The 52799-nt window shown below is 44.9% G+C and overlaps 1 protein-coding gene across 12 annotated transcripts; it reads left to right on the top strand.

Annotated features, from left to right (window-relative positions):
• The first annotated feature begins 16460 nt into the window (after nucleotides 1-16460).
• On the top strand, nucleotides 16461-42966 carry LOC122476315 (gamma-interferon-inducible protein 16-like). Of its 12 annotated transcripts, none has more exons than XM_043568854.1 (13): nucleotides 16461-16694; nucleotides 21630-21908; nucleotides 22775-22905; nucleotides 23517-23684; nucleotides 27195-27362; nucleotides 29892-30059; nucleotides 32402-32569; nucleotides 35000-35167; nucleotides 37667-37834; nucleotides 40231-40650; nucleotides 41521-41626; nucleotides 42332-42447; nucleotides 42652-42966. In XM_043568854.1, exons 2-13 carry the CDS (start codon nucleotides 21644-21646, stop codon nucleotides 42718-42720), a joined length of 2115 nt encoding a protein of 704 aa, XP_043424789.1. In that variant the 5' UTR covers nucleotides 16461-16694; nucleotides 21630-21643; the 3' UTR covers nucleotides 42721-42966. The 12 variants fall into 12 exon arrangements, with proteins under 12 accessions (XP_043424789.1, XP_043424795.1, XP_043424797.1 ...); XM_043568853.1 differs by having other exon boundaries at nucleotides 16462-16694; nucleotides 21634-21908; nucleotides 41521-41706; XM_043568852.1 differs by having other exon boundaries at nucleotides 16462-16694; nucleotides 41521-41706.
• The last annotated feature ends 9833 nt before the right edge of the window (nucleotides 42967-52799 follow it).

Genomic DNA, 52799 nt, shown 5'->3' with positions numbered 1-52799 from the left:
TCCCCCCATAGGCCGTGCTATGAGGCAATCAAGACACGACCGTTTCAGGCTTTGAACAATAGGCAGCACAAGGGTAGGATCCCTGCCAGAAAGCAGACTCCGCAGGCAGGTTCCACAGTCGCCCGGGTCTCCCCTGGGAGGGTTTCCCGACGGCGCCTAGGGAGCAGGTGTCCGTGCAGAGCCCGGCAGTCGCACTGCCCAGGACGGTAAACATCAGTTTTCACCGCGTCTCAATAGCGGGAACGTAGAGAGAAGAGAGCCATCCGGGTGGGGGGTGGGGGGGGGCGGCATTCACTGGCTGAGTCCTGGCTCGCACTTGGGGGTGAGACCAGTGAGGCCTCCAGCTGCGGGGGGTCGAGCGCAGGGCAGAAGTGCGAGAGAGCGCAGGGAGCTGGCAAGGTGGAGGCTGCTGAAATAGAGACGCATCTTCCCGACCTGGACAACGCCCTGACAAGCAGGGAGGCTGCACGTTAGGAGTCAATATGGGACAACAAGTGGACTGAGGACAGCTCTAGACGCATCCTAACAAGGCCCAAACCAAGCCTCATGCGGAATCAGCCGAGTGCGAGGTGGGGGTGCGAGGATGGGGAAGGGAAGCCGGAATCAACTGTGCTAAGAAACCTGAAACCCTCAGTGGCCTCTAATCCTTCGCTTACCTGGGGAGAGAGAAGACACCTTGTATTCTCCTAAAACTGAGGCCTGAACACAGCATTTGACTGTTGCAGCTTCTAAAATTCACTCGGGGGGCATTTACAACAGGAGTATAGTTAGACAAGGGCTTCGGCTTTCTTGCCTGGAAGCTTGGTGGCTGTGGTGGGGGCCTGGGTAGGAGACAGGACAGTGGGAGGAAAAAAGCATTATGCAATGATAATAAAAAGATAAAAACAACACGCATCTGGACATAGAACCGTATTCTATGGTATTAGCCCCACCTCACGAAACGTGAGGACACACACACACAGGGAGTAGAACATTTCTCAGGGTCACAAGGGCACTCCAAGGGTACAGGGCACCTTAGCACATCCCTAAGTGTCCTAGCTCTGTGCCACCATGGGGACACGACTGCATCCCAGGCTTTCCTGGTCCCCCTCCCCGCCTTCATCAAAAGCTCAGGCAAATTTGGTGATGAACGTTTCTAGGAAGGAAGGGCTGGAGTCTAATCGGTTACCTACCTTGTGAAATCCTTTAGTCTTTCTACAGAGCCTGGTATACAAGCACGTGTCATGCACTCCAGAGGAATGTAAAGATTTCAACGTAGGTTTGAGAATTTCCTAAGTATTAGAAAATTTTTTTTTATCTAACCTCACGTCTGGTGGTCAAGTAAAAAAACATTTCGGGGGCGCCTGGGTGGCTCAGTCGGTGGAGGGTCCGACTTCGGCTCAGGTCACGATCTCGCGGTCCGTGAGTTCGAGCCCCGCGTCGGGCTCTGTGCCGACAGCTCGGAGCCTGAAGCCTGCGTCGGATTCTGTGTCTCCCTCTCTCTCTCTGCCCCTCCCCCACTTGCACTCTGTCTCCTTCCGTCTCAAAAAGAAATAAACATTAAAAAAATGAAACTAAAAACAGAATCTTAACTCTGCCGTTTTCTCAGCAATAATAGCACGTTTTCAGATGCACTCACCGTCTCCTCCGCTCTCACCCCCCCCATTATCGAATACTTCCCTCCGAGGTGTCAAAGGACCACATGATTGAAACTTCATTGGTCTGAGATGGGTCCTGCTCTACTTGAGATTAAAAGTGGCCTGAGCTACTGGGGCAGACAGAATTCTCAAGGGTATTATTTAGTTGACAGGCCTCCCAGGTTATAAAGAAAAAGTCTCAGAACAGAAACTTCCACGCTTACGGACATTCATTAACTATATATTGCCCATTAACCAAATGCTCAGATTAGTTCTGTCCTCTGATCTTCAGTTATCAGGAAATAATAGCTCCCCAATCTTTGGTGCGATCTTATCATCACCTTGTTGGAGGAATTTGCTAGAAGCCAAAATTTCAGGGAAAAGATTCTGGGGTCCTTGCAGTCTGCATCCAACAGATAGAATCCTTTAGCTGTGTCAACTATAGTCAACACAATTCAAGGTCATTGCCATTACATTGATTTTTATACCACGTGGGAGCAATCTCATATTGTATCGATTACCTTCAATATCACTAATGAAAGCCTTTCTCTAACATTCGTATTTTGAGGTTAATTTGCCACTGAGTTACCATCTGGCGTTCAGTAATCTAATTCATGTAATTCCACCTATTGACAGCCAGGTAGGAGGTGGCTACTGGAAATCCCTGTGGGTGGAATGATTAAAATATCTGTGAACCACGTCAAACACCTCTTCCTCTTTAGACTTGTAGAAACCGAGCTAAGGAAAATCAAAAAAGGAGAACAACCAGATCTTCGGACTGTGAATTGTTTTCGGAACAACTTGCAGCCCTTGTGACAATTGCAACTTTGGGGCTGAAGTGTTGTATGCCCACCAAATGCTCATGTTGTAGAGGTCATCGAGGCTGCGTTTTAAGGGCTCTCTCACTAAGTGTGTGGTCTTGAGGAAGACTTAAACCCTATGAGCTTCAGTAATCTCATATGTGAGATGGCAGTGACAACAGAGTGCTCATGGGGAGGTGGCTGGTGGCTGGGAGACCGTGTCAGTGCAAGGAGAAAGGTAAAATCAGCTGCATCTCAAGTGTCCTCTATTCACCTCTTTCTTCTTCAAGGTCATCAAGCCCAGGAAGAGCAAGAAACAACCACTCAATCCTTACTTGTACAAGGAAACCACACTAGGGTGTCCTTTAAAAACCTGGATGCCATTAACAATGATGTTTATGGAGATAAAATATAAGTACAACAAAAGTATATATAGAGATAGATAGACAGAGATAGATATACACATATTATTAAAAGTATCTATCTATCTATTACATATATATAATATATAGTATATAAAATTATTGAATTTTAGAGATATATATACTGGCTATCAATTCTAAGAGATAGAGTATTAATAGGTACTTTTTATTTTTTTTAATACTTTTATGTGCCATTTTAATGCCATATTTTGCATGTATACATAAGTTTTTATAATTTGGAAAAAATAATAGACATTTTGTTCCAAAGGAGTGCTATAACAGGAGTCTAATTTATTGGTGTGATGCTTAAAAGTAAATCGTGTGTAACTTGCAGATCAGATTGGAGCACACAGACCCCAAGCAATATTTGCATTTGTGCTTTGGGTGCGACCTTGACAAAGGAAGGCTGGGGTCAAGAACAGGCATGTTGAACGGGCTGTGCCCTGCTCAGAGAAACCCTGCTGAGGGCGCACGTCAGCACAGAAATTCTCTGCGCTGCAGTTGCTAAGCCCTGTTTTCCTGGGAAAGGATTGCTGTCGCTCAGAAGGATGGGAGTCGATTCAGAACTGGTGCCCCTGAGCGGGCATAACGCCTAATTGTTCCGCCAAATAAGTCCCCTCCGGGCAATCTGCAGAAGACACGTACGTGTTGCATGTGGTTCTAGCCCCGTGTGACGCGGCTTGCCTGGTTGAGCTCCTTTACTCAAGGCCCAACAGCTTGGTGGCTCTCCAGCCACGTTTTCTGGCTCTCATGCTGGCCCTGCGTGGATTCCAGCCGGAAGTTGCCTCGGGCAGAGACCCCCTCGCTTCAGGCAAGCGCTGAAGAATCATTCGCGTACTGTGGAGTTCAATGGCAGGAAGGAAGGTATCCAAAACCGGACGTTTACAATCGATTTCTTGCTCACATACTCGCTTCCTGGTGCTTTGCAATTATTTTGTGTCACTTAAACTCCAGCCTAGCTCTAGATGGTTGAGAGTTGTCGCCTTTTCACTCTCCTAACGTGAGAAAAACAGGGAAGAGAAAGGTGAAATCACTTCCCTAATGATACTCGGGTGGTCAGTCGCTGTCCCTGACGGAGAATCAGGCCGTGGTCCCGGTTGGGGTAGGCGTGTTAGGGGGAGGGGAGCGAGGATCAGGCGGAAGTTGAGAAGAAGGGAATGAGATGTCTCCCTCCGCGAAGGTCCAAGGCTGTTCACGTGCAACTGATCTAGGAAAAGAGGCATTAGAGGTCTGCCTTTATGGTTTGGGGCCCAGGTCCATGGAAAGGTAATGACTGGTTCTCCCCTGTACGGCTTCCTTTCTGAATGCGTGTCTTTTATTCTGGGAGGCTTAGATGCCAAGAGTAATGTGTATACTTAAAAAAAAAACCCTGCACAATGCCAACCTAATAGCATTCATATCATTTTGGGCATTTGGGGAAAATCAGAGTTGGAAGGAAGTTAGAAGTTCTAGATCCCATTTTTCCATCCGCGATGTGAAAACTGAAGTTTTCACTGAAGAGAGATTGAAGGAAGTCATCAAGATCATAACGCCGCTCAGCTAGTTGGGGAACGGATGTCATGCAGAGAAGATGTCGCCAACTGCTGAAACTTCCTCCAAATCAGACCGGATTAATGGACCCTGAGGATTAGAATGGCTTTCGTGTAGAAGCGTTGTCTGTATTCTGAGCTCTTCTAATACTTCGCTGTCAAATTACTTCATATGAACTTTCTTTAATTGACTGTTCTGGAGTATATGTGTAATTGTGCTAAGCACTACAGAACAAGTCTTTCTAATGACCTGCCCAAGCAGTGTCTTTGCTTTTCTCACTGCCATGAGGATTCCCCTTTGAACTTGCAACTTCCAAGCACATTTGTGTCTCTCAATGAGAGAAGCAAAAATGACCCTTTATTTTTTCATTTCTTTCACTCAAAAGAATTTGCCTCCTTGCTTCTGTTTTCACCTGCCTTCATTCTCTAATGCTGCGGCCCCATTTACCTTATATTTTTACACTTTGCCACATATTGTCACCCATCCTTGGGACTAACGTACAGTAGGGGAGAAGCTGGAGCTTCCCCCAGATTTAAGGGTCATCTTTGCTCCCATCAGAGGAACATCCCTCAACTTATTAACTCATACATTTGCTGTCAAGAAAAATATCTACCTGCCTCATTAAAGTGTAATTTCTCCGAAACTTGGATTTGGTTTCAACTCCCTGTTTTGTCACCAGAACTGAAAAGAGTTCCCCTTAACTATTAGCAGCTCAATGGATATTTACTGAAAGGAGAGGTGGACGGATGGGTGGGTGATGGGCTCGCTGCTCACCAAGGCCGCCATAATAGGCACCTTGGGTGCCCCAGGTCGATGGCCAACTTATGTTGCATCACGAAAAGCCAAAATCCAGTCATGATTTTTTAAATACCATGTACCGAGATGGTCATGTTCAACTATTTGAGATACTCTCAGGCAGAAGGGGCGAAAGGTTATTAGGGTTGTTTTGTGATAGAAATGAGTACTTCTGGGCTACAAATAACAAGACAATCTTTGACTTTAAACTTTGAATTTACTTGAAGGAAGAAGGATTTAATTATTAGAGCTGTTTCAGAGTAGAGCGAACTGTCTTCTGAGGTGGTGGGTTCCCTGTCACTACCTTTCAAAGAGTACACAGTGGTCAGGGCTCTGTCACAGGCCATCCAGAGAGGTCTCTGCTCTAGGAAGAAGGGAAACTAACCCTCCAAAGGTAAGTCAGTTCCACGAAACAGGTGTCTCAGAGAGGAATGCCGATCAAGTCTCCCTTCCACGTGGATAGTGTGGGAGAGACAACAGACTCAAGAGAGACCGAGGGAATCCTCCTCCTGGTCTCCCTCAGCACGGCAACCCTTTTCCTCTCACACATGTGGTACCAAGGAAGCATTTGGGGTCCCAAGGATTTCATTTTCCTTAACATTCAGGTGTGTGTTTGTATTCGCCATTTCATCTATCATTTTCAACCTTCTCCTTTCGTCTTCCACGGCTTTCACAGACACTGATGGTATCTCCTCTGAACTTCCAGGCTTCGGTGACCTTCATCTCTCTTTCTGTACAAGCCTGTTCCATCTGCTGATTATTGACTCTCCCTCCATGCAAGGTCCGTCCAGCTCTCCTCCACCTTCCACGAGGTGAGGGTGTGAGTAGGACAGCACTCAGCAGTCCGAGTGCAGACGGGCAGTGGCTACGCAGAGAGAACGTTCCACAAAGGTTGAAAGGTGAGACCCACAGGAAACACAACAATCACTGGTTTTCTACCAGAATAGTTCAGAACAGCATGGAGCACAGATAAGTGTTCGCACCCAAAGGAGGCCTAAGAATGACCCGGGAAGGAATTTTAGAGCCATAAAGAAAACTTAATTGACTTCCCATACACGGCTGTTAGTAACTTTAAGCACTTATGTGTAATTACTGCCACCCTGAGACCGTCTCTAAGAGATACGACTTCAGATCAAAAATACAATCCAAGACATAGCCGGTCCCTTCTCTAAAATCCCTTAGATACTGCATAGCAGACTATGTGCCTAGCACTATGTGCTTACATCATCACTTATATGGTTTTATTTAGGCTTCATAGAAATCATCAGAGAGAAGCCATGTTATTCACGCTACACACACACGCACACATGCACACATGCACACACACACACGCACACACACAGAGTACTATATAAAAGCGGTCACAGTTTTTGCTGTAATTTAGAATTGAACTGAGCATCGTAAATCTGTTACATTTGTCATTGGCTGGGAAAAGAGAGAGACCATGCTAGAAGTATTTCTTCCACACACTTTCCACCATCTTGCATGTTAATAATTTTTGTTTGTTTCTTTCTTTTCCTTCTGACACTCATGAGGTGATATCGTAAACATTTTAAGAATACAGAAACATGCATTTGGGGTCATGAGAGCTGCTTCTATTAGGCAAAAGATTTTTAAGCCCTAACCTGAAGCTACAAGAGAACAAGATTCTGAAGTCAGACCTCTCTATCACTTGTAAATTATTTTCCTCTCCTCAAACTCCCAACTCATTCTGTCCTTATCGTTGAAGTAATGTGAGCAAATTATAGTTTTAGTGATTTGTCATAAGAATCCCCCCAAATTGGATATCTATGGTTGGATGAAATTTCAGGATTAGTCACAGTAAAGAATGTCATCTCTAATTTTAAAATGAAATAACATCAGGAAATGTCTTGAGAGCAAGTCCAAAAATAAAAGAGAGTAAAGGAATTCTCAGTCTAGCAAGCATCATCAGAGAAGCCTTTGCCGAGGATGGTCTATCTTAGATGAAATGATCAAATAAAGAATGAGAATAGCAGATATAATGGCCGAGAGGTGGGAAAGTGTGGCTTGTGCATTACAGGGAGGGTCAGAGAACCATAACTGGGTGAACGGGAAGCTGCACGTATTCACGAACTTTCCCTGTGTCGTGCTATGAAGATGAGACCTCAAAGTACAGAGATCATCCACAGGGCTGCAGATGCCCTTTCTGCCACCAGAATTGCTTGGATTGTGTGGTGTTGTTTGGGGGACAAAAGAAAGAATAAAAGCAGTTAAAACAGAGACGCAGATTGCAAATGCCAGGGGAGAAGAGCTAAGTGGGAGAAGCAGTTAAGTTGGAGAGGAAAGAATGAATGCCACCTTATAATCTCCATGAACTCCTACTTGGTGCTTGTGCCTCAAATGTCCCTCATCCCAATGAGTCTATAGGATTTAATCTCCCTGTAGCCACGTCGTATAGCAACATAGTCACATTTTCGTAGATGGATAAGAACACTATGACAGAGAAGAATACAGAAAGATAAAGGGGGAAGGAAAGTGGCACAATATCAAGTATGAAAAAGTAGATAATGGTCACCACTTCTGCGTGTAACTGAGAGTAACAAGCCAGAGGTCAAAGCTTACATCTGAAATTCAGGGTTTCATGCAGGTAGGAGTTGTAGAGACAAACATTAGTTTCCCAAAGAGTCAAAATATTTGGTGTCGGCTTTGGGAAAATGATATTCCTGTGGTTTTACACAGAAAGTTCAATGGACACAGGAACTCTAGGATCCCAACGATGTGCTAATATTTTAGATGAAGAATTTTGCTACGGGATATTATTAAGGAAATGTAGGCCTACCTTCATGTAGACTTTAAAAGCATATGAAACTTGTGCAAAGTGATAGAAGATGTGTAGACATGAACAGTGTAGGGAAGGACGTTGCTTTGGTGGTTAAGAGCAAGGGACTTTGGAGTGAGATAGGCCTGCCTTGAATCTGGCTCCATCAGTGTCGGGAAAGGAGCCAAAGCAGATTTCTCTGTCATAGAGAAAGTCTCTCCCTCACAGGTTGGCTTGAAAGTTAAGTGAGATAATCCGTACACCTTATCTCGGTGGATCTTGAGAGATCAAAGCACAGCAGTACTGTGTTTAGCAGGATGAAGACACAAGCTATTGATGGGTACAGGAAATGTCACCCGCAAATGTTCAAAGCACAAGCTGGCGTGGAGGGTTCTGTACAGCAGAAGTTTGACATATGCGAGAGCATAGGGGCAAATTAGGCTGGAGAGGTTTAAAAAAAAGGGTGTTTGATAGCAGCCTACTTTATGTCAGAAAGAAAGAAATTTGGATCTTCATTGTAGAAAGTGGGTAACTACTTGAGAGGTTTGTGTCAAAGAAATTGTTTTGACATTTTAAAAAAAGTGTTGTGGCAAGGAGACGACACGTTTGAAGGCAGGGACATAAATCGTCAGTGGCAGCATGGTGGCGTGTGCTCATCCCACAGGTATAAAGAACTAATTTAAATATTTAGGGATTTTGCACGCTGGCGGATAAACTTTGGGCGCCACGAAATCAACCTGGGTAGTAGTATTTACACCACGGAAATTGGCAAGTGCTGTTAAAATTAAACAGTTGGTCTACGAGCCCAGCTCAGTAGGCAATTTCAGAAATCTAGATAAGAAAAAGAGAAGCGGTGGAATGGTGTATTGTTTTAAAAATATCTTAAAGGTCATCTTGGAGTGTTTATGGCTAGTTAAGGGATAATATTCAGAAAGATAAGACATGCAACGATTATGACCCACGCTTACGCTTGGAGACTTCAGTGCCCCCTATCAGCACCTGGCAGACCCAGCAGGCAGAAAATAAGTAAAGACATAGTTGAACTGAAAAGCACTATTGGTTCCTGGCAATTTATTCCAGATATGCAAAGTTGGTTCAACGTTCAAAAAAATCGATTAACTTAATCCAGCACATCAGCCAGATAAAGAGGAAAAAATCATATAATCATATCAACAGACACAAAAACACTTGGAAAAGTACAGCAGCCATTTATGATAAAAACTCTCAGCAGGCAAAAGAGAGAGGGCAACAAACCATGAGAAGACTTTTTTTGTTGTTTTTGAGAAGACTCTTTATGACAGAGAACAAGCAGAGTTGGTGGAGGGATGTGGGTGGGGGGTGGGCTAGATGGGTGATGGGTACCAAGGAGGGCACTTGTGATGAGCACTGGGTGTTGTATGTAAACGATGAATCACTGAACTCTACTCCTGACACTGGGTGTTAACTAGGATTTAAATAAAAACTTGAGAAGTAAAGTGAGCTTCCAGCAAGCTGGGAAGAGAGGGTACCTCCCTCAAGGCGACAAACATCTACAATCAAGTGTAGAGTTAACGTCATGATTAATGGTGAGAGACTCGATGCTTTTCTGCTGAGATCGGCAACAAGACGAAGAAGCCCCCCTTTACCACTCTCGTTCAACACCACACTGGCAAGAATGTGCAGCAACAGAAGCTGTCGTTTGTGGCTTCTGGGAATGCAGAACAGCGCAGCCACTTTGGAAGACAGTCTGGCACGTTCTCGCGAAACTGAAGATACTCCTGCCATGCAGCCCACCAATCGCGCTCCTCGGCGTTTACCCAGAGGAGTTGCAAACTATGTCCGTACAAAAACCTGCACACAGATGTTCATGGTGGGTTGATTCATAATCGTCAAAACTTGCAAGCCACCAAGCTGTCCTTTAGTAGATGAATGGGTAAACGAACTGGTGCTTCCAGGCAATGGAATACTCTTCAGTGATACAAAAGAAATGGGCTATACAACCATGAAAAGGTGGGAAGAAACATGTATCACTAAGTGAATCTGAAAAAAGTGCCAGTCTGAAAAAGCTACATACTGTGTCATTCCAACTCTGTGACGTTCTAGAAGGCAAAAGTGTTGGAGACGGTGAAAAGATCAGTGGTTGCCAAGGGGAAAGTGAGGAGGGAGGATGGGCTGAACAGACAGAGCACAGGAGATTTTTGGGGCAGTGAAAATATTCCGTATAATACTGCAATGGTGGATACATGTCTATACAGACATATATACGTATACATATATGTCAGTTTTTGCTTCATGTAGTTTGATGTTCTGTTAGATGCATGCACATTTAGAATTCTTTTGTCTTCATGAAGAATTTACCCCTTTATCATTATGTAATAATCTCCATAACCTGAAAAGTTTTCATTGTTCTAAAATCTGCTTCATCAGAATTTAATACAGCGACTCCTTTTTGTTTTTATTAGTAGAAGCCGGGTGTATCTATCCCTATTCCTTTGCTTTTTACTTGAGTCTTTACCTTCAGAGTGGATTTCTTCGGGTGCCTGGGTGGCTCAGGCAGTTAGGCGTCTGACTCTTGATTTCAGAGTCATGATCTCATGGTTTGTGAGTTCGAGCACCATATCGGGCTCCGCACTGATGGTGTGGAGCCTGCTTGGGATTCTGTTCTCGACCCCTCTCTGCCCCTCCCCTACTCTCTCTCTTTTTCTCAAAATAAATAAACATTAAAAAAAAATAAAGTAGATTTCTTGCAGAAAATGTGGAATTGGGTTGTTTTGCTTTAATCCATCTCATTTATTTCATGTATTTAGACCACTGGACGCTTAAAGTGATTTTTGACAAATTTAGATTGGTAACTACCATGTTTCCAATTGTCTTCTATTCTTTGTATTCGTTCTTTGTTTCTTTCCCCTGTCTTTTTGTCTTCTTCCCTTCTGGTTTTTTGAAGCTTATTTATTTATTGAGAGAGAGAGAGAGAGAGAGAGAGAGAGAGAGAGAGAGAGTGAGGGAGCATGGGAAGGGCAGAGAGAGAAAGGGAGAGAGAGACACACTGTCAGCAAAGAGCCCGATGCAGGACTGGATCTCATGCACCATGAGGTCAAGACCTGAGCCAAAGATCAAGAGTCAGACACTCAACAGACTGAGCCACCCAGGCGCCCCACTGCCTCCCCTGGTTTTAACTAAGCATTTTATATCATTTGATTTTTCTTCCTCTCTTAGCATTTCAACTATACTCATAAAATTTTCAGTAGTTGAGAGTGTACAGACAGGTTTTTAAGCAATCTAAATCTGCCTGCAGATTCTCTCTCTCCTTCTCTCTCTGTCCCTCCTCCACTTGCTCTCTGTGTCTTTCTCAAAATAAACTCAAAAAAATCAGAAATGCAAAACATGCTGTCATTATTTATTCCTCTCTGATGCTCTTCCGTTCCTCGTGTAGATCTGAATTTCTGACCTGTATCATCTTCCTCCTCCCTGAAGAACTCTTAAAGTTTCCCGTAGGGCAGGTCTGCTGACAACAAATCCCCTCAGTTTTTGTTTGGTTAAGCAAGCCTTTATTTCTCATTCACTTTTGAGGGATAGTATTCGTGGATATAGAATTCTAGACTGATAGGCTTTTTCTTCAACATTTTAAATATTTCGCCTCACCCTCTTCTTGCACCGTCTCTGACAAGAAGGCCACAGCATTCTTATCGTTGTTCCTCTGTAGACAGGGTGTTGTATTTTCCTTTGACTTCTTTCAAGATTTTCTCTTTGCCTTTTGTTTTCCGCAATTTGAAAATGATATTCCTCGAGGTAAGTTTTTGATATTTACCGTGTTTGACATTGTCTGAACTTCTTGTCTCTGCGGTTCTGTGTCTGTCATTAATCTTGGAGTCTTCTTTGCCATTATTCCTTCCAATACGTTTTCTGCTCAAGTGCCTTTTTCTTTACCTTTCGGATTTCTAAGATGCAGCATATGCTGTGTCTTATGCTATGATGCCACTGATGGTGGCTATTCTGGTTTTTCTTTCTCTCTTTCTCTGCATTTCAGTGTAAGTAGTTTCTATTGACCTATCCTCGCTGATCTTTTCCTTGGTTGTGTTCACTTACTGAATACCTATCTTTTGTGTCACAACATTTTTATTTCTTTTTAAAATTTTTTTTAAAATGTTGTTTAATGTTTATTTATTTTGGGGTGACCGCGAGAGAGCAGGGGAGAGGCAGGGAGAGAAGGAGACACAGAACATGAAGCAGGCTCCAGGCTCTGAGCTGTCAGTGCAGAGCCTGACGTGGGGGCTCAAACTTCCAAACGGCGCACGATCATGACTAGAGCCGAAGTCAGGTGCTTAATGTGCTGAGCCACCCAGGCGCTCTTCCACAATTTTATTTCTTAAAATTCCTTTTGATTCTTTCTTAGAGTTTCTTTCTGCTTAGAGTACCATTCGGGGCATGCTTTTTACTTTTTTTTGCCAAAGCCCTGCTACAGGCTCACTTGTATCCCCCGCACCAAATTCGTATGCTGGAGCCCTAACAGGCAGTAGAGTAGAATGTGACTATATTTGTAGACAGACCCTTTTAAAGAGGTGATTCAGGCTAACGAGATCATATGGTTGGTTCCTGATCCAGTCTGATGGGTGTTCTTATGTGTAGGGGAAACGTGGACACACAGAGACATCAGGAGGAGGACAGAGGGACAGTTGTGTGAAGAAGGTGTCCATCTGCATATTAAAGAGAGAGTCCTCTGAGAAAACCAGCCCTGCTGCTTCCTTGATCTTGGACTCCAGCCTCCAGAACCCAGAGAAAATCAAGTACCGTTATTGAAGCCACCAATGTGTGGGATTTTTTCTCGTGGCATTTCTAGAAACTAACGCAAGCCCTTACCATATTAACCAGAGACACTCTAGATTCCCTGTATGCTAACTTCAACATCTATGTCATATCTGAGTCTGGCTCAGATGCCAGTGTTGTCTCTTCAGACTGTTTGTCCTTGTCTTTAGATATGCCCCATAATGGTTTGTCAAAAGCATGACATGTTTTGTCAGGTGGTAGGAATGGGGTAAACACACCTTTAGTGTCGGGCAGTGTTTAATGTTCATTCTCACTGCATTTGCTAGAGGCTTCAAGCCCTCTGGTCTCCTTCCATTCCCCCTGGGCCTTGGGCTTTCCTGTGTCCCTGTCCTCAGAGACAAACCTGTCTAGCGGGACTACATAAGGGCAATAGAGAGACAGTGGAAATGCCCAACTTCTGGAACATAAGGGGACACTGCAGAGCCTACAGAAATTTAAAAGAGAACAAAAAGCATATTATGAACCACTTTAGGCCAGTAACTTCGGTTACTTAGATCCAATGGACAAAATTCCTGGAGAACACAACTTACCAAAACTCTCATAAAGAAAAAGAACATCTGAATGTCGCTATATCTACGCAAGGAGATTCAGTTGTAACAAAAACCTTTCCACAATAAAAGCTCCTGGAATACACACTTGATGAATTCTATCAAACATCTAAGGAGGAAGCATTAGTGACGTCACGTGCACGCTTTTAGGAGTGTCAACACTAATATCATACCAAAACCAGATAAAGACCAAGCAAAAGGAGAAATAAAGAAAGGCTAATGCCTCTCCTGAAAGTAAATGTAAAAGTACTTTTTCACATACCTCAAAATTGGATCTCTCAAAATGTGGGAGGTGATGATGCATCCTGGAACCGTTGCTTTATCTCAGGGATACAAGACTGATTCCGCATAGAAACCTCCATCACACTTTGCATTTCCTTTGAAAGAGAAATCAACTTCCCTGAGAAAGCATGCTGTTCAGGGGAGTGGGCCGGCGGGGGTGGTTCCGTAAATTCATCCATTGAGCCAGCTGAGGCTCCCACACTAGCGAGCTTTCTACCAGCCCCTTAGGATAAGCTGTTGGAGAAGAATTTTGCCACTCTTCCCTGTATTCCTTTGCTAGAGTTCCCATAACAAACTACCACAGACTGGGGGCGGGGTTGGGGGGGGGGGTGGCGGCTGACACAACTGAAATCTATTTTCTCACAATTCTGGAAGCTAGAAGTCCCAGATCAAAGCATCAATAGATTTGCTTTCTCCTGAAGTCTCTGTCCCAGCTTGCAGGTGGCCACTTCCTTGCCATGTCCTCACATACTTTTCATCTGTGTGGATGCATCCCTGGTCTCCGCGTGTGTTAAAACCTCCTCTTTTTAGAAAAACTCCACGGGGCGCCTGGGTGGTGCAGTCGGTTAAGCGTCCGACTTCAGCCAGGTCACGATCTCGCGGTCCGTGAGTTCGAGCCCCGCGTCAGGTTCTGGGCTGATGGCTCAGAGCCTGGAGCCTGTTTCCGATTCTGTGTCTCCCTCTCTCTCTGCCCCTCCCCCATTCATGCTCTGTCTCTCTCTGTCCCAAAAATAAATAAATGTTGAAAAAAATTTAAAAAAAATAGAAAAGCTCCAGTCACGTTGGATTAATGCCCCTCCCTTATGACATCATTTTAACTTATTCACCTCCTTAGAGGCTCTATCTCCTTCCAAATACAGTCGCGGGGGTGGGTAAGGCTTCAACATGTGAATCTGGGAGAACACAGTTCAGTCCCCAACCCTCCCTTTCTGTTTCTTTCTCTGAGACACAGACTTCATCACCAAGCTTTTCTCCACGGTCCTACTGTGGATTTGAAAAGGTCTGACTGTGGTTTCTTGATGTGATTGTTTTCTTCCTCACTTCTGCTTTTCCCTGTAGATTCTCTCTGCTCTCTCTAAGCCTGATGGCTAAGGGCACAGGTTAACGAGATTTTTTTCTTTCAAGAGCCATATAGTGAACACCTGGACCGTGTGGCTCGTCGGCTCTTCAGTGGCACCAGGAATGCAGACGTAGACAATGCATAAATAAATGAGTATTTCTGTGCCCCAATAAAACTGTATTCACAAAAACCAGTGTGTTAGCTTTGGCCCACGGAAAGTCAATCCAGTGGGGACTTTTCCTGGGGATTTTGACCATGTGAATTAATACTTGAGACAGTAAAAACTTGGCGTAAATTTATCCATTTTTCTCCGTATCGAGGTTTCTTGGATGTTGTACTAGTGAGCTTTCTGCATCACCGCACAAGCCACCAAATGTCTGGCTACTGCCTGTGAGCCAGGAAGAAATACATGTTTTTAGCATTCCTTTGTTTCAGCTATTAAAATTCCAGCTTCACTGTATGAATTATGGAGCACTGCTCGGAATTGTCCTTATTGATGACAGGAATCTGTGTGTTATGTGCAGGAGTCCCAATCGGGGACATTACATCACCTGATTGCAAAGAAAAGGAGCAGGAAAATGTCCTGATATGGTCATTCTTCCCATATGTTCTCTACCCTCTGATCTCTGGGATGGGGCCCTCTCTGACCTCCCTAGTGTTCCCCTCCACCTCTTACCTTAAGGCCAGCTCCATGCCGCATGAAACAGCAACCTAAAGCCTTGAAAAGAAGCAATGAACATTCACAGGTGTTTACGGACACCTCCAGATCCCCTTCGCCTTCCCATGACTTACTCATGCTTTGGTGGCATTTTCAGATGGTCTCAAATCTCGACTTCAGCTAGCCACTCCACGACTATGGTCTGGATTAAAATAATCAGCTTTCTTCTCTTTAGATGACCTCAGATCATCTACCAACCCCATCTGTCCTTTGGGATCCCAGTCCTTGTGTCATCCCACCTGCAGATCACCTGGTGAGTTACAGCCATAATGTCAGTTGATTGGTACCATTTATTTGATATCTCAGGGTTTCCGATACTCTGGAATGCATCCACTGTCCTTCATGGGAACAACAACAACAACAACAACACACCATTGCGGAACAAAAGGTGAATCAGGCCCATCTCAGTCCAGAGGTTCAGTGTTCATCCAGAATTTGCAAAGACTTCAACGCTGTCATGATATGAACTTGCTACCCAGCTATGTGTATGCGTGAATAATGCAGAAAGTACAAGTAACCATTAACTTAATCAGTGAGGCAAAGTAGCCTAGTCATAGTTGAGAGGGCAACTTCCTTGATATATATCTAAGGAAAGATTCACATATTAATGACCTTCTACCTCTGTGGTACCTTCTACCTCCAAGTACCTCACTTACTAACGGGGTGAATGCTTCAGGCACTATTTAAACCCAGAATGATTTCATAGCAGACTTGTCTGTACACATAGGCAGGATGTCCAGTCAAGGGCGCAGTAGAGAGAGATGCCTCTTTCAACATTTCATCCTAGAACTCTGAAAACAGGAAGTGAGGGATAAGTGGCCCAGTGATTCATCTCACTTCTCCTACATTTGAACATTTTTGGAGGGAATATCATTTCTAAGGACCCGCACGTAAGTCTGCGGGACAACAAAGTTCTAACGTTGACACTCCTTCCCTCTCCTGACATTTGTAACAAAAACCCTTAATTATATTTTCGCTCTGATTTTTCATCTTGACTCAGTATTTACGGGAAGGAAGCTGTTTATTTTCTCTGACTAATGAAATCGAAAGCTAAGAACAGGGGAGGGAGGAGTCTCGGGATGGTTTCATAACCTCCCTCTGGGGGACAGCACAGTGAGAGGAAACCAAAACTGGTCAAGTTGTGACTGTACGCGGTGCCATTTCTGATTGCTATCTTTCAAAACACTTCTTTTTCCTGTGCCCTTCAGGAGATTATAATAGCTTGCAGTTCAGTCTCTAAGGGCTTTCCTAATTGATCCTTCTCCTCAAACAAAATAAGCAGTGATCCCTGCATTTCTGAAGAAGACCTCAAAATCTGGACTTGTGGGGAATTTCAGCAAGGTGAGAACCGTGGGCTTTCTGTCAAGAGATATTGGCTGAGCAGGAAACATCCAGGGGGCTTCGGTTATAAAGAATGGGGGGGGGGTGTGCTGGTTATCAACTACAGTCAGAAAAATGAAAACAGTAGCTTCGTTCTATTTTTTTTTTAAGTTCGTTTATGTATTTTTGAGAGAAAGAGAGACAGTGAGAGTAGGGGAAGGGCAGAGAGAGAGGGAGAGAGAGAGAATCCCGAGCAGGCTCCATGCTGTCAGGTCAGAGCCCAAAGCAGGGCTCAAACTCATGAACCGTGAGATCATGACGTGAGCTGCAATCAAGAGTCACGTGCTTTCACCGATCGAGCCACCCAGACTCTCCAACAGTAGCTTGATTCTCATCCTTTACAGCTCGGGGCGCCTGGGTGGCCCAGTCGGTTAAGCGTCCGACTTCAGCCAGGTCACGATCTCACGGTCCGGGGGTCCAGGAGTTCGAGCCCCGCGTCGGGCTCTGGGCTGACCGCTCAGAGCCTGGAGCCTGTTTCCGATTCTGTGTCTCCCTCTCTCTCTGCCCCTCCCCCGTTCATGCTCTGTCTCTCTCTGCCCCCAAAATAAATAAAAACGTTGAAAAACAAAATTAATCCTTTACAGCTCAGGCAAAAACCAGACATTCTCATTCTACCACATCTGAGGCCTGAACAAAGGGAGATACATTTTGACTACAGAAGATATTAAAATCTATTCCCTAGGTGACTACTGCCATGAGTTATATTTAGAGAAACTGTTTAGTTTCCTTCCCTGGAAGGTGCACAGGAAACGTGGTGGCTGTGGCAGGGTCCCGGGCAAAAGTCAAGATAGAAACACAAGGAGGAAAGTATCATAACCTAATATGAAGTAAAATGCACATCTGCATTTAGAGTTGATTGTATGGTATCATCCTAATCTTGGAAAACTCACATGCAGGTGTACACACACACATACACACACACACACAGCAGAAAAAATTTCCTTTCCACAGACACAGTTATGCAAAAACATGGCTTCTTTACCTCTTTTAGACAGTTTAATTTTTATCTTATACTCCAGAGCCATTATTTTAGTTTCTTTTAGTATTACTTTCTGCCTCCCTCAAAATTACTGACTTTTTTTCTAGTGGCAAGACGCAAGGGAGAGGGGGGGAGTCAGTTATACACAGATTTCTATTGCCTGCTTGCAGAATTGTTGAGCAACTTTCTGGACGGCCTGTTATAATACTATTTCATTTGCTCTCGTTAGAGTGTGAGATTTTTCATGCTGATTTCAGAATTTGGGGTATGTTAGATAAACCTCGTTAATTATGTTTATTGATTGCGTTGGTCGGATTTTCTAAATCTTTACTGATTTTTTAAAATTTCATTTCGCAATAAAATGCGAAATCAAAACCGTGCCATTGTGAGGTTTTCGTCCCGTACGTCTGTCAAATTTACATACACGATGATATATACAAGTGTGTGTGGATGTATGGAGAGAAACATACGATATAATAGTACAAATATAATTTTTATATTATTATAGGCGAATCATGTTATAAAATAAATTACATAATATTTATAGCATTATAAAGGGATATCACAACAAAAATAATATATATTTTCGATTAGCAAGTAAATACACAATCACAACTGTGTTATTTCCCTGGGACGTCAGCTTTGTCATTGTGTTGTGCTTTGATGATATTTTTTTTTGTCTCCAGATCTATTTAAAGCTACACTAATATAGAGAAGCTGGTTTTCTTTTGGTTGCTCGTCGCATGATGAAATATTTGTCTTTTATTTCCCCACCTTTAAGTGAGTGATCTTTTGTTAACAATACATTGGCAGATTGTGTAAATGCCATTTGACTACACTTCCCACTTACCTCGTTAGGGCCATTTCTGTGTCTGCTGATAATTAAGGGGTGCAGTTTGGCTTCGGCCACTTTCGTTCCCGTTTCTGACACTTCTGAATGCTCCTTTCTTGTGCTTCTGTTTTTACGTATACCTTTATCTGATCCTTTCAGACAAATACATTAGCGAAGGGCCCCATTGGCTTTCCTCCCTTCCCCCACCGTGTCGATATGCTTCCTGTCTCTCTCGTCTTTAGTCGAAGTTGCATTTCTTTGTAAGACAGAGGCACACCTCGCCAAGGTAGTCCTCGCTCTGGCTTGCAGTAGTTCTGGGCTCTATGTGTCATTTTCATTATCGAATATCATTTCCAATAGACGTTTCCTTATAGGTCTTTGTCGTACAAACCACAAGGTCTTGAATATCAGAGAATAGTTTCTGAGGCCCCCACATTTAAATATCAGTTTGGCCAGCTTAGAATTCTGCTCTCAAAATTATTCTGCCCTCCCTCTATGTAGGCAGTACCTTTTCTGATACCCCTGGGGCTGCATCTGTTTTGAAATTCACAATCAGGCCATTTCAGAAAGGCTATTTAGTGTACCTACTTGGAATACTGTAATATTAGAGGGCACCCGGGTGGCTCAGTCGGTTGGGTGTCTGACTTCGGCTCAGGTCATGATCTCATGGTTCATGAGTTCGAGCCCCACCTGGGGTTCTCCACTGTCAGCACAGAGCCTGCTTCAGATCCTCTGTCCCCCTCTCTCCCTGCCCCTCCCCTGCTCATGCTCTCTCTCCCTCTCTCTCAAAAATAAACAAACATTAAAAAAATAGAAACAAACAAACAAGACACAAAAACAAATACTGTAATACTAGAAACCCAAGAGGGGTCTGGATGGTTATTCTAAATTCAAACACACTAATATTTTGGAAATACAGTATGCACGTTCATATTTAAGAGGAATGAACAAAGATTAGACCTAGCCTCCTGTCACCTTATATCGTATTGTATCTTATTTTGCAAACGAATTATGTTGTCACACTCATATATACCACACACACAAAAATTTCATTTTAAACACTATTCAGCTTTGAAACAGATATGGAATTTGAACAAATACTATTTGAAAATTACCCTGTTTTACTGTTGGTGGACAGCTTTGCTGTTGAGTGTCAGATTCAGGCTGCTCCTTGAATCTTTACAGGTAATCTGCTCTTCATTTCTGGAAGCTTTCAGAGTTTTTACCTTGTTGTTAACTATCTTCAGTTCTGCTGTAAGCCATCTTGTGGGTTTATCCTTCAATCCATGAGCCTGACCAATCCGAGGATCTCGTACCCTCGCAGGAAGGAATCATTCACAGCCCTGGGGATTTGAACATGCTAATTATACAGAAGCTACACAAACACACGGTGCCCGAATAAGAACAATTGATGAATTTAAACAGAAAAGTGGAACCCGTACCATGTACTGAGTGCCATAGAGGAAGTACAAGAGATGCTAAAGGGGCCCAGAGGCGGGACCCTCGGTCCAACAGGGGGACTCTGGTGGCTTTTGGAAGACAAAGCCTCAGCGGAGTCCTGAAGGCTCCGAGGAGTCAGTCGGAGGAAGAAAGGCGAGAGCAGCTTGGTAGGCAGCAGGGAGGGAATTAGCAAAGTCCTGATGCATGAAGAGGCGAGATGGGTTGTATATTTCTGGAGCATAAGCCGCAAGAATTACAAAAGGCACAGATGTAAAAAAAAAAAAAAAAAAAAAAAAAGATGCAGATTATTCAAGGCTCTCCAAGCGAGGGTGGGGAGCAAGAAAAATTTCAAAAACAAACCGGGGAATTCTTGGCGGCTGTCAAGTGGGACAGAGCCATGGCTGGATAGAGGGACATCTGGCTCTCTGAAAGAACTGTTCAGAGGAATTCAGCCTAGAAGGGTAAAATCAAGGAACTGCTAAATAATTGCGCCAAAGGAGAGCAGTGTTCCTGCTCTAGCCGGAGTGTAGAACTCCAGTGAGAGGACTACTAAATGGTCCCAGAAAAAAAATGCCGTGATTGTGCACGAGGAAGCAGGTAGAAGGCCAGCAGGGGACAAGGGCGCAGAGGACACAGAGGACATGCCCAAGCCCCAGGGAGAGGGGACGCTAGAGGGACTGGCTAGAGGAAGGCAGGTGGACATGGGCGGGTCCCTGGTGTGGAAGCGAGCGCCCGGTGGCGGGGACAGTCACGGAGGGTGAGAGACTGCGGTCCACTCGGCCATCAGAGAGGGTAACAGGGTCAGGAGCCAGCGAGCAGACATCCAGGGAGACACCGCAGCCCCAGTAGGGGATGGCCGCCGGGAGCAGGTGCCCTGTGACACCGTACAGCCCACACTCCACGCACAGAAAGCACGACCTCTTTCCAGACCTCCTGCCACCACACCTGCCCTGGCCCGACACAACTGTCATTATTAAATGAAAAGACTTTCTTAGGAGTTCTGAATGCAGGCGCCTGGGTGACTCCGTCGGTTAAGTGTCCAACTTCGGCTCAGGTCATGATCCCACAGTTTGTGGGTTCGAGCCCCGCGTCGGGCTCTGGGCTGACGGCTCGGCGCCTGGAGCCCGCTTCAAATTCTGTGTCTCCCTCTGTCTGCCCCTCCGCTGCTTGCACTCTGTTTCTCGCATGGTCTCAAAAATAAATAAACATTTGGGGCGCCTGGGTGGCGCAGTCGGTTAAGCGTCCGATTTCAGCCAGGTCACGATCTCGCGGTCCGTGAGTTCGAGCCCCGCGTCAGGTTCTGGGCTGACGGCTCGGAGCCTGGAGCCTGTTTCCGATTCTGTGTCTCCCTCTCTCTCTGCCCCTCCCCCGTTCATGCTCTGTCTCTCTCTGTCCCAAAAATAAATAAACGTTGAAAAAAAAAATTAAAAAAAATAAATAAACATTTAAAAAAATTAAAAAAAAAAAAAAGAAGTTCTGAATGCAGCAGATCTCAACCCATTTTGCACAGTGATGCACCTGGTCTTTGTCACACACACTCAAGGACAACACCTTGACATGGGCCACTCACCCACATAGACACAACCAGGCTTTTAAATTGTTCCGATGAGAATGTAACGCCCTATGGTATTTTTCCCCTGCTTAGACAGACCTTGAGAGATGGAGACAGAATGCAAGAGAATTCTTCTGCTGAAAGGGCTTCAGCCCCTCAATGACGACCAGTTTAGCATGGTTAAGTCCCTGCTGGACTCTGATTTGGGACTGACTCCAAAAATGAAAGAAGAATATACCAAGGTCAAGATTGCTGACATGATGCACAAGAAGTTCCGGGGGATTCTCTGTGTGAACGAACTCCTGAGGCTGCTCAAAGACATAGAAGGACTAGAAGACACTGTGAAAACTATTAAAAATGAGAAGAGAAAAGGTAATGCAGAGGAGCCCTCACTGTCCATGTGCCCGCCCTCTGTGCCCAGCAGAGCCCTGGTGTCGGCACAGCGGGGAGATCCCTTTGCCAATTTACGACTCAGTTGCCCAGATGAGGTGGCCCTTTGAGCGCCAACAGGTTGACAGGTCGAACAATTCCTTTCCTATAAAGGGGGGCACTGTATTCTACAGGGTGTATTTGGGGGGCGTGGGTAAAGAAAAAAAGCAGGAGTTGACGACAAAGGCTGAGGCTTCCCCCACATTACGATGGTTACAGGGTGATGACAAAATTAGGAAAAAATTGTGACGCTTAAAAATACTGCAGACGGTGGGTATACTGCTCCCTCACAATATTTATCCCACCGTTACTCTATTCCCTAGCAACAAACGTGAGGCAGTGCTTAAAGAAAAACTCCTCCCTCGCAGATGTGAAACCATTGCCTCCCGTAAAATCACTGCCTGGTAAAAAAACATATTTTAAAAAGTCAAGCATCACCAGTTTGTCACGTCACTAATTAGATCGGATTTCCTTTCTCTGCCTTCCAGAGGAGTTAACCCACCATCGGCATTTTGAAAACTTAATATTCTTAAAAGGAAAATATAGGATAAATGGGTTGGAAGAGGGTTTGACTGAGGTTCCCGGGAGTCCGGACGATGGAGGGGTGGGCTTGTGCCCGTGGGGAAGGAAGGAGACCATCCGAGACTGAGTCAGCACCTGTAGCCGGGCTGGCTGGTTGATGGACACAGGGGAGACAGAAACGCCACCTCAGACCCACAGGCAGGAGCTCCGAGGAAATAGCGCCGAACGTGATGCAGTTGCCCTAGACGGGCCTCTTTGGATTTACCATGTTCTCTTTGCTGCCTCAGTTATGAAGAAGTACAAAACTCAGGGACTGGCTCCAGGGAAGAAAAGAAAGCAGGAGGTGTCCAGTACTGACGAGTCGACATCCACCGCAAACAAGGCTTCACGGCCAGTGGATGATACACTTGTGTCGAAGGTAAGATGCAAAAGGCCCCGCTGAAGAAGCTTCCCCTATGGCTCTTCCCCTGATTAGCTTCCTGGGAGCACTTAGCTCTTCCTTCATTTCTCAACCTGCAAGTAGAAGAATCAAGAAAAAAGGGATTCCAGGGGCAGAAGGAAAATGAGGTTTGGAGTCAACAAATCCATAGTGAACAATCACCTACCCGTAGTTGGCCATCACCCGTTATGTTTCAGAACTGTGTTCACTATAACTCGTGTGTCTAACTCCGTGGGAAGGAGATGTGGAGTCAGAACCCCTCTTTACATGTGGGATAAAGGGAAGTCTCACCAGGAGGGCAGCTCACCAAAGAGACACAATTCAATTCTAGATTTTCCAAATCCTGGTGCAGCATCCTTCGGGCCACAGGGAGGAGGGGAGATTCCCAGCTGTTGTGTGAAACTCCCATCACTGTGGGCTGCACACCTCCCGTCATCTCTCAGAGGACGGACTCCATGTGGTCCCCTGTTTCCTGAAACAGAAGTTTTAGTATCTTTATAATCTAGTAATAAAAAACTGATTGGCTCAGTAGAAATAACGTTTACCTCAAACTGCAAACCATTACCCAGAGGGTTGGGATCTACTTTCAGAAAAGGAAAACTAAAACCACAAGCAATAATAAATCTAACAAGACACAGCCAACATCAGAATGGGGTCAGCTTGGACAACCTTCCGTCACTGGTGCCCTGTCACCTGCGAGCTTCTCTCAGCCTCCTCAGATGCCTCCACCAACTCCGGGCTGCAGTTTCTCGACCAAGGTACCGTCTTGCTCTTCCCCGTACTTGTTCCTCTCTCTACAACCTAGTACAGGAATCATCAGGACCTATAAAGAGCTTCTAGGTAACTCCCTACTATGTACAATTTCCTTAGATAACAATAATCACTCATTAGCTTATCAAATACAGGTAGTGAGATTCCAGTGTAGTAGAGATCCTTTGCTATTTGAAGTATGCATTTTGAAATAATTCCGAAACTCAAGTGGGTTACCGACTTGGTGCAGGAGTAGGGGTAGGGGGTGGCCGGACCATTAACGATGAACATGGGAGGGTGTTTATACCCTGCATTCCTGTCTCCTTTTGTCCCTTTCCCCTTGGCTTATTGACCATACATCTGGAGTCATTTCCAGCATTCGGGGCTCCCTCCCACGTCACGTGTGTAAACATAAGCCATCTCGATGGTTTGGAATTCATGACGCTTGTCTTTTCACTGGCCCAGATACACCCACCTTCGGACCCCAGCCTGACTCCCTTCACCCCGGCAAGTCCTCACTGATGTGCCCCCAACAACACATCACATCTTCCCACTGCTGGCTGTCACGGGTCCTTTGATTTTTTTTCCAGCATTTATCACCACTCTAATGAGTGTAAGTTCTCCTTTTATGGGACCATGACCTCAGATTATAGGGGAAGACCAGGCAAGGTGGAGAAGTGAGTGCACACGTGTGTATCCCCTCCCTCCCAGCGGACCTCCGTCCCACCCTGACATGACCACGGTGGCTGCCTACACTCGGGAGATATAATGTCCATTCTGTGGCAAATACCACAGGAATACCCACCTGAGGAATGAGCCAGGCAACACTTGAATCACTATTCTCTAATGTAGTTTGTCACCCAAGCCCCAAGCTGCCCTCTGACCCAGGCTGTACCCCGGCCCCAACACACACATAGCACTTGAGGACAAACTCCCTAAAGACATCTTTCTCAAGTTGTGTCTTGTGGATCGTACTATTGTCAGCACCCCAAACTCATCATCCCTACCCAGGGTCCCCAGGATTTATGCATGGGATGGAGCTAGCTGCCTGTGCCTGTTGGATCCCAGGCCCAGATGGCCGCGGATGTGTCCTTCTCCAGTCACTGAAAACTCAGCCGCTGTGTCTCTGCTAGGACAATGACATATGTGCACATCTCAAGATAACTCTGCTTTGACCCTGCATCCTGGCTTGGAAGTGACAGTTTCTCAGTCCCCACCTGCTTATATATGGGACACAGCCGCTTCTATTCTGGGAGAATCCTCGCACTGCCCTTAAACGTCTTAGAGAACGGGGACCCCGGGAAGGCTCATCTGCCGACTCAGCCTCTTCCCTTAAACACATCATGCAGTCGGTTTTTCCACGGGGTCCAGCCACCTGCACAGGAAGCTTGCAAAAAATGGGTCTACCATCCATCTGTATCTCATTAGATGAGCAGGAAAGCCTTGCTCTGATTCATCACAGGGTCTCCCACCGATTTTCTTCAGGTGTGGGTTCTGTTCCTTTTGTTTCCCCAAAACCAGATGCAGACAAATATTACCTTTCATTCCTGTGTTTCCAGAAGCAAACAGCTCAAAACATCATGTTTCAAGAACTAGACAGAGTGAATAAGTGAAAAATCTGGAGAGGGAAAAAAAAATCAATTATTATTTTTTCATATTATCCAGTCAAAAAGAATATTTTCAGCATCTAGGGTTGCCTCAGTAGCTCAATCCGTAGAACATCCAACTCCTGATCTCTGCTCAGGTCATGACCTCACAGCCTGGAGATCAAGCCCTAGTTTGGGCTCTGGGCTGAGAGTGAAGAGTCGACTTGAGATTCGTTCTCTCCCCATCTCTCTGCCCCCCCCCCCCCACCCCACACATTCTCTCTCTCTCTCTCTCTCTCTCTTCTCTCTTCTCTCTCTCTGTTTGCATTCTCGTTCTCTTGCACTTAAAATGAAGAAATAAACTTGAAAAAATATTTTCAGCATCTAAATCCTACTGCTATCATAGAAGCTTTCAGTGTCACTGATTTTGAGGGAATATCAAGTTAAGGTTGTCTTGAGATAAATTGCTACCTATGGCAGAAGCAAATAGAGAAGCTACTTTAGGGAACTATTTCCCACGCCATCAGGAGGGACCCACATACAACATGAGGCCTCTGTAGATCAGAGCCGACCAAAATCTCTAAATAGGGCGTGAAATAGCAGTGACAATGCCGACATGGCTGTGTATTACTCACGTAGTGTGTTGGACCCCGGAACCTGTGTGCTCTGTGTCCGTGATCTCAACTCATCTTTATAACAGCATTCGTTATTTAACACTCAGGGTGCTGTTGTTACGGCCATTTCGCCTCTGAGAAAACTGAGGTTCCTAGAGGTTAAACACGTTCTGCAAAGGTCACACAGACAGTGAGTGTCAGAGCGTGAACATGTGAGCTCTTCACGGGCACAAACCGAATCCACGTAGCTATGCAGATGTTACTATATTTTTTTAATGCCTCTTGTGTGAATACCCAGCGTCATGGGTGGACTTGTTTCCACAGCCAGGCTCTGTACTCCTGCAAAGAGGAATGAGGTGTAGGGGTTGGTCTGTCGGTGTTCTAATCAGGAAGCCGCCTGCCAGAGGCAGGTATTCCAGAAGCTCTCTCATCTACAACTTTATCCACAAGTGACACTTGATGAACTGGTCAAATGGATGCTAAAAGTGACAAGAATGGTGGCACGTGCATATTGGATGCAGGATGGTCCAAATGGGCTTTTGTTATTAAAAGGACAGGTAGTCAAGACAAACGAGTTTACAGACTCCTTCTGCATTTCCTTAAACGATCATAAAAGTCCAGGACTTGGGAGAACCTGGGGGAAATCCTCATTGGGTTTTTCTGTCCCTGAGATCTCTGAGGGATTTGGTGGCCTGGTGCACAATCCTGCCTCTGGAATGATGAACGGGGGGAATCTCACTGGCATGGAAAACAAAGCATTCACAGGTTTTCCTGAGCTGAAGGACAGGAGATAGGAGCCAATTTGCTTATTTGCTGAAGCACAAGGCAGTGAAAAACATGATTAAGAAAACATCCCGAAGTTCAGCCAAGTAGTTCTGAGACTGGTTTCCATTGGAGCCAGGTAGGGTTTTCTACCAGGCCACGATCCACGTGTCGTCTTGACGAGCTTGACATAGGGCCCTTGGAAGCAGAGGTGGAACTAGAATTGCCTAGCATTCCAAAGAAAGTTCAAACATCTGTGTGGTTGAAATTTGCAGAGGGATGTTTGTATCCTGGTTGGGGTCCAAGCCAGAGAGCAGACGGAGGTATCCTATACGTGCTAGTATTCCAGAGTGAAGATCCTGGGGGGGGTGTGGGTGTGTGAGTGTGCGGGGGAGAGAGAGACACACAGACAGAGAGGAGGAAGGGGAGAGGAGAGTGAGCAGGAGGTGGGAAAGTGAGAGAGAGAGAGAGACAGAGACAGAGACAGAGAGACAGAGAGAGATTGTGGCTCATCAGATATTGAAAACTATTGACCAGGGGAAAAAACTACTTTCAGAAAAGAAAAACTAAAGCCACAAGCAGTGATAAATCAAAGACGACGCAGCCAACGCCGGAAGGGGATAAGCTTGGACAACCTGCAGTGACAGGTGCCCTGTCACCTGCGACCTTCTCTCAGCCTCCTCAGATGCCTCCACCAACTCCGGGCTGCAGTTTCTCGACCCAGGTACCCTCTTGCTCTTCCCCATACTTGTTCCTCTCTCTACAACTTAGCACAGGAATCATCAGGAAGTGAAAAGAGCTTCTCAGCAATTCTCCTACTATGTAAAATTCATTACACAACAGTGACAATAACCACAGCCGCTGTCTCTCTCCTATGACAATGACACATGCACACAGCTCAGGATAACGCTACTTTTGCCAAGCATACTGGCTTGGAAGTGACACTTTCAAAGTCCCCGTCGGCCTACTCAGATGACTCCTTAAACAAATGACTCCCATGAGAATTTCTACTGCCATGAGCAAAGTTCTCCTGCCCTGAATCCTCCTTGGAGCCCAAGGACCACGGAGGCTCATCGGCTCCCTCAGCCTCTTGCACATAAACACACATGTAGTGAATTCCTCCCTGGGGTCCAGCCACCTGTACAGGAACAAAACGTGTGTCTGATTGTTCAGTCTTTTCTTCGTTAGGTGAACACAAATATCTTGCTCTGATTCATCATGGGGTCTCCCAATGATTTTCTCTACCATGTGGGATCCGTTCAACTTTTACCCCCAAACCAGGCATAGACCGGTTTTGCTCTTGATTCCGACAGCTACATCTCTTCTAAACCGAACAGCTCAGGACATCGCGTTTCTGCAACAGGGCAGGGTGTTGAAGGAAATGAAATCAATTATTATTTTCTCATATTATCCAGTCAAAAAAGAATATTTTCAGCATCTGGGGGTGCCTCAGTGGTTCAACCGATAGAACATCCAACTCCTGATCTCTGCTCAGGTCATGACCTCACAGCCTGGAGATCAAGCCCTAGTTTGGGCTCTGGGCTGAGAGTGAAGAGTCGACTTGAGATTCGTTCTCTCCCCATCTCTCTGCCCCCATACCCCACACATTGCCTCTGTCTTTCACTCTCTCACTCTCTCTCTCTCCTCTCTCTCTCTCTTTCTTTGCATTCTCTCTCTCTTCCACTTAAAATGAAGAAATAAACTTGAAAAAATATTTTCAGCATCTAAATCCTACTGCTATCATAGAAGCTTTCAGCACTGATTTTGAGGGAATATCAAGATAAGGTTGTCTTGGGACAAATGCTACCTGTGGCAGAATGGAATAGAGAAGCTACTTTAGGGAAGTATTTCCCATGCCACCAGGAGGGACTCACATACAACATGAGGCATCTGCAGATCAGAGCAGACCAAATCTCTAAGTAGATCGTGAAATAGCAGTGACAATGCCGACATGGCTGTGTATTGCCCACGTAGTGTGTTGGACCCCGGAACCTGTGTGCTCTGTGTCCGTGATCTCATCTTGTCTTTATAACAGCATTCATTATTTATCACTCAGGGTGCTGTTGTTAGGGCCATTTTGCCTCTGGGAAAACTGCGGTTCCTAGAGGTTAAACACGTTCTGCAAAGGTCACACAGACAGTGAGTGTCAGAGCGTGAACACGTGAGCTCTTCATGGGCACAAACCAAATCCACGTAGCTATGCAGATGTTACTATAGTTTTTAATGCCTCTAATGTGTGAATACCCAGCGTCATGGGTGGACTTGTTTCCACAGCCAGGCTCTGTCCTCCTGCAAAAGAGGAATGAGGTGTGGGGGTTGGTCCGACAGTGTTCTAATCAGGAAGCCGCCTGCCAGAGGCAGGTATTCCAGAATCTCCCTCATCTACAACTTTATCCACAAGTGACACTTGACGAACTGGTCAAATGGATGCTAAAAGTGACAAGAATGGTGGCACGTGCATATCAGATGCAGGATGGTCCAAATGGGCTTTCGTTAGTAAAAGTAAAGGTAGTCAAGACAAATGAGTTTACAGAGTCTTTCTGCAATTCCTTAAATGGTCATAAAAGTCCAGGTCCTGGGAAAGCCTGGGGGAAATCCTCATTGGGTTTGTCTGTCCCTGAGATCCCTGAGGGATTTGGTGGCCTGCTGCAGAATCCGGCCTCTGGAATGATGAACGGGGGGAATCTCACTGGCATGGAAAACAAAGCATTCACAGGGTTTCCTGAGCTGAAGGACAGGAGTAGGAACCAATTTGCTTATTTGCCCAAGCACAAGGCAGTGAAAAACTTGGCTAATGAAACATCCCGAAGTTCAGCCAAGTAGTTCTGAGACTGGTTTCCATTGGAGCTAGGTGGGGTTTTCTAACAGGCCACGATCCACGTGTCATCTTGAGGAGCTTGACATAGGGCCCTTGGAAGCAGATAGACCTAGAATTGCCTGGCATTCCAATGAAAGTTCAATCATCTGTGTGGTTGAAATTTGCAGAGGGATGTTTGTATCCTGGTTGGGGTCCAAGCCAGAGAGCAGACGGAGGTATCCTATATGTGCTAGTATTCCAGAGTGAAGATCCTGGGGGGTGTGTGGGTGTGTGAGTGTGCAGGGGAGAGAGAGACACACAGACAGACAGACAGACAGTGAGGAGGTAGGAGAGAGGAGAGTGAGCAGGAGAGTGGGAAAGTGAGAGAGAGAGAGAGAGAGATTGTGGCTCATCAGATATTGAAAACTATTGACCAGGGGAAAAAACTACTTTCAGAAAAGAAAAACTAAAGCCACAAGCAGTGATAAATCAAAGACGACGCAGCCAATGACAGAAGGGGATAAGCTTGGACAACCTGCAGTGACAGGTGCCCTGTCAACTGCGAGCTTCTCTCAGCCTCTTCGGATGCCTCCACCAACCCCGGGCAGCAGTTTCTCCACCCAGGTACCGTCTTGCTCTTCCCCGTATTTGTTCCTCTCTCTACAACATAGCACAGGAATCATCAGGACCTGGAAAGAGCTTCTCAGTAATTCCCCTACTATGTAAAATTCATTACACAACAGTGACAATAACCACAGCCGCTGTCTCTCTCCTATGACAATGACATATGCACACAGCTCAGGATAACGCTACTTTTGCCAAGCATACTGGCTTGGAAGTGACACTTTCAAAGTCCCGTCAGCCTACGCAGATGACTCCTTAAACAAATGACTCCCATGAGAATTTCTACTGCCATGAGCAAAATTCTCCTGCCCTGAATCCTCCTTGGAGCCCAAGGACCACGGAGGCTCATCGGCTCCCTCAGCCTCTTGCACATAAACACACGTGTAGTGAATTCCTCCCTGGGGTCCAGCCACCTGTACAGGAACAAAACGTGTGTCTGATTGTTCAGTCTTTTCTTCGTTAGGTGAGCACAAAAATGTTGCTCTGATTCATCATGGGGTCTCCCAATGATTTTCTCTACCGTGTGGGATCCGTTCAACTTTCCCCCAAACCAGGCATAGACCAGTTTTGCTCTTGATTCCTACAGCTACGTCTCTTCTAAAGCAAACAGCTCAGGACATCGCGTTTCTACAACAGGGCAGGGTGTTGAAGGAAATGAAATCAATTATTATTTTCTCATATTATCCAGTCAAAAAGAATATTTTCAGCATCTAGGGGTGCCTCAGTGATACAACCGATAGAACATCCAACTCCTGATCTCTGCTCAGGTCATGACCTCACAGCTTTTGAGATCAAGCCCTAGTTTGGGCTCTGGGGTGAGAGTGAAAAGTTGACTTGAGATTCGTTCTCTCCCCATCTCTCTGCCCCCATACCCTACACGTTCCCTCTCTCTGTCTCTCTCTCTCACATACTCTCTCTCTCTCTTCCCTCTCTCTCCCTCTTTCTTTGCATTCTCGCTCCCTTCCACTTAAAATGAAGAAATAAACTTGAAAAAATATTTTCAGCATCTAAATCCTACTGCTATCATAGAAGCTTTCAGTGTCACTGATTTTGAGGGAATATCAAGTTAAGGTTGTCTTGGGATAAATTGCTACCTGTGGCAGAACGGAATAGAGAAGCTACTTTAGGGAAGTATTTCCCATGCCACCAGGAGGGACTCACATACAACATGAGGCATCTGCAGATCAGAGCAGACCAAAATCTCTAAGTAGATCGTGAAATAGCAGTGACAATGCCGACATGACTATGTATTGCCGACCTAGTGTTTTGGACCCCGGAACCTGTGTGCTCTGTGTCCGTGATCTCATCTTGCCTTTATAACAGCATAATTATTTATCACTCAGGGTGCTGTTGTTAGGGCCATTTTGCCTCTGGGAAAACTGCGGTTCCTAGAGGTTAAACACGTTCTGCAAAGGTCACACAGACAGTGAGTGTCAGAGCATGAACACGTGAGCTCTTCACGGGCACAAACCGAATCCACGTAGCTGTGCGGATGTTACAATATTTTTTTAATGCCTCTAATGTGTGAATAACCAGAGTCATGGGTGGACTTGTTTCCACAGCCAGGCTCTGTACTCCTGCAAAAGAGGAATGAGGTGTAGGGGTTGGTCCGACAGTGTTCTAATCAGGAAGCCTCCTGCCAGGTCCTGGGAAAGCCTGGGGGAAATCCTCATTGGGTTTGTCTGCCCTTGAGATCTCTGAGGGATTTGGTGGCCTGGTGCACAATCCTGCCTCTGGAATGATGAACGGGGGGAATCTCACTGGCATGGAAAACAAAGCATTCACAGGTTTTCCTGACCTGAAGGACAGGAGATAGGAACCAATTTGCTTATTTGCCGAAGCACAAGGCAGTGAAAAACTTGGCTAATGAAACATCCCGAAGTTCAGCCAAGTAGTTCTGAGACTGGTTTCCATTGGAGCCAGGTAGGGTTTTCTACCAGGCCACGATCCACGTGTCGTCTTGACGAGCTTGACATAGGGACCTTGGAAGCAGAGGTGGAACTAGAATTGCCTAGCATTCCAAAGAAAGTTCAATCATGTGTGGCTGAAATTTGCAGAGGGATGTTTGTACCCTGGTTGGGGTCCAAGCCAGAGAGCAGAAGGAGGTATCCTATATGTGCTAGCATTCCAGAGTGAAGAACCTGGGGTGTGTTTGTGTGTGTGTGAGTGTGCGGGGAGAGAGAGACACACAGACAGACAGAGAGGAGGAAGGGGTGAGGAGAGTGAGCAGCGGAGTGGGAAAGTGAGAGAGAGAGAGAGAGAGAGAGAGAGAGAGAGAGAGAGAGAGATTGTGGCTCATCAGATATTGAAAACTATTGACCAGGGGAAAAAACTACTTTCAGAAAAGAAAAACTAAAGCCACAAGCAGTGATAAATCGAAGACGACGCAGCCAACGTTGGAATGGGGTCAGCTTGGACAACCTGCAGTGACAGGTGCCCTGTCACCTGCAAGCTTCTCTCAGCCTCCTCGGATGCCTCCACCAACCCCGGGCAGCAGTTTCTCCACCCAGGTACCCTCTTGCTCTTCCCCGTATTTGTTCCTCTCTCTACAACTTAGCACAGGAATCATCAGGAAGTGAAAAGAGCTTCTCAGCAATTCTCCTACTATGTAAAATTCATTACACAACAATGACAATAACCACAGCCGCTGTCTCTCTCCTATAACAATGACATATGCGCACACCTCAGGGTAACACTACTTTTGCCAAGCATACTGGCTTGGAAGTGACACTTTCAAAGTCCCCGTCGGCCTACTCAGATGACTCCTTAAACAAATGACGCCCATGAGAATTTCTACTGCCATGAGCAAAGTTCTCCTGCCCTGAATCCTCCTTGGAGCAGGGGGACCACGGAGGCTCATCGGCTCCCTCAGCCTCTTGCACATAAACACACATGCAGTAAATTCCTCCCTGGGGTCCAGCCACCTGTACAGGAACAAAACGTGTGTCTGCTCAGTCTTTTCTTCGTTAGGTGAGCACAAAAATCTTGCTCTGATTCATCATGGGGTCTCCCAATGATTTTTTCTACCGTGTGGGATCTGTTCAACTTTTACCCTGAAACCAGGCGTAGACCGGTTTTGCTCTTGATTCTGACAGCTACATCTCTTCTAAAGCAAACAGCTCAGGACATCGTGATTCTACAAAGGACAGGGTGATGAAGGAAATGAAATCAATTATTATTTTCTCATATTATCCAGTCAAAAAGAATATTTTCAGCATCTAGGGGTGCCTCGGTGGCTCAACCGAAAGAACATCCAACTCCTGATCTCTGCTCAGGTCATGACCTCATGCTTTTGAAATCAAGCCCTACATTGGGCTCTGGGCTGAGAGTGAAGAGTCGACTTGAGGTTCATTCTCTCCCCATCTCTGCCCCCATACCCTACACGTTCCCTCTCTCTCTCCCCCCTCTCTCTCTCTTTCTTTGCATTCTCACTCCCTTGCACTTAAAATGAAGAAATAAACTTGAAAAAATATTTTCAGCATCTAAATCCTACTGCTATCATAGAAGCTTTCAGTGTCACTGATTTTGAGGGAATATTAAGTTAAGGTTGTCTTGGGACAAATTGCTACCTGTGGCAGAAGTGAATAGAGAATCTACTTTAGGGAAGTATTTCCCATGCCATCAGGAGAGACCCACATTACAACAGAGACATCTGCAGATCAGAGCAGACCAAAATCTCTAAGTAGATCATGAAAAAGCGGTGACAATGCCGACATGGCTGTGTATTGCGCATGTAGTGTGTTGGACCCCGGAATCTGGTGCTCTGTGTCCGTGATCTCATCTTGTCTTTATTACAGCATTCACTATTTATCACTCAGTGTGCTGTTGTTAGGGCCATTTCGCCTCTGAGAAAACTGAGGTTCCTAGAGGTTAAACATGTTCTGCAAAGGTCACACAGACAGTGAGTGTCAGAGCGTGAACACGTGAGCTCTTCACGGGCACAAACCGAATCCACGTAGCTATGCGGATGTTACAATATTTTTTTAATGCCTCTAATGTGTGAATAACCAGTGTCATGGGTGGACTTGTTTCCACAGCCAGGCTCTGTACTCCTGCAAAAGAGGAATGAGGTATGGGGGTTGGTCCGACAGTGTTCTAATCAGGAAGCCGCCTGCCAGAGGCAGGTATTCCAGAAGCTCTCTCATCTACAACTTTATCCACAAGTGACACTTGATGAACTGGTCAAATGGATGCTAAAAGTGATAAGAATAGTGGCACGTGCATATCGGATGCAGGATGGTCCAAAAGGGCTTTCGTTAGTAAAAGTAAGGTAGTCAAGACAAACGAGTTTACAGACTCTTTCTGCAATTCCTTAAACGATCATAAAGGTCCAGATCCTGGGAAAGCGTGGGGGAAATCCTCATTGGGTTTGTCTGTCCCTGAGATCTCTGAGGGATTTAGTGGCCTGGTGCAGAATCCTGCCTCTGGAATGAATAGGGGGAATCTCACTGGCATGGAAAACAAAGCATTCACAGGGTTTCCTGAGCTGAAGGACAGGAGTAGGAACCAATTTGCTTATTTGCTGAACCATAAGGCTGTGAAAAACATGGTGGAGAAAGCATACCATTTTCAGTCAAGTAGTTCTGAGACTCGTTTCCATTGGAGCCAGGTAGGGTTTTCTACCAGGCCACGATCCACGTGTTGTCTTGAGGAGCTTGACATGGGGCCCTTAGAAGCAGAGGTGGAACTAGAATTGCCTAGCATTCCGATGAAAATTCAATCATCTGTGTTGTTAAAATTTGCAGAGGGATGTTTGTACCCTGGTTGGGGTCCAAGACAGAGAGCAGCAGGACATATCCTATATGTGCTAGTATACCAGAGTAAAGATCCTCAGGTGTGTGTGTGTGCGGCGAGAGAGAGAGAGAGAGAGAGAGAGAGAGAGAGAGATTGTGACTCATCAGATATTGAAAACTATTGACCAAGGGTAAAACTACTTTCAGAAAAAGAAAACGCAAAACACAAATACTGCAAAATCTGAGACGACGCAGCCAAAGCAAGAATGGGGTCAGCTTGGACAACCTTCCGTTACAGGTGCCCTGTCACCTGTGACCTTCTCTCAGCCTCCTCAGATGCCTCCACCAACCCCGGGCAGCAGTTTCTCGACCCAGGTACCATGTTGCTCTTCCCTGTACTTGTTCCTCTCTCTACAACAGGCACAGGAATCATCAGGACCTGGAAAGAGCTTCTCAGTAATTCCCCTACTATGTACAATTCATTACACAACAATGACAATAACCACAGCCGCTGTCTCTCTCCTATGACAATGACACATGCACACAACTCAGGATAACGCTATTTTTGCCAAGCATACTGGCTTGGAAGTGACACTTTCAAAGTCCCCGTCGGCCTACTCAGATGACTCCTTAAACAAATGACTCTCATGAGATTTTCTACTCCCATGAGCAAAGTTCTCCTGCCCTGAATCCTCCTTGGAGCCCAAGGACCACGGAGGCTCATCGGCTCCCTCAGCCTCTGCACATAAACACACATGTAGTGAATTCCTCCCTCGGGTCCAGCCACCTGTACAGGAAGAAAACGCGTGTCTGATTGCTCAGTCTTTTCTTCGTTAGGTGAGCACAAAAATGTTGCTCTGATTCATCATGGGGTCTCCCAATGATTTTCTCTACTGTGTGGGATCCGTTCAACTTTCCCCCAAACCAGGCGTAGACCAGTTTTGCTCTTGATTCCTACAGCTACGTCTCTTCTAAAGCAAACAGCTCAGGACATCATGATTCTACAACAGGGAAGGGTGATGAAGGAAAAGAAACCAATTATTATTTTCTCATATTATCCAGTCAAAAAGAATATTTTCAGCATCTAGGGGTGCCTGGGTGGCTCAACCGATAGAACATCCAACTCCTGATCTCTGCTCAGGTCATGACCTCACAGCTTTTGAGATCAAGCCCTACGTTGGGCTCTGGAGTGACAGTGAAACGTTGACTTGAGATTTGCTCTCTCCCTATCTCTCTGCCTCCCCTACCCTACACGTTCCCTCTCTCTTTCACTCTCTCTCTCCTCTCTCTCTCTCTTTGCATTCTCACTCTCCTTCACTTAAAATGAAGAAATAAACTTGAAAAAATATTTTCAGCATCTAAATCCTACTGCTATCATAGAAGCTTTCAGTGTCACTGATTTTGAGGGAATATCAAGATAAGGTTGTCTTGGGATAAATTGCTACCTGTGGCAGAAGGAAATAGAGAGGCTACTTTAGGGAAATATTTCCCACGCCATCAGGAGGGACCCACATACAACATGAGGCATCTGTAGATCAGAGCCGACCAAAATCTCTAAACAGAGTGTGAAATAGCGGTGACAAGGCCGACATGGCTATGTTGCCTATGTAGTGTGTTAGACCCCGGAACCTATGTGTTCTGTGTCCGTGATCTCATCTCGTCTTTATAACAGCATTCATTATTTATCACTCAGGGTGCTGTTGTTAGGGCCATTTCACCTCTGAGAAAACTGCGGTTCCTAGAGGTTAAACACGTTCTGCAAAGGTCACACAGACAGTGAGTGTCAGAGCGTGAACACGTGAGCTCTTCATGGGCACAAACCGAATCCACGTAGCTATGCGGATGTTACAATATTTTTTTAATGCCTCTAATGTGTGAATACCCAGCGTCATGGGTGGACTTGTTTCCACAGCCAGGCTCTGTCCTCCTGCAAAAGAGGAATGAGGTGTGGGGGTTGGTCCGACGGTGTTCTAATCAGGAAGCCTCCTGCCAGAGGCAGGTATTCCAGAAGCTCCCTCATCTACAACTTTATCCACAAGTCACAGTTGCTGAACTAGTCAAATCGATGCTAAAAGTGGCAAGAATGGTGGCACGTGCATATTGGATGCAGGATGGCCCAAAAGGGCTTTCGTTAGTAACAGTAAAGGTAGTCAAGACAAATGAGTTTACAGACACCTTCTGCACTTCCTTAAATGGTCATAAAAGTCCAGGGCCTTGGAAAGCTTGGGGGAAATCCTCATTGGGTTTGTCTGCCCTTGAGATCTCTGAGGGATTTGGTGGCCTGGTGCAGAATCCTGCCTCTGGAATGATGAACGGGGGGAATCTCACTGGCATGGAAAACAAAGCATTCACAGGTTTTCCTGACCTGAAGGACAGGAGATAGGAACCAATTTGCTTATTTGCCGAAGCACAAGGCAGTGAAAAACTTGGCTAATGAAACATCCCGAAGTTCAGCCAAGTAGTTCTGAGACTGGTTTCCATTGGAGCCAGGTAGGGTTTTCTACCAGGCCAGGATCCACGTGTCGTCTTGACGAGCTTGACATAGGGACCTTGGAAGCAGAGGTGGAACTAGAATTGCCTAGCATTCCAAAGAAAGTTCAATCATGTGTGGCTGAAATTTGCAGAGGGATGTTTGTACCCTGGTTGGGGTCCAAGCCAGAGAGCAGACGGAGGTATCCTTCTGTGCTAGTATTCCAGATTGAAGATCCTGGTGTGTGTGTGTGTGTGTGTGTGTGTGTGAGTGTGTGACGGAGAGACAGAAAGACAAAAAGAGAGAGAGAGAGGAGAGTGAGAGAGAGAGAGAGGTGAAGGAAGAGAGGGATTGTGGGTCACCTGATACTGACAACTAACCAGGGAGAAAAAAACTATTTTCAGAAAATGGAAACCCAAACCATAAAAACTGAAAAATTTGAGATGATGCAGCCAGTGCCGGAATGGGGTCAGCTTGGACAACCTTCCGTCATGGGTGCCCTGTCACCTGGGTCCTTCTCTCCGCCTCCTTGGATGCCTCCATCAACCCCGGGCAGCAGTTTCTCGACCAAGGTACCGTCTTGCTCTCCCCGTACTTGTCCCTCTCTCTACAACATAGCACAGGAATCATCAGGACCTGGAAAGAGCTTCTCAGCAATTCCCTACTATGTATAATTTCCTTACATAACAAAAGTCACCTGTTAGCTTATTAAATGCAGGTGGTGAGTTTTCAGTGTAATAGAAAGTGTGTATTTTGCTATTTGAAAGTGTGTGTTTTGAAATAATTCCTGATCTCAAGAGGGTTACTGACTTAGTTCAGGAATGAGAATAGGGGATGGTCAGACCACCTAAGATGAACACGGGAGGAAAAATGAACAACTGCATGTAACTCGTCTCCTGTCTCCTTTCGTCCCACTCCTCTTGGCTTATTGACCACACTTCTGGATTCTTTTCCAGCATTAGGGGCTCCCTCCCATGTCCAATGTGTATACAAAAGATATTTCTCTGGTTGGGAATTCATTACTCCTGTCTTTTCACTGACCCAGAAACACCCACCTTCAGACATCAGCCTGACTGCTTCCCCTCCCCACCGGGCAGGTCCTCACTGATGTGCCTCCAACAATACATCACATCTTTCCTCTGCTCGATTTCACGAGTCCCTTCATTTTTCTTTTCCAGCGTTTATCACCACTATAATGAGTGTACCTTCTCCTTTTATGGGAGAATAACCTCAGATTCTAGAGAAAGACTAGACTAGAATGGAGAGGCAAGTGCACAGGCAGGCATGCCCTCCCGCCTAGCTCACCTCCGTCCCACCGTGACATGACCATGGTGGTTGCCTACCCTTGGGGGTAGAGTATTGGCTTAGAAGTGACTTTCTATGGAAGTGACTTTCTATGTCCCCATCTGCCTATACATGGGACACAGTCACTTTTCCTCCTGTCAGAATCCTTCTGCTGCCCTGAATCCTCCATGGAGCACCAGGACCCCAGGAGGCTCCTCTGTGCCTTAGCCTCTTACACATAAACACACCATGGGCTCAGTGTTTTCCTGGGGTCTGACCACCTGCACAGGAGGCCTTCAAAAAGGTGTCTGACCTTTCAGTCTGTGCTTCATTAGGTGAGAATGAAAGCCTTGTTGTTATTCATCATGGAGACTCCCAACAATTTTCTCTAGGGTGTGCGTTCGGTTTGCTTTTTGGGTTCAAAGCCAGAAACAGATCACTATCACCTTCAATTTCTGCTATGATGAAGGGAATAGCACAGAAAAGCATGATTTATGAACAAGGTGAGAAGTGGAGAATATACTCTGAGAGAAAATGACCTGCTTATGCTTTCAAAATATTATCCAAACCAATATTTCCTCAGCCTCCAAGCCCCACTCTCGTCATGCCAGTTTATGATAGCTGAGTTTTAAAAGGCAATAGCTCAGCATGATCCTGTCAATGAGATTACTGAGTATATGTGGCTTACCCAAATGCAGCAATTTCTTTTACAAGGCTATCCCTCTAACAAAGATTCCACCAACAGGGTCAACACAAAGCATGAAATATCTGTTTATTGGAGCAGACTGCAGGCCTCTGAAAAACCATGGAAAGACAGTGCTGACGACATTTCTGCGCACTAGGCATTTACTTGGTGCTGGATTCAAATCCAGGCTTTGCGATCTAAAGCTTTAACATTTAGGGGAATTTTTATTCTCTTTGTAGAGCTTTTTCTATGCTGCTGTTTTTTAGAATGATTGGGTTCAAATAATTCTATGCCAAGGAAGCATGTCTTCAGAAGGCTCATTCTTCTACTGTTCAAGTCTGGAGCCAGAACATTTCTAAATCAGGGAAGTTCATGAGCTTCTCCAGTGATTGCTTAACTAATCTCTTTTTAGCACAGCCCTTCTTGGAAAAGGGCTCACGGTTTCCCTCTTTCAATTGTGACATCTACCGGGACTGGTTCCAGATGAAATCTGTGATTTCTGACTAGAGCCGTTCACTGCCAGGGCTGTTAGGGTGATTTATTTTCTTCCTTACTGCTATCTTACTTTGCTCACTAAAATGCTGATTGGTAAATTAAGATAATATATTTATCTTCATGTCTAATGGGAATCCCTTCACAACAGCATGGCTATTTTCCTCTTCCTCTATGCTCTCCAGAGCTCTCCTCAGAGAAATGTTGTTTTGTTGTTGTTGTTGTTTCTTTATCTTGGGTTAATGCCTTTAACAGAAAAAATAATATTCCTCCCAAATGTATGAAATGATGAAGAAAATAAGTACAATTACATGTAATTCTTCCATGTCTTCCACTAGCTACCTTATACTAGGTCAGCTCTCTCTCTCTAGCTCATTTTTTCCCCCAAATCCATCCAATCTGAGCCTTTCTGGAGGCTCAACATTAAGCTTAAGGTGGCTGTCACTAGAAAGGACTGTGTATTCCCTTTCTTAACTGGGCCACTTTCTGATGTGTACTTCCAAGTAGAAACCAAGATTGAAGTCTGTACCTACAAAACCTTCCAGAGAAGAGGGTTTACAGACATGCGCCAAGGAAGTGATGGTGCTGAAAGCCACAGAGCCATTCGCATATGACATCACAGACGAGGAGAGAAGGATGTTTCACGCCACTGTGGTTACTGAGAGCCAGTTCTTTCGAGTGAAGGTTTTTCATGTCGGCCTGAAGGACAAGTTCATACCAAAGAGAGTCATCACCTTAGCAGATTATATTGGCCGCAACGGGTTCCTGGAGGTGTACAATGTCTCTTCTGTGTCTGATGTCAGTGCTGACCGAAAGATGGAGGTCTCAAGCAGACTGATCCAAAATGCAAATGCAACTCCTAAAATCAAGGAGCTTCGCTTGGAAGAGCCAGGAACATTTGTGAGTGGGGTGTATCAGGTGCATAAGGTAAGCCCACACCATTGTTTTGTACTATTTCATCTATAACCCCTGAATTTAAAGGTCTGAACTTGCCAAGTGGAGTTTGGTTCACTTCTGAAACACAGGAACTCAAGGCTCCAATGACCAGGGTAGTTGGGTAGAACCTTCCCACTTCAGGATACGGGCTAGAAAAACTCTTCACTTTCCTCTTCCGAAGGCAATGCCATGTAAGTTCTATGGAAAGAGATTTCCCCAAATCCTTGGTTTTTGGCAGATGCTATGATCCATTCACAGGTACTCTGGTCCAGAACAGTGCAGACTTTCTATCAGTACACATATCCTTATGATTTTGTTTGAGTTCTGTCTCATCCCTTTCAATGACAGCTTAACGTGATTGTGAATAAAGAATTGCCCTCCCAAACTTGGATGCTGGTTGTGACAACCAGAGTAGGAATTCGACAGATGATTCTGCCCTGAAATGCAGCTTTTTCCTTCTACCTGTGTTGTCTCCTGTGCCCTCTGTGTAAGTGGCTGTGCACACAGGTGCATTTGCAGAATTAATGAGTACAGTGAGCAAGAAGGAACCTAGAACAATGGGACTAGATGATCGAGATTCTGGATTTGGACAGATTGGGAAGAGGGAGTAGAGAATGGACAGGAAAGAAGTACAGACTGAAATGACATAATCCACTTAATGAGAATTAGTGGCAATCCTTCTCAGAATCATAAGGAGAATCCTCTGAACAAAACATCTTAAGCTTTGTGCTATGCCTCCTTCCGGACCTCCAGTTCATATTAACCTGTCGGAGACAAAAGTTTCCACCCACACCCTGTGTTTCTCATGGACGTGGAACCTGATCCAGTTCTGAGGAGGAGCATGCTGATTTTCTTTTGCAGAAAATGGTGTTGGATCAATGCATGACTTTGTATGAAATACAAGATGATACGGGGACGATGGATGTCTTGGTGTATGGACGACTGACCAAAGTCAACTGTGAGAAAGGCGATAAACTCACACTCGTCTGCTTTGAACTAAGTAGGGATCCAAGACAGCTGAGATCTGTAACTCACAGCTTCATCAAGGTGGGGACTTCTGGGGAATAGCATTCTTCCAATGTGGAAGACTTATGACTGTCCTTTCTATCATTCTTTCTTTCTTTAAAGAAGGAGGTTTTGAATTGTGTTGGAGAGAGAAACCCCAGAGAAGCCTTCAAAGGATATAATACCTAGCTAAATATTACAAAATTGGTTGAATGCATCAAAGCAGGGAGGTTATATAGTAAATTTGGGCTTCATTAAGGCCGATTTCTTTCAAAACCTAGCTCTGTGATTTTCTAACTGCTGGTGAAGTTAAGCACCAGAAACTTCAGGTTCATCAGTTTTAATATGGGGGAAATGCCATCTATCCCAGAGGAAGGCAAACAGAGCTCACACCAGACCTAAATGATCAAGAGTGCCCTTGAGTACCTCAACACAAAGTAACTTGCCTTTAATGAGATACACAGACTGGTCTACACAGACAGAGAGTATTGGTCCTCCAGGACTAAGTCCACGCTCTTTGTCCACGTGAGATTGTGGGAAGACCCTCAAAGGCTAGTACCAGAGTGAAATAGATCAAAGATTGACACATCCAGACCCACAGCAAGGCCCAGAGTCTTAGATATCTCCAGTTCTGAGTCTTTCAAACCTTCCAGCCTTTCCATTCCAGACTCACACCCTCCTCCCACCTGTCTTCCCCATGAGAACCGTCCCTTCAACTCTTGGCATTGCGTACACCTGCTCCTTCCTCTCTCTCCTGCCCTTCCATGTGCACTCATGCTGTGGGTGAGTGACTATCTCATTTTAGGGTCTCAGCCAATGTGGGAGGTGACTCAAAGGACAGGAATTCATTGAAGGGGACAGGGGAGAGTGAGAAGAACCTTACGAGAACGGGATGCAACTGGTGGTTGGAGGACAGCGTCAGTGCAGAGAGAAAGTCAGAATTAGCTACATCTCACCTGCTCTAACTTCATTTCTTTCTTCTTCAAGGTCACCAAGCCCAGGAAAAACAAGAAACAACAACTCAACCCTGATTTGTATATGAAAACCCCAGCATAATGTCCTTCTAAAAACCTGGATGCCATTAACGATGTACATGGAAATAACATCCAAATACAGAAAAGCTATATATGTACATGATAGAAATTCAGTGATAGGTATACCAGCTGTTAATTCTAGGAAATAGAGTGTTAATGGATACTTTTAATTTTCTTTTTATATTTTTCTGTGCCACCCTAATGCCATATTTTGCATGTATAATTTTTATAATTTGGGAAAAAATAATAAACTTTTTTTGCTCAAGGAGTGTTAGAATAGAAGTCTAATTCATTTGGTGCGTTGCTTACAAGTGAATCATTTACAGAGAGGGAGGCAAACCATAAAAGACTCTTAAATACAGAAACAAACTGAGCGTTGCTGGATGGGAGTTGGGGGGGGAGGGTGGCCTAAATGGGTGATGGACATTAAAGGAGGGCACTTGTTGGGGTGAGCACTGGGTGTTGTATGTAAGTGACGAATCACTCAGTTCTACTCCTGAAACCTTTGCTACACTAGATATTAAGTAATTTGGATTTAAATTAAAAAAAATAAAGAGGAAAAGAAAAGAAAATAATACGAAAAAACAAAAGCAAACATGTGTGACTTGCAGGTCAGGTTGGAGCACACAGGCCCCAAGCAATATTTGCATTTATGCTTTGGGTGTGACCTTGACAAAGGAAGGCTGGGGTCAAGAACAGGCATGTTGAACGGGCTGTGCCCTGCTCAGAGAAACCCTGCTGAGGGCGCACGTCAGCACAGAAATTCTCTGCGCTGCAGTTGCTAAGCCCTGTTTTCCTAGGAAAGGATTGCTGTCGCTCAGAAGGATGGGAGTCGATTCAGAACTGGTGCCCCTGAGCGGGCATAACGCCTCATTGTTCCGCCAAATAAGTCCCCTCCGGGCAATCTGCAGAAGACACGTACGTGTTGCATGTGGTTCTAGCCCCGTGTGATGCGGCTTGCCTGGTTGAGCTCCTTTACTCAAGGCCCAACAGCTTGGTGGCTCTCCAGCCACGTTTCCTGGCTCTCATGCTGCCCCTGCGTGGATTCCAGCCGGAAGTTGCCTCGGGCAGAGACCCCCTCGCTTCAGGCAAGCGCTGAAGAATGATTCGCGTACTGTGGAGTTCAATGCCAGGAAGGAGGTATCCAAAACCGGACGTTTACAATCGATTTCTTGCTCACATACTCGCTTCCTGGTGCTTTGCAATTATTTTGTGTCACTTAATCTCCAGCCTAGCTCTAGATGGTTGAGAGTTTTCGCCTTTTCACTCTCCTAACGTGAGAAAAACAGGGAAGAGAAAGGTGAAATCACTTCCCTAATGATACTCGGGTGGTCGGTCGCTGTCCCTGACGGAGAATCAGGCCGTGGTCCCGGTTGGGGTAGGCGTGTTAGGGGGAGGGGAGCGAGGATCAGGCGGAAGTTGAGAAGAATGGAATGAGGTGTCTCCCTGCGCGAAGGTCCAAGGCTGTTCATGTGCAACTGATCTAGGAAAAGAGGCATTACAGGTCTGCCTTTATGGTTTGGGGCCCAGGTCCATGGAAAGGTAATGACTGGTTCTCCCCTGTACGGCTTCCTTTCTGAATGCGTGTCTTTTATTCTGGGAGGCTTAGATGCCAAGAGTAATGTGTATACTTAAAAAAAAACCCTGCACAATGCCAACCTAATAGCATTCATATCATTTTGGGCATTTGGGGAAAATCAGAGTTGGAAGGAAGTTAGAAGTTCTAGATCCCATTTTTCCATCCGCGATGTGAAAACTGAAGTTTTCACTGTAGAGAGATTGAAGGAAGTCATCAAGATCATAACGCCGCTCAGCTAGTTGGGGAACGGATGTCATGCAGAGAAGATGTCGCCAACTCTTGAAACTTCCTCCACCTCCGACCTGATCTATGGACCCTAAGGATCAGGATGGCTTCACACAGAAATGCTGTTTGTATTCTGAGCTACATACTCATCGTCTTCACCTTCTTTCTCTTACGTAAGAGTCTTATGTCATGATCTCACGGTCCGTGAGTTCGAGCCCCGCGTCGGGCTCTGTGCCGACAGCTCATAGCCTGGAGCCTGTTTCAGATTCTGTGTCTCCCTCTCTCTGCCCCTCCCCCGTTCATGCTCTGTGTCTCTCTGTCTCAAAAATAAATAAACATTTAAAAAAATTAAAAAAAATAAAATCCTTGATCCAGGTTTGTGGTTCCTTTTTAAAAAAAAGTTTCATCGTGGGGTGCCTGGATGGCTCAGTCAGTTAAACGTCCAACTGAGGTCATGATCTCGCAGTTCGTGGATTCAAGCCCGGCATCAGGCTCTGTCAGGCTCTGCGCTATGTCTCCCTCTCTCTCTGCCCCTCCCCCCTCTTTCTCTCTCTCTCTCTCTCAAAAATAAACAAACATTACAAAAAGTTTCATCTTATTTAGTATAAAAAAATGGGTGCTTATTCCAGAAAAATCAAAAATCACAATCAAAAGAGTATTAAAAAACCTCCACAATTTTATCTTCCTATGTAGTACCTATTTTCCATTTTTTTAATTAAGGTATCATATTCATACAGTAAACTTCAGTTATAGTGCAAAGTTCTTTGGGTTTTTACCAATGCGTGCAAGTGTTTTACTAGTACAAAATCAATAGATAGGACACAGTGTCAACTCTTCCCCCAATTCCAAGCTCCTAACCACCACTGATACCGTTTCTCTTTTTTAAAAAAGTTAAATTCATTATTAAAGTATAATTGACATACAATGTTATATTCGTTTCGGATGGACAATATATTGACTCAGCAATTCTATACCTTGCTGGATGCTCACCATGAGTGAGGTAACCATCTGTCACCATACTGCATGATGACTATATTATCGACTTATACTCTCTATGCTCCATTTTTCATCTCCATGACTTATTTACTTTATACTTTTGCCAAAAGTCTATTACCCTGCCTGATGTTCTCTGAGATTCTTGGATCTGTGGTTATTTGTCTATAATTAGTTTTGAAAAATTCTTTGCCATCGTCTCTTTTCAAATACTCCTCATGCCTCAATCTCTCTCTGTTCTCTTTCTGGGATTCCTATTACGAGTATTTTAAACTACTTGCTATTATCCCATATCTCCTGGATATTCCAATCTTTTCAGTGTTTTCTTTTTTGTGTTTCCATTTTGTTAATCTATCTCCTCCTGGGTCGTGTCAAGTCTACTGATGATACTGTCATAGACTTCCCTCATCCCTATGACTGTATTTTTCATTTCTAGTATTTCCATTTCATTCTTTCTCCTTGTTTACATTTTTCTCCTGAAATTGCTCACCTAAAGATGCTTGTTGTCCATCTGTTTTAAATACCCTACCTGATAGTTTCAACATTTTATTTCTGTTGATTGATTAGTCTCTTGACAGATTTTTTTTTCTTCTACTTCATTGCATGCCTCACAAATTTTATTGAAAGCCATCTGTGATGGTGGAGACTGAGGCAGAGAGTCTTTATACCTCGAAATGAGCGTGGATGATCTTACCATGCCTGTTGAATTGATCTGCTCAGGAGTAGAGATGGGTTTGAGATTTATTGGTGCTATTTACTCTCAGGGCACCGCATGCTTTGAAATTCTTCTAGTGCTATCTATACCATTATCTTAAGGTCTTCCCTTCACACCTGAACCTTAAAAGATATTTTTTATGTACTGTTGATCATCCCCTAGCAATGAACTGCTGTGATTTGTTGTTTGGTACTTATTTGTCTTGGCAGTCGGCAGCAGGTTGTAGGAGGAGTGATGGGGGAGTTCCTGTTGTTCTGACTCAGCATCATTCAGTCTTTGGTAGGCATTTTGTCCTACGTCTTACAGGTGAGATTGTCACCTCTGATCCCGTCCCTCCCTCACGTGTAGAATTTGCATTCTGCTTTACATTCTGCTCCCAGAACCTATTTCTACCCTTTCTCCAAGAGTAGAACAACTTTTTCTTCCCTCCCTCCGTTTTAATAGGTCTTCCTCTGTGTCCTAAAGACGGCAGAATTTGCTTCTCTTCCACTAGAGGGTTTTGTTTGTTTGTTTGGTTTTGGTTTTTTTTTTATTTGGTTGGTTGGTTATTGTTCTCTAAGGAAGGTTCCAGACAGAGTTTCATGTCTGCCCCACAATGGTTAGTCTCCCCATCTCCAATCTTTCTCATAACCATCCAATGAGGCCCACCGAGAAGTACCTACAAGTACGCACAAACTCTCCTTGTGGCTGAGACTCCCAGGGACTCTACACTTTTATGCTAGTCCAACATTAGCCTTGAGAAATCCATTAAAACTTTTAGCTGAATTCTTCTTTCATGTGGGGAGCTTAGTGTCTGTCATCTGCTCCCACATAAGCAAGTGCTTTTCTCTCCTTGGAGGGGTCCTCTCTCTTTCCTTAGATTTTTCATTAGATGCTTGCTCTGCAGCCTTAGTTCTCCAATGGGTTTAGAAAGAGTTGTGGTTTTCGTAGATTATCCACTTAAATTTGTTATCGTGAGGGTGGGAGCAAGACTTTTTCTAACTTTTCTACATTCTAACTAGGATCAGAGTCCTCTTATTCGTTATTTAATTGTGTCACAGATTATTGGTGAGGTCGAGAATGTTTTTATGCTACGAGCCTTTCATATTTGCTCTGGGAATTTGGTTAATTATAACTCTGGGTTATCTGATGTGTGTAACCGTATATAGTAAATATTTTCTATTAACCATTTTATTCATTCAAAGGCATTTACTGAAAAACAACAGTCTCCCTGAATGTCCACACAGAGCAAAGTCCTATCCTTACCCCAAACTAAAACTGATATGGGGCTGCACTGAATGAGAAATCAACTTTTGTTGTGATAATATGTTGTGGTTTTGGAGTTATTTATCCAGCAGTGGCCCCCTCCTGGCTAATCTGGAAGTGGTGGGGGGAGCCTGAGCCCTGCTGTTCTCAGGCAACTCACAGTCTGGTTGAAGAGGCTGTATTAGATATTCTTCAATTAAATGCTGTTTAGAGCAGTTGATCCGAATTGATCCTTTTCATTTCAACTTTTTTCCCTTAATAACCTGCATGAAGAAAAAATACAGTCTGTGAAGCCGCTTGTCAGTCGCTCCTTCTCTGCTTACAGTGCCTCTGTCCTCATAAAGTGCACCCTTCTTCTCTTCTCATAAAATGATCTCTTCCCTTCCTTCTAGTTCATTTTTCACTCTCGGATCTCTCTCTTTGAGTTATGTCTGGCCTGAGATACACACTCCTGCTTAACAAGGGCACATGCCACTGTCTCCTGTCTGCACTCCCACTCTTAGAAAGGGAGGCAGGGGCCTGTGCAAACAATGCTGGGGCATGGGGAAGAAGGCCAACTGGTGGCAAAGGACAGACAAAGGACAGGAAGAGGAAGGGAACTTATCCTGACTCAGTTTCCCTGGACTATGGTAGATGCAGGGATGGCTGGATTGACTCTGAGAAATGCGTCCTCAAAATGTCTTGGTCTGCGCTTACTTTTATATGTATATCTGTCAGAATACTTTTCCCAACTTTGGGCAAACTGCATTAGATGTGCAGTGTCTCCAATGAACCCTGTGGGGCTGTATGGGCACCTCCATGTGTGTCTCTGCCTTGTGAGAAAGCCATGTCCTCTTGACTGTGTATGTAAGATATGCATTTTGGAGAAGAGAGATCCCTAAGGTCCGTGAGATGCAGGGGTACAAGAGGACCTGTCCAGCTTTGTGAAAGTAAATACAAAATACATCCCCTTGGAGGAGTGACTTTCCATGCAACTCCCACCTTAACGAAATTGTGAACTCCAGAGTTCAGCTGTACTTTTGCTCGTTTTTGACAGCTCAGAGAACGTAAATTAAGATATATCCCCTTCCTCACGTTTGACTGTGTTCTGTTTTCCAAGCATCGATGCTTCCATGCTTCCCGCTCTGTCGTTTAGGTCAAATAATATATGACTCTTCTGTTTTCTGCAAAAATCAATCAACGCCCAACCTTTGCTCATCTGATTAAGAAACGCCACATCAATCAGATACCAGAAGTGCCAGCAACAGCCTCCAGAAGGAAAGACAGATCTCCCTTGGCTTGTGATGGGGTTACATCCCGATGAACCCACCAGAAGTTAAAAATTCATTTAATACATCACAGTTTAGCCTCACTTGCCTTAATCGTACCCCGAACACTGAATGATGAGCCTAGAGTTGGGTAAAAGCGTCCAACATAAAGCTCATTTGATTGTAAAGCGTTGAAGTATCTCACGTGATTTATTGAATCCCGTACTGAATGTGAAAAATGGAAAGGTTTTACGGGGCAGAACGGTTGTCAGTGTGTAGCTTGCTGACCCTGGGGATCACACGGCTCCCCGAGAGCCATGGCCACTGCCCAGCATCACGAGAGAGTATCATCTGCACGTCGCTAGCCTGGGAAAAGACCCAGATTGAAAACTCGAAGTACAGCTTCTACTAAATGCGTATCGGCCCTGCACCGTTATAAAGTCTAAAAAATGTAAGTTGAACCATCATAGGTCTGTATAAGAAAAAAATCCAGCTTTGAAAGTGGCAGGTGTGTATGTAATAGATGTTAGCAAATTCGGGTAAACATAACTGTCTTACTAAGAATGATGGCCTCCTGTGTCTGTCAGCTGCCCTCCTTTGGGAGGCCAGGAGGGCCCGTGGGCCGATAACTGACAGCTGGAGAAGCTGGGGTTTCTCCAGGGCCACTAACCAGAGCAGGCAGCGGAAAGGAGAGCCCACGGTTGGAGGAGAGTCACCTGAAGCAGCCATTCCAGGAGAGACACGAGCAGATGGTGCAAAATCTAGTCCAAGAGTGAAGAACGAAGAGAGCAGAAAAAGTCACCCCAAAATGTGCCACTTTGACACATAGGTTATGTTGAGCTGAAGGCAATTAAGACCCACAAGACTCAAGAAAAGCTTTTTGCGTCTCCTTTAACTATGAAAATTTTTTTTTCCATGGGAGCCTATGCCAAGAAAAGAGCTATTACCCAAGACAACTTTTTATAAAAGACAGGTGTAGCAGCATGGCAGGGCAAACACGTGTGAACCAAACAGTGGGTCTTCTCATCTTCCCATGAATTGCCTTGCTCCCCCCGAAGCCCTGTCCCCTTCTCCTTAGCTCAAGATGGCATTATAAGCCTCACGTGCTTGACTATCTCAGAGTCTCATATTTTTTATGGGGCCCCAGTACATACAAAATTAAGTTTTTCTCCTATTCACCTGTCTCATGGCAATGTAATTATTAGATCAGCCAAAGAACCTAGAAAGGAAGAAGGGGAAAGTTTGCCATTCCTATAGGAATCACGGACAAGAAACAGTCACAATCAAGTACAGGTCAAAAGGGAGCAGGGTGTTGATCGGTTACATAAAAGATTGATAGTTCTTTAGGTTTAATTTAATGGACTAAATGAATGCATGTTTGCAAGTGGTTGGCCAGATTGAAGGCTCCAAACTGGAATGGAGGCTATCACCTTGTTAACCAAGGTCATTTTTGGCCTGAATTTTCCAGGAGGACAGATTCGCCCTATTGGTTCCTCTGCAACTAACCCCAAGACAGCAGGGCTCATCTAAGGTTCATGGAGGTGGAGTGAGTGGGATCCCTCCTTGTGGTCCTTCAGGTCCAACCCTAGACCAGGGAAGCAGACATGGCCAGTCCCTCTGAGGCTCAGAGACAAACACTTCATTTGTCTTCACTTCTAGGGCTCTCCTCACAGACTCTCTCCTCCTCCTCCTCCTCCTTCTTCTTCTAAAGTTTATTTATTTTGAGAGAGACACACATAGGGAGAGGAAGAGAGAGAGAAGAAGTGGGGGAGGGGCAGAGAGAGCGGGAGAAAGAGGATCTCGAGTGGGCTCTGCACCGACAGCACAGAGCCTGACGGGAGGCTCCAACTCACCAACCGTGAGATCATGACCTGAGTCGAAGTCAGATGCTTAACCAATTGAGCTAGGCCCCTTCTTCTTCTTCCTCTTCTTTGCCTCACAGCTCGTTAGCTTGCTCCACCAATTGGTCTTCCGGGCCAGTTAATCTGGCTTATCACTCAACTACACTGATTGTGTATTCACAAAACTAGTAGCCTTAAATACAGATCCTTTGTATAAAGTGCAAAAATAACCCAGAGGGCAGACACGATTTGTGTCTGAAGTAATCCCTCTTTCAAAAGCTGCAAGGATGGAGGAGAATTGAAATGGGATTGTGATAGGCTTTTCGAGAATAAAAACACTTTAATGTATTTTGGTTTTAGCACAGTCACCATGCAGCTCTTTAGTTTCGAGGTTTTTTGTTGTTGCTGGTGTTGTTGTTTTCTTCTCTCTAAAGAAAGTTGGAAATGAATAATTTCTAAGTCTTCTCCAAGCTCCTGGTGGAGAATAAGCTAGTCTTAGTAAGCAATATAAAATATATATGTGTATATATATGTATATATTATACATATATAATATATATAATATAATATATAATATATAATACATATATAATATTATACATATATAATATATATGTGTATGGGACTGTAAACAGCCCATTTACAATTGTTCCAAGGGGCTGAGCTTGAAACTCATGGATCTTTGGGGTTTCACCAGCTTTTCCAATAATGTGTTCTGGGACATTGGTCCACATCAAACACAAGCAAGGCACCATTCACTTCCAGGAAACCACTGTGTCAATAACATTTTGATATTATAATTGTTTTTTGTTCGGAGTGAGTTTATCTTTTAGCTCTGTATGCAAATTTTTACAAAAAAGAATTGGCTGCCCAAAGCCACTGCAGCATGTGTATTTTTCACGCCGGAAAACCTAGTTATTTGAATGAAACCAAAGCACCCTCCCTGACAGCGAATGTTCCTTAGCCTTTCATTTCCAATGTGTCACCGAATCCTAATCCCTCTTCCCAAGTTTCTTTCAGTTCGGTGTATTTCCCTCCATTTCCACTTCATGATAGCTCTTCCTGACTTCCAGTTGTTCCCAAAGTCAAACTGGCCCGTCACATTTTTCCCCCACGATGTCCAGAGGGATCAATCCAAAGTGCAAATCTGGTATCATTCCCCTTTTGATCACTTCTGATTTCTCTTAAAACAAGGAGAATTCTGATCATGCTCCACACAGCCTTGCCTTGTCTGTCTCTCAAAGGATATCTCAACCACCCTCTGGTGACTCTCTGTGCTCCAGCCACACAGGTTTTCTCTCAAGTCCTCAAGTAAGCCAATGACTTCTGCCACAAGGCTTCGTCACACGGTGTTCCCTCTACTGAAGACGCTGTCCACTCTTATTTATTTCTCAGAGTTGAGCTGAAGGGTCACGTTTCACGAGAAGCTTCATCTGACACCTTCTCCTCATCTGACACCCCCTCCCAGCCTACACCTCCTCCTGGCTTTTGTTATGTCCCCTTGACACATGCTCCCCAATGACCGTCTCCTTCATTGAGAGCGCTTAGCTCAGCTTACTAATTCATTAACTTTCATTAGTTAGAAAAAGACTTTCCTCCCTCATTAGAGTGTAAGTTTCCAAAACTTGCATTTGTTTACAACTCCCTGTTTTGTCACCAGAACTGAAAAGAGTTCCCCTTAACTATTAGCAGCTCAATGGATAGTTACTGAAAGGAGAGGTGGACGGATGGGTGGGTGATGGCCTCGCTGCTCACCAAGACCGCCATAATAGGCACCTTGGGTGCCCCAGGTCGATGGCCAACTTATGTTGCATCACGAAAAGCCAAAGTCCAGTGATAATTTTTTTAAATACCATGTACCACTATGGTCCTGTTCAATTATCTGAGATACTCTCAGACAGAAGGGGCAAAAGGTTATTGGATGTTGTTTCTGATAGAAATGAGTAGTTCTGGCTTAAAAATAACAAGGCAACCTTTGGAGTTAAGCTTCGAATCGATGGGGCACCTGGATGACTCGGTTGAGTGTCCGACTCTTGATTTTGGCTCAGGTGATGATCCCAGAGTCATGGGATCGAACCCCATGTCAGGCTTTGCACGGAACATGGAGTCTGTTCAAGATTCTCTGTCTCTTCCTCTGTCCCTCTCCCCCACCCACACACACACTCTCTCTGTCTCAAATCAAATTAAAAAAAAATTTTTTTAACTTTGAATTTACTCAAAAGAAGAAGGATTTAATTATTAGAGCTGTTTAAGGAT

The sequence above is a fragment of the Prionailurus bengalensis genome, chromosome E4 (assembly GCF_016509475.1).
Source record: "Prionailurus bengalensis isolate Pbe53 chromosome E4, Fcat_Pben_1.1_paternal_pri, whole genome shotgun sequence".
In the NCBI taxonomy this organism is placed as follows: domain Eukaryota; kingdom Metazoa; phylum Chordata; class Mammalia; order Carnivora; family Felidae; genus Prionailurus; species Prionailurus bengalensis.
Note: the sequence above shows the minus strand (reverse complement) of the source record. Positions and strands in the feature narration are given on the sequence as shown.

Coding starts and splice junctions, on each gene's coding strand:
- LOC122476315 (XM_043568853.1), top strand. CDS start 21,644: ATGGAGACAGAATGCAAGAGAATTCTTCTGCTGAAAGGGCTTCAGCCC. Junction 21,909..22,774: donor TAAAAATGAGAAGAGAAAAG/GTAATGCAGAGG, acceptor TTGCTGCCTCAG/TTATGAAGAAGTACAAAACT. Junction 27,363..29,891: donor GCTGCAGTTTCTCGACCCAG/GTACCCTCTTGC, acceptor AACTACTTTCAG/AAAAGAAAAACTAAAGCCAC.